The sequence below is a fragment of the Sphaeramia orbicularis genome, chromosome 3 (genome assembly GCF_902148855.1).
Source record: "Sphaeramia orbicularis chromosome 3, fSphaOr1.1, whole genome shotgun sequence".
NCBI lineage: Eukaryota > Metazoa > Chordata > Actinopteri > Kurtiformes > Apogonidae > Sphaeramia > Sphaeramia orbicularis.
Genome location: NC_043959.1, coordinates 38,928,397 through 39,000,485, shown reverse-complemented (window position 1 = coordinate 39,000,485; position 72,089 = coordinate 38,928,397). Strand labels below are relative to the sequence as shown.

Below are 72,089 nucleotides of genomic sequence, written 5' to 3'. Positions count from 1 at the left end.
GCCCCCCCACCCTCGATCACCACCAAAATTTAATCATTTCTTCCTTATCCCATTTCCAACAAACCCTGAAAATTTCATCCAAATCTGTCCATAACTTTTTGAGTTATGTTGCACACTAACGATCAGTGCCCCCCCCCGTGGGCCCCCCCCACCCTCGATCACCACCAAAATTTAATCATTTCTTCCTTATCCCATTTCCAACAAACCCTGAAAATTTCATCCAAATCTGTCCATAACTTTTTGAGTTATGTTGCACACTAACGATCAGTGCCCCCCCCCGTGGGCCCCCCCACCCTCGATCACCACCAAAATTTAATCATTTCTTCCTTATCCCATTTCCAACAAACCCTGAAAATTTCATCCAAATCTGTCCATAACTTTTTGAGTTATGTTGCACACTAACGGACAGACAAACAAACAGACAGACAAACAAACAAACAAACAAACCCTGGCAAAAACATAACCTCCTTGGCGGAGGTAACTAGAAAAGCACTCGGAGAGCGCAGACCTCCGCCAAGCGCAAAAATTCCCCACATAATCGGTGATACAAATCCTACATTTATTTTTTAAAATAAAATCCGCCTTCTGGATCAGATCCGGATCAGCCTTTGAAATGTGATAGAGGACCCCATTGTCAATTCCTGAGATATATTTCATGAGTTTTGGTCAATAATTAAGCGAGATATTGGGAAACGAAAATTTTGGCCCCATTTACCACAATGTTAACGAAAATTTCAAAGTGATCCAGAATCCAGGATTTCTTCCGGATCACCCCCAAAAGTTAATCATTTCTTCCTTATCCCATTTCCAACAAACCCTGAAAATGTCATCAAAATCTGTCCATAACTTTTTGAGTTATGTTGCACACTAACGGACAGACAAACAAACAGACAAACAAACCCTGGCAAAAACATAACCTCCTTGGCGGAGGTAATTAAAAAATGATTTGGTTTCCTGGTGTGTCCACACATACCGCACTATGTTTCTTTTAAAACTCTTTCTCTTTGCTTGTAACATCCAAGTTTTTTTGTTCATGTGACTTTAGTTGTGGAAAAAGGTCTTTCCATTGCAGTTTTGCACCATATACTGTACCAATTTTGCTGTGCCCCAAAAAAAAAAAAAAAAAAAAAAAACACCTCTTGCCAGTGCAAAAACTTTTCATCAAAAAACAAAAATTTGGGTGAAATAGTCCTTTTTCAATTAGGCAAATATTTATGCGCAAGATATATTTGCACAATATGAGGGTCAATGGAAAAGCGACTAGTGTGTTGTTGTCTGTGTTTCACCCAGACAGTAAAACTACTTTATGTACAGGTAAAATCTAAATCTCTGGATTCTTGGAAAAGAAAGAAGGGTCATTATATTGCAAAACCATTCAAACAGGTATGACACAAAACAACCAGTAAAATGATGAAATGTTATATTTTCATATCATACTTTTCCATATTGTCTTATTCTGCGGAGCTCATTTACATTGGGATCTTCATTAACATCATATTTTATCCTTCAGCAGAGAAACAGACTACAGAATACAATGTCTGCATGTCTCATATAAATGCTTGTCAAATAGGCAAACAGGTGTGCAGAAATAAATAAACAAATCTGGAGACAAAAAGGGAAAGGAAGGCGGGCCAGTGAGAAAGATGTAGCAGGAACACAGATGACCCACATTGGTGTGACTCGTTACGAATTTTCGATGATACTACTGGGCTTGTTAGCACACAACTGGGGTAAGGATGATGGGAGATGCACAGTCTGCTATCTCAGCTAACCCCTCTGCAATTCTATTACACTTGTTTATAGCTCCTGGCAAATAGCACACCAAAGATACTTTAGCTTCTGAGAGAAGGGCAGGGTTAAAGGGGGGCGACTACTTAGCATTTCACAAGGAGACAGAGAGGACATTCTGAGCAAAGTGAATAAGCATGGGAAGTGAGGAGAGACGAGATAGAAAGATACAGATCATACTGTTCTAACTGTTTAAGAGTTGATGCATAGTAATGGAACCAAACAATACAAAGATGCTACAGGATTAAATGTTATTTAAAGATAAGATTTAATTATGCAAGGGTTTAATTGATATACACTTTGTATAATGAAGTATGTTTACATTAAAGGATACAATATTATATTATGTGTATGGATTGAGGAGTTGGATTAAAAGTATCTTGTAGAGAGTGTTTGCTTTGTCAGAGTGATAAGCCTTAAAGGACCAGAACTATAAATTCTATCAGATGTATCCACTATCTTTGCATCTTAATCAGTTTACGCAGTTCTCTCAATGACCATCAAACTATTGTAAGTGACAGACTTTTGAGGTATACGTTACGAGTTCTTGAGTTGTGTTTTCTGAGGTTTCGTTGACCTTTGTCTGTGCCCACAAAAATCTTTTCAAATCATTTTTGAGCTCAAATGATTGTTTTAACTGTTTTGGAAAATTCTCAAAGGCATTCCTGAGATATGACATACATAAGAATGGACAGATGTGAGGACACGGCAAACCTGACCTTTGACCTTTAGCCACCAAAAATTTCACTTCATCCTTGAATTTAAGTGATTGTTCATTTCATCAAGCCAGTCCTGAGATATCCCACTTGAAACATTATGAGGATGAGTCAAAAACCTTTCTTGACCTGTTACACCTGGCTGCCCCATTTCTGTTTGTGTTGCCATGGTAATGCAACCAAGACTTGTAGCAATATACTCATGCTATATGTCCACATGACCAAAAAAATAGCTAGAGGCTAAAAAAAAAACAAACAAAAAAACCCCCACACATTTCAGATAAAAGAATGCATCTCAAATAACAAGCAGTTAAACGGGCAAATTATTAATTTCATAGAACTATGAACTATGACCAATGTGATAAACTTTGCACTGCTAAGATAACACTAAGCACATCCAACAGTAAAAGTATTATTTCTATACCACTAAAACTCACTGAGGAAGCCAAGGGAGCACAGAAATAAAGGTTGCATTATGACCTCATACTTTATCTTACCTTTGCTGTTTTCTGATTGGTTTTCTATGAACCTTCAACTATTGGCTAATCCACTATTTTGTATAACATTGAAATGATTTAGACTAGAAACAAATGCCCCAAGGTTTAATATGTCAAAGAGATGTGTGGACATGTCTAAAAAAGATACAATAGAAAGCAGTGTTCTTTGGTCCAGTTTTTAATTCAGAGTTAAGTGTTCAACATGGGGTCTGTTGTCCCTGTCGTGACTTTATTCACAACCCCACCAGTTTTACCAGTGCAGCAGGTAGGATTACAGCCAAATAAACCCAACTGTTACACCGGTGGCAATGTGTTTCTGCAGTATGTTCAAGTCTGTCAGATTTTACAGGGAAGTTTTTTCCACATTTTTTCCCAACTCTAGTGGATGTGTTCAATACAAGATCATAAAAATAGACAATCTTTCTCCACTAGTGGATTTTGACAGTGTCTCATGCCACAAGTTTATTTTGTGTGTATATAAACTGAACTTTAAAGAGTCAGTAAAAACACAAAATGAACACACTTGTCTACCTGATGAAGCCCTTCCACTGTTTGGTCCTGAAATTAGATAAAGCTTTCCCTCCCTTACAAGAACAGAGCTTTATTTGTTGATTTGACCCATATCTTTAACTGTACTGTCATGATCAAGATTCAGGTTTCAGTGCTGAGTTTAACTGCTCATCATGCTAGCAAGGTTTTCTCCGACCCAGATTTTTGCTACAGCACCTGTCTCAACTGTTGTGTATTCCATGACACCTATTCACCCACCTGCATCGTCAGCTTGTCTCAGGGTTTGCTCTGTTACCTCAGATGATCTCAGGAAAATGCAGAAAGCAATTGAAACACTTTCTGTCAGAATTGAACAGCTACAGATAGTGGTATAATGTCGGTGATACACAACTGTATCGCCCTTCAGACTACAGATATTGTCACTAGAACCTTTCTCTTGTCACAGGGTGAGGAAACGGAAACTAAAATTTACATTGTTTTCTACTGTTACAGTTCATGGTATGTCTTAGATGGCAATCACAGCTACTTACACCATAAGTATATGTTTCAGCCATATTACATGAAATAATATTCAGCAGGTTCTGCATGGACAGTCACAAAAGGTCAACAGGGTTCGATCCATGTGAATATGGCAAATCTATCAAACAGAACTCAACACAAACACAAAACTGCAACCAACTGAGATACACTAAATGCTTGTTCATCTCTATTTGTCAGCCCTACAAACTGACTACACGATCATGACCAGTGTTGGGAGTGACACTTTATAAAAGTAATGCATTACAGCAACATTACGTTTTGCTGTAACGCAGTAGTGTGAAGCATTACTAATCAATTTTCAATAATATTTTACTCAGTACATGTTCAATAGCGCTTGTGACAACATACTTTTCACCCATAATTTAATTGCTCAAATGAAAAAAAAAAACAAAAAACAGCAAGACCATGAGACCTTTAGGAATCAAAAATGCGGCAGGAAAGTTTTATTTCCTGTTGGTGTTAAGCCAATGGGTGAAGATGGCAGAAGACAGTACATTTTCCACATGGACGTATGCTCATTACTAACCCTAACCCTGCTTTACAGAAGCTAGTTAGCATGATCCCTGTGATCAGCAATGACAAGGTAAGCTAATGTTTCTGTGACTAGTTAGAATTCTTTATCAACTGCAGATTTATCTACCAGTGTCCTCAGCGCCACCCCCCTTGTTTGAACATGTAAAATGTTGAAAAAAAATGCAAGTGTTCCTGCTGGGATTCGATCATTGTAGACTGTAGAGTTACTTACCAAGTTATCCGTCCACATGTACTTCTGGGTGCAAATTTATGTGTCCCAAGGCTCTCCCATCACTTGTATTGGGATTATTATTGGACTGGGGGGGGGATTTCAACTGCACATGTGCCATTTATTGTCAAGAGTCTGTATGCAACTCAAAAGTAATACAAGAGTCATGTAACGCATTACAATTGTGAGACAGTAATATTGTAAAGTAAGGAATTACTTTTAAATAACAGTAACATGAAAGCTGTAATGTATTGGTTTGGAGGTAACTTGTTCAATACTGACCTTGACCCTCCCAGGGATTAATAGAATTAATGAAAATAATACTCTATTCCACAACCTGTTGTACTTCTGCCATGAAAGCAGATATTTGCCATCTGGACCTTAAAGTTCAGGACGTGACTGACGTAAGAAGAAGGTATGGATGGTACATAAATGTGTCAATTTCAGAAAACGTGAGTCAGTTACTGTCAGGAGTTGATGATGGGAGTTATTGTCTGGTGCTTACTTTGTCTCCATGATGGAAATATCGACCAGATACCTTACAGAGAGATTTGGTAGAACAATAACTGTTAGAGATTTTCTTGCTATCAGGCAAATAGAATTGAGGAAAGATTTTTTTTTTTGTGCTGATGGTTTCGGCAGTAGCTTCAGCTTTCATCAGAGCTGTCAACCACTTCCTGGTGTGATGTGTGTAAAAATAGCTGATTGGGCCGGGAAACTTTTCAAGTTTCACATCATGGACTGGGACAAGGGGAAAATCATTTCATCTGAGGCCAACTAATTCAAAAAATGGATCAAGGAGGCCATCGAAATAAGAAAACATGGGAGCAACACCATTAACAGGGATGAGGGGCCATAAACTCTCCAGCATACCTGGGACACCGTTCTTCACCGGCGGTGGGGGCAGCAAAGAATGGGTACAGTTGGGTTGGGAAATTTTAACTTGAAAATTTCCCGGCCCAATCAGCTGTTTTTAGACACATCTCACCAGGAAGTGGTTGACAGCTCTGATGAAGGCTGAAGCTACAGCCAAAACCACCAGCAGGTAAAAAAAGAAAACATCTTTCCTCAATTCTACTTGTCTGATCACAAGAAAATCTCTAACATTTGGAATGGAAGACATGACAAAAATAATCAATCTAGAACATCAATTGGTTTTGTACCTAAGTAATGTCGATGGATCTCAAAGATATACCTCCTATTTTTCACAGACTCATTGACCTTATGCTAAGAGGACTTCACTGGACAGATGAAGTCATGAATAGAATGAAATTTTGAGAACCATCGTTAAGGATCACAGAAAAGCTCTGAAACTAAGTCCAATGAAAATTTTTTAAAACATGCCTTCAAACACCTGGACATATTAAGGCGAAGACACACCAATCAGATTTTTGGCGGTCAGATGTCATCGGGCAGTCTGGCAAGGTCGGCAACATGAGTCTGTTTGGTGTGTTCGATGCGATCGGCCATCGTTAATGCCGTCGCCAGTCTTTTCAGCCAATTCAACACGTGTAATCGGCCACTACCAGTCATTCAGTTGGACCAATCTGATTGGTGGAGGGATAGCCCATGACTAGTGGATCAGAAAAGAGAAGTTTCCATGCGAATACAGCTATGCCAAGGTACTTTACACTATTATTGTTTTCTATAATAGGCCATTCACTGCTCATATAGTGTCTGAATGAGTGCCAGTCAGTGTTGCCTATGGACTTCATTCATGCCATGACATGAATACTGTTAGCATTGTTAGCATAGTGCAATTTCTCCTCAGTTTTGGCCTGCCATCTTTCTTCTCCCACAAAAAGAAGCCCGAGAGTTGACAACACCAGTATCCTCCTATTACTAGCGATCCGTTCAACGAGTACAACAACAACCCTTCTTGACTACTCAACACTTGCTGCTGACAACAACGACTGATGACAGCGAGCTCTGGGTTTTGGTCTAGAGAGATGTTCCATCATTTCCAGTTTTACGTCTTGCACAAGTGCAGAATGTTCACACTTTTTTGACCATGTCGGGAAGACGGGAACCGACTGATCAGTCGGGCTACCTTTTCTGGTGACGATCGGCAGTTGGGTTGGTGTGTCTTTGCCCTTATACCATGTGGTATACCATCTGGCATCCACTCACAATCAACATTGATCACTACCTGCAACTTATTTTAAGGAAAGTGGACCTCACAGAGGAGCTAACAGGACATAGATATTGGAATTCAATCATATTAGTGGAAAGTCTGACACAAAGATAGAAGGAAATGTAGATGCTGTGTCATGACAGAATGGCGCCTCATCTTCTGTTAACCTGAAAACTACCCTTCCAGTTCAAGATTGCAGACTGAAATGTCAGACCACAAAACATGGAAAAACATGGAACCATTGCAACATTCACCTTCCGATCAAACATTTTATCAGAACAACCCTCTGATTCTTTTATGCTGATGGTATATAAATGTTTACAGCAAACAACCCTTACTTCAAATATATTAGAGGAAAAATTCATTGGCACTTTGTTGTAGAGTATAATGACTTTCTCTACTGAAAAGCTCACAATGCACTGGGGAACAGAGTTGTACATATCAAGTGGCAATTCCCACTTCACTCATCACAGAGACTATGCATATTCGCCATGGCAACCCCTGTTCTGGTCATTAACATGCTGATCACTCATTCAAACATCTCTAGCTATACGATCTTCAAGTATGAGGTCATAGATGTTTTTATGACTGTAAACACTGAACACATATAGGAGGCCTGTGCTTCATTGTAGAGATCCCCTGCAACCTTTTCATACAGGTACACAATTGTAAACTCCCTTGCACTTCACATGGACATAAGTGTCTGGTATTAATTCAACTTCGTTTTACCATATATATTGATGCTATTTCTGAAGACAGCTATAGTGTGTGGCCAACACTAAACATCAAAAAGAAAAGGACCTCACCATGCAACCCTAATGGAAATGCGATAGTTGAAAGAAAGTGAACAGAGCAGTTGGTATGAGAATGAGGGTGAGTGGGACCACTATTTATCTGCAGTACTTCATTCCCTTATTCCACCCCACAAACACACTCAGGTTACTCACCTTTTCTTGCTCATAGAAGAGAACCTTGTTTATTTGCTAGTCTCACAAAGAGTATCAGAGAGTTCACAAAACTATGGGTCAGAGCCGGTGACACAGCTTGACATACTTTTCCAGGCTGCAGCATCTGGTTCCCTCTCCTTACATTCCCTTGGACTAACCTTCTGTTAGGTGGACCATCAGGACAGGTCTCATAAGACACTCCAGCGGACCACTCAATACAGGATCAGAACTGGTTGTTCCCAGACCCACAACTTATTACAGTGTTTTTCAACCTGGATTTCAAATGGGGTTGCCTGAAATTTCTAGTAATTGATAAAAAACAAACAAACAAACAAGCAAAAAAAAAAAAAAAAATACAAATACAAATAAAAAATATATGGTGAGTTGAGAGAGACAATCACAATACATAAAAGACATGACAAACTCTGAAGCTGAAACTCAAGCACTGTGGTACTGTTTATCTTTCAAATGTTCATTGTGGTCAATTTCAGATGCTGCAGCTCTTTCATAATTTGTAGTTTAACTTATTGTTTGTTCAGTATTGTCAGCCTTGTAAATCCAAGCTGGACTGACTGTACATATCCTGACCAAGGAAAGTAAAATTCTCACTTTGTGCAGTAATCTACACCTGGCTTTTCTGCCTCTGTCCATAATAATATACATTATATAGCCTAAATGTCATCTGAAATTAATGTTTATTTGCAAAATAGTATAGCAAACAATTACACGATCAAAAACAAATTTTAGCAAAAAAAAAAAGTCTCTGTTTTGAATGCCTGGGGTCTCTAGAAATTTGTGATGTTAAAATGGGGCCACGAGCCAAAAAAGGTTGGGAACCACTGACTTATTACATTTTTACTTATTACATTTTTGTGGATATTTGCTCTGATCATCGTCTTTCACGTTATATTTTTCCATGTATATAGTTCTCATATAGTTGTGATAGTGTTTATTATATAGTCACATAGATGATAGTGGTTTCTATTATTTGTACTAACAGCTGCAGTAGTAGTATATTCACTGTTAATACTTTTGCAGTAGCAGTATTAACAGTTAAGGACATTTGTTCTAGCTATTGGTAATTACTGTATATTAGCACCAGTTGTTTTAGTTTTTACAACTCAGCCAACTTCTGGCCAAAGGGGCATTGTAATAATTTTGTCATCTGTCCATCTGTATGTATGTATGTATGTCAGTCCATTCAATGACATAATTGCGTTATCTGAAGAATGCATTAAGATATCTGCACCAAATTTATACCGTGGAAGAAAATAAGTGACCTTGACCTACTTTTTCAAGGTCAAATGGCCTTGTGCCGTTAAAATATCCAAGTACTTTCAAACATAAATATGTATGTAATAAGTTTTACACAAAGACAATCTCATCTAAATTAATAGGCCAGCAACTTTCAACAGAATCTTACACTGTATTTGTATTATTTAACAGTTGTAGTGCAGTCTGCTGTGCATCCATGTCTCTTCCCCTATTTTCCCCCTCCCCCCCTCTCCCAATCTATCTCTTTCTTCCTTTACCCTCTCTCTTTAACCCCTACTGGTCAAGGCAGACAGCCATCCTCCAAGAGCCAGGATCTGCTCAAGGTTTCTGCCTGTTAAAAGGACATTTTTTCCCCCGCCTTTGTCACCACTTGTTTGCTTCCGTAAGGTTCTGTTGGACGTCTGTAAATTGTTGGTTTAGAACAGCTGAGGTAACTTTTGTTATGATGTGACACTATATAAATATATTTGATTTGATTATGTTTATTGCTAGAAGTTCGCTATATATGACCTTCTCATCTACTAAAACATTCATGACATATTTGTGTCATCTTTGGTAAAAAGATGACCCTACATTTACTTCTCATTGCTTTTATAAAGGGGGAATTTGATTTAAAGAGAAAGAACAATTTAAGAGTTTTCTTGCAAGGATTTAATTAGTGGAGATTTTAGGATGCAAGAGCTATGTTTATTTTAAGTATTAGTCATTTGTATATTTTTAAACGGGAACATCTGTGTGTCCCTGTGCTGTGCTTTTACTCACAATCCCAATATAGTTTTTCTGTTGCAAAAACAACAACCAAACAAACCTAGTGTTATATTATTATGCATGCATTTTATAATCTTTTTGTCAACTTTTATATTCTGCCATTTTTTGCACAATTTAAGGTGATTTGCCTGGTCTGCATGAATATTGTGAATAGTTTTGAGTGACATTTAGTCATCCAGTTTGAGTAGCCCTGCCAGTTTTGAGAGACACCAACTGTCGCAGCTATTGTAAATTCAGATTTGGCAGCTCTGTGCTTTTTGTTCGGCAGAGTAGGGATGGTAGTTGCACCTGCAAATTAGTAACTCCTGTCACACACACACACGGACCTGTAAAGGGCTCTTGTGTGTATGAGAAAGATGATGTAACCTGAGCTGTTCATGGCACTCTAACATGATTGGTTTAGGTGTTTTAAAATGACAGGACCCATTTGACTCTGTCATCTATGAAGACACACTAGTATTCATTGGTTTCTTCCTTGATACAATTTATGATGAACTGTTGAAGCCATGTGACTGCAGGATAATGTATTAATAAAAGTAGATACAGAAAAAACTAGAAAAGCACTCGGAGAGCGCAGACCTCCGCCAAGCGCAAAAATTCCCCACATAATCGGTGATACAAATCCTACATTTATTTTTTTAAAATAAAATCCGCCTTCTGGATCAGATCCGGATCAGCCTTTGAAATGTGATAGAGGACCCCACTGTCAATTCCTGAGTTAAATTTCATGAGTTTTGGTCAATAATTAAGCGAGATATTGGGAAACGAAAATTTTGGCCCCATTTACCACAATGTTAACGAAAATTTCAAAGTGATCCAGAATCCAGGATTTCTTCCGGATCACCCCCAAAAGTTAATCATTTCTTCCTTATCCCATTTCCAACAAACCCTGAAAATGTCATCAAAATCTGTCCATAACTTTTTGAGTTATGTTGCACACTAACGGACAGACAAACAAACCCTGGCAAAAACATAACCTCTTTGGCGGAGGTAATAACTTACTGCATACTCTTCCAAAGAGATAAGAAGTAATGTAAAGAACAAATTCTTCATCATTGTACTTAAAAGCCAGTACCCACTGCTAATCTAGGTTAGGTGTGAACCACACCAGCATCCAAGAGGACTCCTAGTGACCTGTTGACCCCCTTCACCATCATCTCCACCTGAATTTGACACCAGAGACCCAGTAGAATCAGTTTAGCTCCAGAATGAAGCCATTGCAAAAGTATCTTAAAAAAAAAAAAAAAAAAAAAAAAAAAAATATATATATATATATATATATATATATATATATATATATATATATATATATATATATATATATATATATATATATATTATAATAAATTGCATTTATAAAGCACTTTTCATTCAGCAGAATCTCAAAGTGCTACAAAGTCCATAAGTTTTTTTTTTTTTTTTTTTTTTTTACAGGAGTCATTCAGTTTTTCACAGTATTTGGACTAATAAATACTCTGGTCCAACTTTAACATTTTTTTTTCTCTGTTACTCACATCTCAAGCCAAAAACGAGGCTTTGACATCTGCTGTCAGACTTTGACAGGACAAGCCACCTGCTGAGTTGGACTTTTGGGGTTTTGGTTTATTTAATGAAACAGACAAACAGACCCACTGAAGTTGTGATTAACAGGTTTAACTAACAAGATTGTAAAATGACCTTGTTTTGCGATGCTTGATGAAGTTTACCATTTTACCAAGTCATTAAGCTAGTGCTGTGACACCTTTGGCTCGCACAGTTCTGCCCCTTTTTTCCAAATAGAGTCACTTCTGGATCCAAAAAAACAACATTGTGATAATGGCAAACTACTGGCTTCAAAATAAGTATTGATTTGTATTTATTTTTCCTTTTTGTAACATAGGGAGCCTTCCCAGGATCAAGACCAATTTCACCCCACATGGCTGGAACACGGTGTATCCATGTGTGCATACCATGTACAACAGAAGCAGAGCCAGAACAGACAGAACAGACAGAAGACTTGACCAAAGTATGTGCACTTCCACTGGAGTAAAGAAAGTGTGCACTTTGCCATCTTTACTTTTCCACAGTAGTCAAAATCTTGCTTACGATGTACCAACAAAGCTTGCACAGTATAATTTTAAACTTATTTGCTGAATAATTTATATATATATATACATATAAGTTGCATAACCTTATGCTGAAGAGGTTTTTTTATGACCTGATATTTTGCTCTCCTTTCCCCTTTACCTTCTTGATCAAAGGTTGAGTACCGCTTTGACACGGTGTACATCTAAAAGCTGCTTTTACACTGTCATGTCGACAATAAAGGCAAAATCCTGTCCCCTGGCTTAATTTCACTTAAACAGAAGAGAGTTCTGGTTCTAACTGTTATTATCCTCACACTCATTCTGGAGCTGCTTTATTTTAACACACCCTGCCCAGTGAATGAATTATAACCTGACATGGGACTGTCCACTGGGCTGGTTATTGTATTATAGCCATTCATTACATACTAATGACTTCCTTAATACAGTCATTTTCTCTTGCTAATGTATGCAACGTAAGCATCACCTCATCACTTCACGCTTCATTAGATCTTATACATTCATTTCTCACATAATGTTTTTACCCTCCACAGTACAACAGAGTGGCTATTCTCCACCGTGGTTCCCATTCCCATATTTCTTAGCAGCTGGAAAAAATGTCAACATATGTTTTCTAAGTGTTGAAAAATGGACAACTTAAATGAATAATTCATCTCTATACGTTGTATTTGCCCCAGTAAAATCTCAGCATTAGACAAGTCGGATAGAAAATCTGACAAGGTCTCAGGACGTCTTCATATTTAGAAATGATTAATAAGTGAAAACATAGAAGTTATAATAGAGGTCCAAAACCGATTCAACTTTGCTAATTTCCATGTTACAATTTAACAAAAGCATGAATTTTGATGAATTTCTAAAACCCAATAAATAAATAAATAAAATTATCAACTTGAACATCAAACACTGATAATTATGGATGGAACAATGATGATCCTTTCCTTGAAGCAACAGAATCCTATTAAATGTTCACTACAGCATGCTTTGATATGCAGCTCTGCTTTTCCCCTTCTGCATCCTTTAAGCAGGAAGTAACCATGCAATCCACGTCATAACCATCTGTATCCTCGATTATACCACAGTTAACTGGGTTTCTTAGCATGTACATCCATGCCAAGTTTCTGTTGGTGGAAGCTAAACTCTTCTGGCTACATTAATTTGCATGTTTCACAAATGCCCTACAAGTGTTTCTATGTTTGGATATGCAGAAGGATTGATGCAAAAGAATATTTCCAAATTCAGAGGCAGACAGAAAATGTAGCTGAAAGAAATTCATTTTCAATTGTAGCTGTATTCACACATTCACATTCAAGCCACTTCCTAATATGTTATGCTCTAAACTATAAAGGCTCGCATTGATCTATAATAAGCTAACTGATGACTCTTGAGTAATTTCAGCACAAAAATATGTCCTGTATATGACAAAGGGCCACTCTTTTAAATGAACACCGGCCTGAGAGGGCCAGGGGCCCCAGTGCCGGTGTTCTGACTATATTTCTACCACTGGTGAAGAAAGTAAATGAGAAATCAATCAAACACTTAAGCTTCATTTCATTGTGTAAGAGCACTGATCCATCACAGGGTGTTATGGTCTGAGACAGCCCCTGCTCCTCTGCATGCTATATGACTGCTAAGAGAGGGAGATCGAGCATGAGGGGGAAAAAAAAACAAAAAAAACAGACAAACACACACACACACAGAGGATACAGACTGAAATATCAAAAGGTCAGCACAGAGGCAAGAGGACAGACTGGTGACGTTGTAAGACAGGCTGGACTCCTGAGCCCTCTGTCCCTTAGTGTTTGTCTCGGACACAACCGGAAACCAGGGCAAGATATCTATACTTGGTCATGCATATTAAAGCTGACAGATGTGAGCCACAGGAAATGGATGAAAATTCTTTGGATTCTTTTAAATTCGGGTGTTAGACATCATAAAATAAGATTCAATAGTAGAAATATCAATGCAGGTATTATATGAAAAAAAAAAAAGCCTCTTAAGGAGTGTTATCAGTAGCATCCACCTGAGTACTGTACAGTTACTTTTAAATAAATAATGTGACATGAAGTGGGTGCTCTTAATTTATTCATAAATGTGTGTTGCATGTGCATTAAACATTGCAATTAATCCTCTTGATTCTGCATCGTATGAATACTTTCTTCACACAGCACCCTTGTCATGCAAAAATAAATATTTCAGTGCAAAAGCTCAACACAGATGTACAACTTATGTTGAAAAAAAAAAAATACTCAGTGTAATCTGTGTCCACCATTTGTGTTCCTGGACGAGAAAAAAGCAACATGTCATAACTACACCATAGCACCACACAATGGCCAGGAGAGGAATAACATAATGAATTCAGATTAATTAAATGGACAGCAACACAAATTGTTTGTTTTGTTTTGACAGTGTACGGTGCGAGTCTGCTTGTCTGTTTTTTACTATGTTTGCTTTTCTGATACCTATCGCTTTATTTTTGGAGTCCTCTGTGTTAAGTGTTTAAAAAAAAATATGATTCAATAAATAAACTTTTTTTTTTCTTGATTTGCTCGGTGGAAAGTCACAGGCCAGATAGGTCAAGGGAAGATAAAACAATTACACAGGATGTGTGTTCGACATTTATGTGAATGAAGTGGACCTTAAAGTTCAAAGACAAGTATAAGGACTATCCCTGATTAGGTTTAGCTATGGTGTCTAACATTCGGACCGTGGATGATTTTTCCTTAAAGAAAAAGACTAGATTTGTTCAACAAGACAAGATATTTTGGGCATATGTTGTCTTTTGGTGTGAGGAAGGGAATCCAGATTATCAAGGACTGAATGAGAGTGAGCAATTCATTCCCACCTCGGTCATGTTGGACTACATGGAGGATGGTATACCCCCCTAGTCCCCAGAAAAATCAGGAGGTAGTACTTGTTGGTGATCTTAGGTTACTGTTTTGAAGTTTATGTATCGACAAGAGATGATTTGAGTGGATTCTGGAACAGCTTACTGGGAAGATATTAAATTTGTGTGAGGGTGATTGGTTGTTCATCTCCGTATGTCTGCCCTGCGATGAACTGGTGACTCGTCCAGAGTGTACCCCGCCTTCACCCATAGGTAGCTGGGATAGGCTCCAGCACCCCCCATGACCCTAGTGAGGATAAAGCGGGTTCAGAAGATGAATGAATGAATGATATTAAATTTGTTGGTTCTGCTCCAGAAATGAAATAACAAATGTCATGATGAACATTAGGGAAAAAAAGGATCAACTCCAATATAAAACTGACAAATTGTAGCAAGTTTGTAGAAATGAAAAGTTGAGGTGGACTGACATGGTGAATGAAATAGCCCCTCCATATCAGATACCAGAGTAAAAAGTAGTGAAGAAAAAAAAGAAAAAGAAAGTCAATTACATTGGCTGACTTTTTTCTTCTCAGTAAGGAATTTTATTTGTTCACAGTGGAGGATTTCCTATTACATATGAAATTGAGGGAGTGATGAGAGTCCCTGCCTATAAATAAGTCAAAATGCTCTGAAGTCCATCCTCCCTGTCCATGTAATCATACATGTGTATGCTGTGTAGAGACAAGGAGATATAGAGTATCTGTATTGATCGCTGGTGCTTTGAGCCTACCACTTTATTATTAAAAATAAATCCTGTTCACATCTGTTATCAGTGACATAAACTGCAGAGAGTGGCTGAAACAGGACAATAGTGATTAAAAAAACAGGTTTTTTTTTTTTTTTTTTTTTTATCTCTCCACTATCAATATGTAAGAGTATGAAGAGATTATTGGGAGGTAAAGTCAAATAAAATTCCTCCTGGGCTTTGTTTTCACAATACAGAATTACCAAGATACTTTCCTCTGGATATGGATACCAACACTGGTGTTCATATGTGTTTGTTTTTGTGTCTGTGCATCAGTGTGTTTATGCATCTTTGTGCCTGTTTGTGAGCCAGTGCCCAACTAGAAAAAAATTACGTTCTATAAAACGTCTCCATAAACAGCATGGCACAATAAATCCAAGGCAGAAATATTAAGTGGAACCAATATTTCCCTGGAACCACTCCAGATTCCTAGTAAAACTCACGAGTCGCGATGACCTTAGCATTAAAAAAATATATTTTACTGGGGGAAATAATCCAATTCACTTCCAATGAAGGCATCACTGACATGGTGCTATCTGTGCTGTACACCTGGGCCTTTCCACCCAGAGGTCATTACGTGCACAATCTCTCTTTTAGGTACAGCTCTATTAAATACACCATGATTATCCAAGAAAAAGATATTTTGGATTTAAGAAAAAAAAAAAAAACAGTGACAGAAATGTGCTGCAAACTGTTGCTGTGTTTTATGAAGGGAGCCTCCCATATGTGCAGAGAGACTAAGGATTGAAGCTGAACAGAAACATGTTCAAGGACACCTGTTTCTTGCTGGGAACATTTACTGAGAAGCTTGTCTGTGTGGTGCTGCACTAACCATGTGTGAATGCAAGGAAAGGCAGTATCCCAAAAGCCATCCCTTCAGTCCACATTGAACCACAGTGTACTTTAGAAAGTGACAACATACTCAAAATTTGATGAAGTCCTAAGATGACACAATGTGACTGTGTACTTAACATAACATGGAATATGAAACATGTCTTTATTATATTTTTTAAAAGCCAAACTCGATCATTTATTAATCAAAGAAAACACGCTAAAGAGAATTTATTATACTGCAGAATATTCCCCCAATTAGCCTTACAGCATCAGCATAACGTCTGTGATCCTTGTAGTAGAAACCACAGAGGACCCCAGAACAAATTCATCTGCATGGAAGATCCACCTAACCTGAATCCACTCTGCATTTCCCTTTACAATTATGCTAAGGAATGCACTGAGCCTCTGGTTGTTCAGTAGTTATCTGCCAAAACCCTCTGGAAACCAGCTTGCCTGGCTCAAGAAGTTGTCGTTATGAATTTGCTTTACTGTTATATTATTTCCTTTTAAAAAAAAAACTAATTTCAAATTAGGATAATGGCCTCTGGTGGGGTTATGCAGGGCTGTGTCTTGTGCAGAAAAAAAAAAAAAAAAACACATCCTGATGAAGAGAACGTGGGAGAAAAAAGTCATGCTGTCCCTCCCTCCCTATTTCTGTCTCTCAGTCAGATGAGGTCATCAAACGCCAACCTGCTTTGTATATTAATGATGTAACAGCCAGGGATTTTTGGACACCCTGTCCCCAGACAGTGCTTGGCTGGCGGCAGAGGAAGACTTCATCTTGATTTAAGAGAGAGATAACACCCTCGATAGAACTGTGACAAAGGGTAGATAGGCAGTGCGAGAAGAGATAGTGAGGGAGTATAGACGCCAGCAAAGGAGAAGACAGGAGAGGGATGAGGCAGAGGAGGGACTGTGCCTTTAAAGCACCAAGCCCCTCCTCCACAGAGCAGAGCAGCACAGCCGAGTGGTGCTGGCAGGAGCCTGAGCCCCACAATAAACTCTGGCGTCAGCTTCCCTTCATCCGGCAGTCAGCGAGGACACAGTGAGGGCGCAGGGGCAGAGAGACGGGGAAAGAGCAAGAGGGACAGTAGAGGTGACAGGGACGAAAAAAAGGGGGGCAGATAGACAGAGAGGAGAAGCTGTCATACGAATCACACAGCTCCTTTTGCACTGCTCTGCACACAGATGCTCAGCCGTTCTGTCCGCTGCCTCCCAATGCAGACAGCACTGATGGGGATGACGGGTGGCTTGTTTTCAGCAGCACAGTTCACTGAGTGATAGTAGCAGCCGCAGCATCAGAATCCAAAGCAGGAGCTCTCCTTGCCACTCTGGCTCTTAGTCATCTGCAGCCTCCTCTTCCTTCTCAGACTGCTATCAGGGCCATTCATCGCTCCCATCTCATGCCTCCTGCCTCCTCCTCCTCCTCCTCCTCCTCCGCCAACACAGCTTCATCCTCCACTTCTACTCCTCCTATGATGAGCCACAGCCTCAGAGTGAAATAACCCTGCTGATAGAAGCTTCTCTCTGTCAAGACAGTAAGTAGGGGAGGAAGGAAGGGAGGGAGGGAGGAAACTGTGTGTGTGTATGTGTGTGAGTGTGTGTGTGTGTGTGTGTGTAAGAGAGAGAAAGACAGAGTGTGTGTGAGACAGAAAGAAAGAAAGAGAGGAAAAGAGAACAGCAAGGCGGCGAGAAGATGTTAGTGCGTGCGACAGAGGGACCGAGACTGCTAAAGAACCAGCATGATGTGTGTAGCCTGACTGATCCCACTGTGCATGGACAGTGAGATCTGGGCATAGCAACAGCAAAGTGATGCAAAGAAAAGGTGAGTAGGTGTTTGCGCGTGTGGAGGTGAGGCAAGTGTTGCTGAGGCAGGAGATGCATTTTAAATCCAGCTAAAAAATCGTCAAAGCAGTTACTTCCTGTCTATCTACATCCCTTTTTGTGTCCCTCCTTCACACTATTTTTCTGCTGCGTTTCAGGCTGCTGTGAGAGAGGAAAAAGAGGGACAAACAGAAACGAAGGAGGGATGAGACATTACAGAATAAGTGATTGCTTTCCTTTCCGTCTGTCCAGGTGCCATGTGTGATTGGCCAGCACACCCTGTGGCAGTGGCATTGCCCTGGATTTGGTGAGAAGCTCTCCCCCCCCGCTTGTTCTCTGGGGCTCCTCTGGGAAGATTTCATGGGATTTATCTCATCCTACTAGATGGCACAGCGCTTTCTGCCTCTCTGAAAAGAGTCCACAGAGAAAACATACCCTACACGGAGAAGAAGTAAAATAATTATCCAATCACAGCACAAGGAGGCAGACCGGGTTCCCTTAGCAACAACTGAAGGAGAGAAGAGAATCCTTTTCTCTTTTTGCTCCCTTGGTTTTTTGGGCACACCCCTTTGGACTGCTGTGGGTCAGTGTTTATGAGGGACTTGAAGAGCAGTGTTGCATAAGACAAGGTGCCACCCGAATTCCAGCTGAAGGTGCTCATTTGCGTTCCAGCCCCTTGGTACGGTGTCTCATGGACATCATGATTTTTTTGCCATCCCTCCAAAAATTCTCATCACAAGTCACATTCTACTGGGTTCGAAATCTATTCATTCTGCTCCCACGTCACCTGGAATAAGCCCTGCTTTGGGGGACGATTGGACGTTCTATGAAAAGACCCACACCGTCCACCTACCTTCCTTTCTTTCATGGACTAGAAATGAAGGACAAAATGATGAAGTCATCATCTTCAAAGCAAATGGAGGAAAAGCTAAGTTTATTTTGATGTGAGTTTTTCTCGTGAGGCTTTTAATTTTTCCAAACCCGAAGAGAAAACAGTCCACACGCAGGAATATCCATTTTTGCCACACAGGATCTGTCCTTTTCCTCTTGCAAGACATTAGCCCTAACTGAGGTACTATATTTAGACGCCAAATCTCTTCTGGCCACCAACAATGTAGAACACGATTATTTTGAAAATTGAGCCAGTGCTTGGAGTTCTATTTTTCTATGTATATCGGATAGCTTACTCTGTAGGGTCAATATGAGCCCGTTTTCTCCTTTCACTTTTGTATGTTAACCGGCCATTATGTCACTGTGTCTAACAGGTAAAAAAGATTGTACAGGGCAAGTGGAAGAGGGAATGAGTCTATTCCCCGTATAGACAGGAGTTTTTAAATAGCCTCTCCTGGGGAACAATTTCAAATGTACACACTGACACATGAGATGAGTTGGCTGATCACGATTATGTAAGAGTTTCATACCAGCTTTAGTCCATGTATTTTGCCACTTTCCTTTCCATGGATTTACCGTGTTCGACTTTTCCCATGTTCATTTTCTCTTCACTTTTGGAAGCGTCTATCAGAAGGCATGGATGTCAGAGTGTGACCCTGTACCGAGTGTGCGGGCCAGGCAAGGTGTTTTGGCTGCCCAGGTGCTTTTAAGATGTTGAGGTCTCCCTGCGTGGCCGGGGCCCCTGTTCGGATCAGTAGCACTGAGGCTCCTTGTAGCCAAAGACATGGACCCCGACTCGGCTCCCCCACGCCCTCAGCCTGTTGGCCATTGGCCCCACGTCGCCCTGTAAAGGATGTCCCTCAGCAGAGCTCCGGCCCGGGACACCTCTGAGACCCCCAGCCCGAGAGAACGCATCCGCAGCCACATGAAGATGGTGATCGACCAGCTAGAAGGCATTCTCAAAGAGCTCAAGGATGTGGCCAAGGAACTCCGGGAGGTGAGGTTCAAAATGAGTTTGCATATTACCAGGCTTTGGGAATTTAGAGAGAAACAGGGAGAGGAAAGATCGAAGCAGGAAAAGAGTGTGGGTGCCAGGTGGGTGTGCTTCCCAAGTAGGCTGCATTTAATTAAGTGTAAAATCCCTTCCACAGCATAGAGATTTTGATTAAGATTTGAAAGTGATGAGATCTCACTTTTTTTTTTTTTTTGCAGCAGGGGGATGTTGTTGATTACAGCTGCTGTCGGACAGTTTTCCTTTTCCAATCAAAAAAGAAAAAAAAATATTGTCATTTCTAAATGTCCTTCATGTGTTCAGAGGTGTCTTGTGGGAGGTACAGCAGATGTGGAGAGCTGTTGAAAAGTAGCAAATCCAGGTTGAATAGAAACACACAGGCAGGCTTAGATAAGATATAAGACTTTGCAGTGCAATAGTTATATAATCATTTTGTTAAGGATCAGATGGATTCCTACTGTATTTTTGCAACTGCCATGGTAACACTGGTAGATTTGTGTATGTATGACGCTGTACAGTACATGCTTTGAACAAGGATCAACAAAGAGATACTGCACGTGTGTTTTACGCAAAAAGAAAGTGCTTTGAAAGGTGCAGTAACGCATGTGAGGACTAAAATCCGCTTTGTGTGACAGCACAAAATGGTCCTCGTCATCTTTTTTAGGATCTTCCCCCTGCAGTGTCCTCAAAGCTGTGAGCTTTACTCACACAACTCCAAAGATAGAGATAAAGGCAGGCAGAGAGACAGAGACAAATGAAACTTAAGCAAACAGTTGTGTCTGACCCATCCAACATCCTCCAAGCTCATCTCAACATTAGCCTCCCTCCTGCATCTGATCGGGGGGGATGTTGAGGGGGAGCAAGGGTGTGTGTGGAATAGTGGATGTTGGTGCGTGAAATGACCTCAAGGAGGAGGACTAGGGCTTTGAACAGCGTCAGTGAAGGTGCCATAACTCACTCCATCACCACACAAGCCCCCACTCCCCAACCTCCCTCTCCGACTACCAGCTCTGTCCCACTCACAACACTCGACTTTATCTACTTGCACAGTTGGAGGTGCAAGGGCACAGCTCAGAGTGCACCTTCTCTCTGGTGAGCATGAAAAGCCGGCCTGTGCATGGGAATGATTGATGATTATAGGGCAACTGCAAGTGGAATAATGCTGAATGGAGCTATTTATAAACAAAAACATGGCCTGTGCCTCTGCCAGCTCCAACACATATTACCATTCTTATCCCAGACCCCATTAGAGAGGGCTCTACGCAGTGGCTCAAATGTCATTTTTTATTGGGCGAGCACAATCCCACATATTGAAATGGCTAAGAATCATATTAGCTGCAGTGGCAGTCATAATAGTGGTATCAATATCCTGCAATTAACTGACCTGTGAGATTGCAGACTATATCAAAGGGAGATGAAGAAACAGAATGAGTGTAGTGCCATCAGATGCATGGAAGCCTAATGTTCCATAAAATCTCTCATTCTTGGCCACATGAAAGGAACAACATAATAGATAACAACTGTCACATAAATAAATGATGAATTGCTGTGTGAATGTAATGAAATAAATATCACAGTGAGGGAGCAGTAATGACTGATTATCACCCACAAGGTCTTTGGGGAACTGGAATTATTGCAGTGCTCTCAGGAGTTACTGTCACTCACAAGACACAAGCACACAAGAGATGCCAAGGAATGAAGGAATGACTGGTCCAATACTGCACTGCTTTCAAACTTCACGATTGCACATACAGTCAGCATATGCAAATAAACGTTTATGTGTTTTGCAGATTAATATAACATGTGAAATGTAGTTATATTGGAGTAGAATCTGCCCACATCCCTTTTTGTGCCTCCAGGTGTGCAGTGCTGCATACTGCAGTACTAGTGTGGGCTCTTCTCAGTATGTTCATACCTCTACATGACTTGAACTTCCAAGCTTTACAGGTTTTCTGATCAAGGCTTCCAGTCTACACATTCTATATCTCAAGTATGCCTACACATAAAACTGGAAATCTATGCTGCAACACAATGTCAAGACTCTCTTCCAAAGCCTGTTACACACAAACGCAGCCTGCCTCATGAAAGAATATCAAAGTTTTCATGGCTAATAAAACAAGAAGGATCTAAAGTAAGGACATGGGAAGGTAATGTAATGAATAACTACTCTATTTATAATAATACTAGCAGTGATGGCAATGCTACAGAATAAAAATATTTACATATCATTTCAGCCTTGGGCTCATGCATCTTAGGAAGAACTAGAAAAAAATGGCACCAAGCTATGTTGTTCCTTCACTAAATTTTAATGGAAAAAGAGCAGCTAAGGAAACACAGATATGCAAGTATACCCTTCGTGGTTATTTGAAAGATACTGAGTGGTAAATTGAAAGAATTTAATGAAAATTTTGAGACTTGGCAATAAACACAGTTGCAAGGACTGTAGGAAAAGGGATGGCATTGAGCGACACATCTTTATATGGAACCAAACAGGAGTGATGGACTGTTATTACGTTGACGTAGTTATTATGCAGAATCATACCATGAGCAGACGATGCTGCACGTCTGTGCTCAGCTCAAGACAAATGAACACAGGAAGGCAATCAGGACTTGTAGAATTAAAACTCCAAATGAAAAGAGTGAATATAAGCTGGACAAAGAGCTATTATTAGCTGCAGAGTACAGCACGTCCAGGACACTGGCCTCTATCATTCAGTCTCAGAAGAGCTTGTGATGGCTGTTTGCACATATGCATCATAATGTTGGAGAGTAGCTTTCTGCTTTGATTCACCCATAGGCCTAAGACAGAAGAAGGACAGTGGGAAAACAGTGATGTCAGGTGAAATATGTGTCCTCTAAATGTCAGCTGTTCAGGAAAGAAGTACTGGGTAGCAGCTTTATTAATAGGTCTGGCCACTATGCAGTTTTAGAATTATATAATGGATTTTTAAAAGTGTGTTATGAATGCTTTTGATCTAAAGAAACACAGTCATCATGTTTTGACCTGGGAATAGCAGCAGTGGCAGGATTATCAGCCTTCACTTTTAGGTTTTGCTTATTTCTGGTCAACTATATGCTCTACAAGCTTAGTCCACCACTAAATATGCAGGAACAGATCTCATTTTAAGTAAAAGTCTTCTGTGGGAACCATAACAGACACAGTGGCACAAATGGGGTGGTCTATTCAATTTCTTTTATCACCTAATACCAGCCTTATGATCCCATTGGCCTGGCTGTCAAATCAAGGCATTTTTGCTAAAATAGTCTGTCAAAGAAAACTGCTATGTAAATGATCTGATCAGAAAGGCTACACCGTGGTGCTCTTTCATGTCTGAGGCATGCTTAAATGCTGTATTGTTCGGTGAAGCATGCTCAGTGTGGAGGGTGAGGCATCCAAACAGCTGGACTCAGATCAGTCAGCCTGTCAGCCAGCCAGTGGTGGTTCTCCTGAATGAGACTGAAACCAGTTATGACACATCCATGTTAATGGGGAAATCACAGTCCCTCAGAGCTGAAGCTACTGCACTCAGCACTGAACCGAATCTGCTACAAAACAGGAGGAAGCCCAGGGGAGACCAAAACCCAAATCAAAGGGCCATTTTTTTTTTTCTGTGGGGGCCGTATACGATCCTCACTCCGTGTTTCCCCTGCTGAGGCTGCTGCTGAGCTGGGCACACAGCACAAAACTGTCTAGCAAGAACACTTCGGCATCCGACCATGAGGGGCACTATTGTAATGACTAACACTTTCACACTTTTACTGTTACACTCCAGATGTATAACAATAAAATGGACTGTGATAAACGCGCAAGTAAGATAAACACACTCCTGAATCATGTAAATGTTTGCTTCTTTTATTGAGGGATATTTGTGGAAAATGTGTTTTGGTATGTTTTGTATATTTTAAGGCAATTACATAAGAATTATGATTCCTTTTGGCAAAGTGGGTCACTGTTGTCTCATGCAATAAAATGAAATAGAGAAAAACATATTTTTAAAATTCAAGCTCAATATTAAATCACTAACAAATATACATATTTACCACAAACAAAGAAAAAACAGGACAGTTCGTTAAAAAAGCCTATTGTGTCTGAAAAGCAATTATAAGGTAAATTAAACACAGTCATAAATATTTAATTTGACTATTATTGACTAGATGAGACTTAATTTACCATAAATTTGGCATAGGATTGGAATATTTTCTGTTTGTCCTTCTGCCGTCATTTAAATATATTAAATATATTCAATTTCAATATTGGTTACAAAGCTGTTTCCTAATGAATAATTTCTCACAAAGCCTCCACTTAGATGGCAGAGCCAGTTCTTCATCAGATAATCCATTTACTTCTGATAACGGCATGTTTTCTGTGAATGTGCCGACCAGCTGTCCTTGCAGGCCAACAGCACTCACCAGGCAACGCTAAGAGCTTAACGCAGTCACTCACAGAGAAAAGTACCCTTCAACCTGACATACCTGGGCCAAAGGGTTTCTTCTCATTAAAAGTCATTTGGAAGAAATGACAAGTACCCGCCTGCCGTGTCTGTCAATTTGTTCCTCCTTGCCTGACCTCCTTTGTGTGTGGAAATTAAATTCCTAAATTAAACTTGGTGACGTGCCTCCAGTGGAGTTCTCTTTGCTCAGGAAAACAACAAAAAGGTACCTCAAGCCATCTATTCTTTGCTGAATACAAAACACCCTGTCATGTCTACACCTGTGTTGCTGCCTTAAGCTGATCTCCACATAAATTTGTCCGGTCTTGGAAAAAAATATTTGGCGCTCAGCTATTAAGGACTGATGAAAAACTGCTTGTGGATTTAAAGTTGTATATCAGATTATCTCTTGGTTAAACTGATTTTTTGACCATGGCACGGTAATTCTCCTGCATTTTTTTTTCTGCAAATCCATCATTGACCCCTTTGACTGACAGATAAGTTGATCCAAATCTAATCCATGACTGCTTCAAAACCACAAAGTAATATCTTGCTCATTTAGTTATTGCTTTTACACAGACAGTCTTGCAATAGTAACAGCATCTGAAATAAGCTTTAAGCTCCACAAGAAAAAAATTGAGCTTTATTAAAAACCGTAAAGGATGTAAAGAGGATTGAAAGAACAGTAAACAACGGGTTAAAACTTTACAGCATCTAACCTTGAGAGCTGTAAAGAGAATAAAACTGCACCATGCAAAGCATTCCCTTGAGCCTCTTTTACCTAGCTCTGCTGTGGAGCTTCAGGTTCTTTAGTATGCAGGCCCAGCGTATTGACTAGCACATCATGCCTGTAAGACCCACTGGATTAGTTGGCCCTTTGCTGTGACTCCCTCTGCAAACCCTGCACTCAGCATAGACTGTAATGAGGGCTTTAGGTTAGACCTCTGCTGAGGTAAACAGTCCAAAATTTGCTCATGTGCTCATTGATTGAATTGATTTTTATCAACAAACAAACACAGCTACTACGGGCAAGTTACAATAAAAAAAAAAAAGAAAAAAAAAAAGTGAAACTGTTACCTTGCATGTTTGCGCCTTGTGATTTAGCCACAGACTCTTAGCCTGTCCCTAGGCAAGGACAGAGCTGAATAGGAAGAAAAAACAGTTTTGAAAGCGGAGCAAAGGAGGACAGAGGATGTGTGCAAGAGAGAAAGAGAAAGAGAGGGAGATGAAGGGTGGATGGAGATAATGGTTTCTCCTGCTGCACCGGATTGCGACAGACTGGGTGGAACAGCTTAGATCAATTGTTGCAATTGTGTTCGTTCGTGGGCGTGTTTAGGATTGTTTTGGCCTATCTCTATGCTGTGAATAAAACCAGTAGGCTGTAGTTAATGGTGTGAAAAATGGCATCCATCGAAGTGCACAAGCAGCGTCCAAGAATAGCTACATCATTTCATTGTGTCAAAGCATACTGTAGTCAGAAGGACAGCTTGCTTTCCATTAGGCCGTCACACAGACTGTCTCCTTTTACCAGGTGTGGATCCACATTTTTATTCCAAAGACACAAGTAAGGCGCTAAGAGAAATACAAATTAATAATGAGATCTGATTATGGAGAGCTGCTATATTTTCCTCCATTTTCCAGAGACTGTAAATGTGCTCAGGGCAGCGTGGACCGACCCACTCAGAGTATAGCAGCTTAATCCAGCTACAATCTCTGGAACTGTGTTATACTGAGGGATCATCAGGGGGCTTTTTTGTCCTTCTTTTTATTTTTAGCCATAGTCTGTGATGCATCATAAATCAACCCAGTTTCGAATTAGATTGTTCAGTATTAACCAGCGGAAATAGCTGAACTGATACAGCACACAATGCATCTGTATCCCCTGGCCTTATGCAACAACCCAAACATAAAAGCAGGCATGAACAAATTGCATACATCTGTCTGCTGTGCATATTCAGTAGGCTATACATGGAACTTGTAACGCTTCTGTACGTTAGGAAGACAGGGGGGTGTGACAAGTTACACACTGATGACTCATTTCTGTGGCTCTAATTCAGGCATGCCACCAGTGATGAATAATGAAGAAAAAGTGCAAGAGAATGAAGAGAGAAATAAGAAAAATTGTACAAATTAGTTTCATGTGTAGGTTTAATAATTGTTCAATGTGCTGTATAGTTCTGTAGTGCATGATCTACATGGATATAAGTTATTGAGCTGAGAAAAAGCAGGTTACTGTAGAATAAGTGTTGAAAATATCTCCACTGTTGTAATTACAACAAACCTGCATCCAATTGAAAATGTAATAACTTGAATTGTCTTATATGCATATGACACTTTATTACCTCCACCAAGGAACAGGGGAGGTTATGTTTTTCATCTGGGTTTGTCTGTTTGTTTGTCTGTTAGCAAGATAACTCAAAAAGTTATGGACAGATTTGGATGAACTTTTCAGGAAATGTTGATACATTCCACGCACACCCTTGAACAAATTATTACATTTTAGTGGTGATCGGGGGGGTGGGGTGATGGGAGGACTGATGTGCCTTAGCGGAGGTCTGCACTCTCTTTTCTAGTCTAGTTTATTACCTCCGTTGAGTGTAATGGCAGAGGTTATGTTTTCATCCGGGTTTGTCTGTCTGTTTGTTTGTTTGTTTGTTTGTTTGTTAGCAAGATAACTCAAAAAGTTCTGGACAGATTTTAATGAAATTTTCAGGAAATGTTGATACTGGCACAAGGAACAAATTATTCAGTTTTGGTGGTGATTGGGGGTGGGATTTTGTGTTTGTTCGTCTTTCGGTTAGCAAGATAACTCAAAAAGTTATGGATGGATTTGGATGACATTTTGAGGAAATGTTGATACTGACGCAAGGAACAAATGATTAAATTTTGAGGTGGTGTTGAGGGGAGGGGGCTGATCTGCCTTGGTGGAGATCTGCGCTCTCCAAGTACTTTTCTAGTTTATTTATTTATTCTTCTTTTAACTTGTCTTGTCCAGCATCATAACAGCAAAATGCTAGTCTGGCTGCCTTTTTGTGCTGAACAAATTTGCTTTGCCAAGGAAAACTTTCTAAAGTATATGACGCTTCCCTTGATTTTCTACTGTCTTTATTTTGAGTTTCATTGAACCACATTTTGATGCCGGACCTGACATGAAGGAACAGGGAGGAAGAGTAGAAAGAGTGAAGAGGGGAGAAAAAGAAAGAAGAAAATATCAACAATACTAACAATAACAACCATGGTGATAATTATACTGGTAACAAAAACTAGAACCAGAACTGAGTAAACTGGGAATGCAGGCAACTTCCTGCCCAGCATTTGACACTTTAAGTTTCTTTCTCGTTTGTCGGTAGTTTTGATGGATTGTGTTTCCGCTGCTGAAAAAAAAATCTCTGTTTTTTCTATAATAGTGAAGAATGGATGCTTGCCTTATGTTTATCTTGTTATAGAGAACATTTGGGTAGAGCTCTGATCTTATTATGTCAAATAACAAATGTACGATGATTCTATAAGGAAGTTGTCAGAGTTATACATTAGCGTACACTCGGGTCATTTATTTTGGAGCACATTTGCACAAATATAATTTCTCTGAAAAGTGGCAAAACAACCGAGGACAACATAAGGACACAGGATCCTGGAAGAGTAATTTTTTAGAGACTATAAATTTTGGCACAACATGCACTCTCTTATGCTGTCTTCACTTAGGATCTGTTTTACTGATAGTGGAGGAGCCAAGACGGCAAAACTACAAATTAAAAATAACTTTTACATTGCAAATAAGTGATTTAAATTTACAAGTCATTGAAATATCAATAGTTAAATTTCAGTGTAATATTATAATACATCATAATTGATTAAAAAACTACTAAAAAATTATCAAAACAATCATATCGCAATGAGTGATCAAGCCAAGTTTAGTTGTATAGCACATTTCATGTACAGGACAATTCAAAGTGCTTTACATAAAACATAAAAGCATCACAGGAGAGGGATAAAAATACATTTAAGATGAGAGAAAGTTATTAAAAACATTGACATTAAAATTAAAATAGACATTAAAATCATCAGCGATCAAGTGTGATTTTAAAGTGCATTTAAAAGACATTATTTAAGAGTTTAAGAGAAAGCTGCAGTAAATCATAATGTTTTCAGGCCTGATTTAAATGAGCTGACAGTTTGAGCAGACCTCAGGTATTCAGGAAGTTTGTTCCACAGGTGAGGAGCCGAAGAACTGAATGCTGCTTCACTTTATTTGGTTCTGATTTTGGGAACACACAGTAAACCTGTCCCTGATTACCTCAGACCTGCATTTGTAATGGATTCAGTGTTTGTCTTAACTTCAGACATGCTCATAAACTGGTTTCATTTAGATTTTTTTGGTGTGAGACAAAATTTTCATCCTTCCAATTAATTAATTTTAAGATTTATTTAACATAAACAATTAAAAATCATATTAAATTAATCAAAGTTATAAAATGGAATTTGCCGGTGAACTGATAACATTTTAGGACACACCGTGGTAAGAAAACAATTGTGAGTTTAAAAAAAATAATTGGTGGCAACAGGTTGAATTTGCATTAATATTTTTCTAATGCAGGATCACAAATGTCTGGTGAAAGTAATTGCAGTTATTCAGTTTGTTATGTGAGCACAAGGACTGTTAAAATGCCAAAACATTAGATTCTCTTACTGGGATTAGTTTCTAATCCACCTAATTAATGCTAACTAGACAGAGATCCATTTAACATTTAAATATCATTAATTACTTCACTTTGTGGGAAGCCTGTCTGTCTGAATATCTAAGCAGGGTGTCTGAGCTCAGCCCAGGGTGTCATAGTTAATCTCTGTCATGGCCCTGAGTTGGACCTGTCTTATTAAATGAATCAGTTATTTTTATTTTCAAATGCTACATAGAATATTTAATGTTCAAAACAGAAAGGCTGTTTTTGTTTTTTGTTTTTTATATGTGGATCATTACTAGGCAGATAATATAACCCCCTGAGTAAGATCTTACATAGGGGAGTGACATACTGTTCTACAAAAAAACAATCCCTGAAAGCACACAGAGTATATATCTCTACTAGAGCCATGAATCACAAAATTTCCCTGGAAAAGAAGCCAAATAAAACATAGGAACACACAGAGCTGCATAAAGGCATAACACCTGTTCACTGAGGAAGCCTCTTTGCATATCAGCAAAGAGGATAGACCAGAGAATAGCTGTTGATTCTATAGCCTGTTGCTGAAATTCTACATTTTTGTGGTATTTTTTATCTGAAATGTGCCTTATCTTGTCGACTGTTTTTTGGCCAGTTTAACTGATGGAGAGTTTGGTGGGGATGGTATCCAAAGGGAAGCCGTCTATCCAACACAGAGAGCGAGGTTTGTGCCAATAACTGTTGGTGGACCAGGTGTTTGGGCTGCAAGTGAATAAGCTGGCTATGGTAATGAGTTGCACTTCCAGTATAATTTAGGAAGTAGATGAGTGTTGGAAAAAAAATTTGGTTTTTGCCTGTTTTTCATATTTTTTGAAATGTATAGACATGTGGAGCGGCACGTTAAAGATCACTCAGATGTAAAGCTGTTTAATTAGTGAGCGTCTTCACTGATGTCTTTCCACATATCTGGGATCTCCTCTCGTCTCTTTGTCTCGTTGGCCCTGGCAGCTCATACTCTGCCAGTGGCACAGAATGGATGGCTGCCACCACTGTCATTGTCAATAGCATGACAACACGCTGTCTAACGCAGGGCAGGGTGAGATGAAAGAGGCACAGCAGAGAGGACAGGATAATTATTCAGACACACAGCTAAGAGCAGACAGGGACAGAACATGTCAACAAACAGTTTGGGTGATTAATATATTTTGTCATCTGCGCAGTCACCTGTGCAGTTGGCAGTTTATAGCCAAGATGATGAAGCCCAAGATTTCCGACTTTTATGCAAAGTAGACAATACAGCAAGGTCTATAAAGGTGAAAAATATAATTAGACTTTTTGGTCTGTTGTTATTCTCAAGGATATTAACTGGGGATGGGTACATCAGGTTGATGTGGGCTGCAGCAGAGCGTGAGCTGCAGTTTCTGATTATAGAGAAAAACCCTAATCATTATTATGCAAAAAGCTGATTGAAAAAATGAATTTACTGATGAATTCACTGATGAACATGCATTAGCAAATTCCCAAAGTAAATAACCTTGTGGACTGTCTTCTGACATTGTGCCCTGTTATCATTTTTAAATATTTTAGAGAAAAGTTGAAGCTGAGGCTGCATGCTATCTTTAAAATGTTAACTTTTAATATTCCCTACCGCCTGTTGCAGTATAGCCCGTACCATGCAACAGATGTAAGAGCAATATTTTTCCTTCAGATGATGTGTTTTCTATTGCATCACATAGGCTTACAGTTGTGCAGTGTATACAACCATCCGTGATCACAGGTGGGATGGCTGTAAGCTGCTATTTTATGTTGCAAAATGCCTGTGGTTATTAAAATGTAATCGAATCAAGGTCATCAAAAAACCAACAGCCCTGGAATAACTATTAGCCTATTAGCACATTTTATGACTATCTATTTTATGACCATGCAGCTGTTTGACAAACACAACATAAAAGTTTGTCAAAGACGAGAGAATCCTAAAAGCCGTAAATCAGCCTGTAATTGTAACATCACCTCATGGTCAATTTTAACACAAAAACCTCCCTAAATAACTTAATAGTAGTTCCCATTGATTTTACTGTTGTCATTTTGAGTCTGTCCATTGAAGCTTATAACCCTGCTATAGGTCATGCATTACAGACCTCATTAAAATGAGATTTAACCGTCTGAGCTTTTCCACCACACCACATATAAACAACATTAACCATATACTGTATATTCAATAATTTCAATAATTATTTCTTTATGAGGTCAGTTATACCTGATATGCTTATATTTAAGAGCCCTGTTTAATGCAGCCTGAAAAGTAAAGCAGCTCCACTGTCCTCAATTCAACTATGACTCACAGTTTTGTGAGTGAGAACAGAGTGTTTAGTGAAAATGATTTTGAGATATGAACTTCTTCAACATCACAGTGACTTATTTTGTTGCTGTGCTGGCTAAGATTTCACACCCAGTTGTCCATGAATTGTGTCTTCTTTTCAGATCTATGTATGTATATGTGTAGAATATAAGTGTCTCCGTGGGCAGTGAAAACGGGGCAATACAGCGTGTAATTCGGTGTGAAGAAATAAGTGTTGCAATTTGCGTGTGACTAAGGACTTAAGGTTAATCATGACTGCAATGACCCTCACAGAGCTAAATTTTCTGGCACTGCGACATAAATCATAGTGGCCAATCTGCAGCTTGAGGTTTATTACTAATTCTGCGTGCATCTGTGACTTGCCAAAAGGCAAACTACGTGACTAATTGACCTAATGTTTAGAGCCTGTCCTTGTTTTGTTTTAGAGCCATTTGACATGGATTAGAAGACGAAGGGAATGAGAAACCAAGCTGAGTGGCACTGCAACGGTGACCTCCAGGGTGAATATCAAGGTCATAGCTGGAATTATAACTTTTGGAATCAGCTATTCATGATGGCAAAGAGGGCAGCGTGATGGAGTAGTTTGCCCACAGTCAGGACTTTCAGAGTTAGGTGAGGGTGAAGACACACAGGTCATCTGTTGTTGGGGTTGAGTGGGGACGCTTTTGTCAGCACAAAACAAATAGGACAAGGGTATAGCACAGCAGGGCCTCTGATGTCTGCTGTAGTCTGCATAGGCGTCTGCGCGTGGAGAAAATATTGGGAGACTTCAAATCAAGATATGAGGTGCAGAGGGAGGAAGAGCTGGAGGCATAGTGAAAGAAGGGGGAAGATGAGCAGCCAGTGAGAGAGAAAGACACAGAGAAAAAAGAGAGGCAGACAGAAAGAAGGCTTATCTGTTGGCCTGCAGACAACAGTTCTTTTTCAGAGCTGGAGCCATGCAAACAGGACCGGGGGGGAAAGTGTGTTCCTCCTTGGGCTGCGTGAGCCAGAGGGTCAGCAGTTCATCCCATAATTCTACGGCTGCAAGTCAATTGCAGAATGACGACAATAAAAATAAATAAATCCTTTTTTTTGTATGTGTGTTTCAATTATAAAACATCGAGCTATTTAGCACCTGTCATTTCCGCAGCTGCACTGGGAACTGCTACAGCAACTGTTACTGGTTCACAGAGGAATACTAAAGAGTTCTCTTTATCCATCTATGAGCTATTTTTTTTAGATCACACTATTTTTAACTGATACTGGAATTTCATAAGTCCTTTTGCCCCTGTGAAGCATCCGATTCATCTGTCTTGCGTCACTACTGCTTTGTGGAGTCATTTGTAACAACCAAAAATAGCTTTGGTCTACATTTAGTCAATGACATCTGCAATGACCTAAATGGAAGCAATATTAAGTGAGCTGTGAGTAGCTAAATTAGTGGTGGCAAAGAGTGTAAATTCAGTAAGTCTTTATGTTTAAATTATGAGGAAGAGAAAGAGAAAAACACAAGATTAGACCACGTTCACATTTAAAACTCAAAAAAACAAAAAAAAAAAAACTTAAAACTCATACTGGTAGCTTTGTTAAACTGATGTATTGTTTTATCAGATGACACAGACTGGAGAGACAAAGTAAAATAAGAGATGTTATCATTTAGAAATATAACCTAATATAATAGTTTGGCAAGAGAAATGTGACGTCAAAGTAAAGATACAGGACACAATAACATTGTTTTCAAGAAAACCCCCAGAAATAAATGAGTTTTTAACTTGGGTTTTTGATCTAAACCAAAAGAGTATTTTAAAAAGTGTGGCATGGGGGAATATTTGTTGCAATGTACATGTTTTTGCATAGCAACTCTGCCTAGAAAAGAGGAGAAAAAAAACATGTCTATATGATTTAAAGGTATTTTAGGAACCTCAGGAAGTGCTGAATTAAGTACTCTCTCCGCAGGTGATGCTGGACAAAAATGGAAATGTTTCATGCACTAAATAATATATTTTAATAGTTTTTGGAGGTGTATAACAACGCATTCATAAAACAGAGCATGTTCAATATATTATTGATTTCTACGATGTAAACTTTTCCTCTTCAAAGTTAAAAAGTTGAAACAGTTCTTAAGATTCTGATGTGCTCGGACATAATAACAAACCACCACATCAATCAGTGCAACTCTTGGTAAGTCTGAGCATGAACCACAGTCATGTTTCACATTTACTATACAAATGAAAACCTAGCTTAGCTACCGCTGCAATATGCTACTTGGCACAGATTGGTGTCTCTACAGTAGTGATTTGTTACCTTTGCCATTACAACGCTGCACTTTGCTTCACCCAAAAAAAAAGAGAATTCATCAAGCAGAGTTTTATTTCTCAGATGACAATGTTCCTACTGATTGTTTTAGAAGATCAAGGGGTTGGTTATAAAAAAAAAAAAAAAAGTCTACAGATAAACCTTTGCTTTGACATTTAGTGCTATCATAAAACTGTTCATTTTTAGAGCTGAGAAATGAAGTAAAAGAAGCAAGAGGAAGGAATCTATACATTTCTCTTAGTCCTTTGACACAGGCAGGAGACAGAATGACCTTTGAGAAAACATAACAGAGATGATAATGTAAGACAAAAAAAAAAAAGTTTTCTTACACCGCTAATTGAAACATGCAAGAAAAAAATAAAAACCTATAAAATCTGCTTCTCTGAAAACTCATGTGAAGATAATATATCCGACAGTCTTGGAACATAAAAATGAATTTTTCAGCATCCCATCACAGCTTACATTTAGATAAAGGACACACTGAACGGAAAAAAAACACATTACATTGTGGTAATTTAAAAACAACAGTGCAATAAAGATTGGGTCAAAAAGTTCATGCATCGACTAAATCAGCACGGTTAGGTGTTCAGAAGCATTTACTGGGATTAAAGTGAAATTAAATTGAAGTAAACAGATGTAGATGTAAATGAAAATACAAAAGGGCATATAAATGTCACAATGTACACCTGACTTACTTACTTATGCTTCAATAATGATTTTGAGTCTATTTATCATGACCTAACACTATAGGCCTTAAAAACATTTTATTAATATCAAATGTTTGAACAAACCTTTAAATGTTCCTAAAGTTCCCATATTACTGAAGAAAATAGTACAGAATTGACTTTGATGTTCAGCATGTACAGTATATTTATGAGAAATTAGAAAATGTAACAAAAACAGAATTTTGCTAATACATTTTCCATTGTCTTTTAACCATCCTCAGTCTTACTGGGTGCATAAATGTGACCATTTCAATCCTATTCATAAAGCCAGCCTTATTGCCAGGCCATTCATTCTGCCCATATCTCTGGTGGAATCTATAATTTCATGGTTATGATCATAGCACTCAGGCTTTAAATTATCTTATGCACTGCAGTTCTTTGACTCCTTCTTCTTCTTGTTTTATTGGTGGGTGATGTTTGATTGACTTCTCATTACTAGATGTTACAGCTAATGTTCTCCCTAATGCCAGCTTCGTTGTGAGTGGAGGGCAAGGGTTTTTTTTTTCCTTACATTATAAGGCTGAGGTGGAACATCCAAGACATTTTGGACAGTATCTAAGCCAAATGAAAACCCAATCTATGTTTTTATAGAAAAGTATAACATTTTGCCTTGCATGAGGACACCAAAGCCTCTCCTAATGTGTTTAAGTTTGGGGGCAAATAAGGGAAAACATCTAAAATTACTTTTTAGCCACATCACAGCCAGTTTTCTGGGAAATGATCTCCAAATCCTGGGACCATACAACACCCTCCTGCTGCTACAACTGCAGCACTTAAGCCCCCCAAAACCTACAGGAGTTTGCCCATCCGGTCACCTGGAGGAGGGTGACACTGTTACTTCTTCTGCAGTCTAATTGCATGGACATAACATTGGCAGTTAGGAAAGTGTTCTGAAGCCAAAGCTTGCAGGTGAGGTGGCGGGGGTCGGCGCTCTCAAATTCATGTTGACAGTTTGTACGTGATTGACAGATTGATAAGAGTTGACTGCAGCCTCTGTTCGCTGCAGGTAGAGGGGATATTTGCCCCGCCTCCACAGGACTCCAGGGATGTTGGCTTTGGTGTTGGGAAGTAGAGACTGGCTCAGAAAATATGTATTGTTGGATTTGCATCAGCCTATAACTGTTGGTGGTCAGGCAATTAGATGTACATAGTGCAAAACACTGCTTCATGCTGTTCTCAACCCACTCCTGCCTTCTTTGGCTCAGCAATATACATATGTATGAAGCTCAGGGAGATAGAAGCCAAAGCAAACCATAACACATCCACTATTTAAGTTTTACACTATAGGTTGTCCTAATTGGTTATAATGTTCAATTATGGGTTATCATTGCAGACATATTCTGGCTCAAAAAACACTTCTTGTCTTGTAATATTTTGGATATGCTATACCCTCCTACAGACTGTGACATTTTAGCAATCTTATAAGTTTATTGCCAACCTCCATACGAACCTAATAAACTTAAGGCTTGATTTCAACGCCTACTGAATCTCGGGCTGCAACGGAAGCCAAAGTACAAAAATAAACTATGACACCAGGCTAATAATAACACTGTTACAAAAGTGTTATTTATGTATTATGGATATAATCCAATGTGGATGGGGAGAAGGAGAATGTGGGCCTGTTTTGATGTGGAATGTTAATTTTGCAAGAAAAGAATGAGGTTATCAGGATGTGTCTCGAGGATGTAGGTTCACTTTGATTATTTAGTGGTCGTTGTAGAAGTCCCATTGTCAGATATTTAGCTTAATTTTTTTTTAACTCATTCAGAATGTTGGTTGCAAAACTGGGCCTTATTGGAACCTTTTCAGAGTGCAAAGTAAGATCTCAGTTTTAAAGTCACAGCCAAAGGTTGTATATGTGTTATATAGATATATGTATATCTCCTATAACTTGGAGTATAACTTTAACCTTTGAGATCAACTGTAGAAAGCATATAAGAGAATAGTACATATAAGGGTCCAAAGGAAAGACAGCTGATGTGCACATCTGATCAACATCATGGATAACTTTCTCTTAAAGACAGAGCTACTAGTGTAAATATTTGCATTTATGAAAGACTCAATAAGTAATATTAAAATAAAACATGAGAAAGGTAGCATTTGATATTAATTGTAAGAACAATCAAAATAAAGTTGCTGTTGTTGGCAACTGTAAATTTGTGTAAGCATTCTGACATTAAAGTATTACAAACTGGCTGACTGAAAATGCAAGAATTTCTAAACAAAACACAAAAGGGGCAACTTTCAAGAACTCTAACCACACATGTGCAGGGATTTCTTCAATCATAGACACACAAAGTTACAACAAAGGAAACATTTACTGTGTGTATAATGCAGATTCATTCACATAGAGGGATGAAAGAAACCCTGATAGTCCAGCCATCTGAAAACTCATGAACTAAATTTGACTTTCTGTACATCCTTTAATATGTGGATCTGTTTTCTTGGTGTGACAAAATTAAAGAGCAGGGGAGGATTTCAGCCTGATCATCTTATTCAAAAAAGAACAGAAAAGTGGAAAAAGAAGCAAACAATTGAATGCCGCTTCGGGTATCATCTCTTTGAGAAGCATTGAGCTATTAAAGGCGAAAACAAGCTTCAGGGAAGGGAAAAGAAGTGCTGGCACTGCTAACAACATCGTCAACCAGCCCACCCACCCACTTCTTACCCTCCTTTCACACTGCATTGTCAAAATAACTGTCAAAAGGGTTTTATGCCTTAGTATTGGAGAAAATGTTGGACTTTGTGGGAGGAGCTGTGTCTTTGTAATATTGAGGATAATAAAGAAAGCCAAAGCAATTCAATATAGAAATATCATTTATTTGATGAAAGGTTCTGCAGCAACCTGCCATGAACCACACCACACAGAGCCCAAACAACTCATGACAACCAGCCTCCATTTTGGAGAATTGCTCTGATGACGACCCCACTGTAAACTTTTGTGACAGCCAGTGGCTGCACTTGTCACCCATTTTATACATGATTGGATTTCCTTCCTTTATCTGCTATTGCTGTATTTAGTGTTGATGATTTCCAATGAGAGGGAAAATAGGCCATCGGATTCTCTTAATTCACCGCACACACTTTGCCCCTGTCATTTAATTGATAGATGCATGCTCTTTCTTTTTTCATTCTCTCGCTCCCCACACAGCTATCCATTTATTGCCACTTTCATTAAACGGAGCAGAACGGTGAGTTTTTGAGATCAGTGCTGGGTATCTGGAGGCTAATGAAGTGGGTGGACTGCAGTGATTGCAAGAACATCTGCCTTTTCTATCTAAGGGCACTTGGTGACATGTTTCAAGTGAAAGTAAGGAAATACATTAAAAACCATTGCTGGCTTGTAAAACATGGATGTATTTTTTCTTCATATTTATTCCAGTGCATTCATTTATTATATGCATCTATATCTATGACTCATCTTCCTCAACACTAAACATCAGGACTCATATAGGTATATGTCCATGATATGATCCAAATACCATGCAACCTGCTGGAATACATTATTATTGATGTGTTATCTCTGAGCTGGATTCCAGCAATACAGCAGTAGGTCTCTGCTGGTGTAAGTGCGGGCCTAAAGCACCCTGCCAGCAGCACTGAGGCATGTCATTAGAAGCACCCAATCAAGCACAGACACAGGGCTGTTGCTCAAGTGCCAGAATTGTGGCCAGAGGCAAAAAACACAAACTTGGTCCTCCAGCAGGTCGGAGCAGTTCATGTCCGGTCAGCTCTGTTCTCCTTTAGAGTTGGAAGGGTGAGTCTACTTCCTTATTTTTATTGGTTAAATTTAGACCAGTGTTCTATACTGCAGAAAGAATATTAATCAGGCCAGTGTGAAGCAAAAAAGAGCTGCAACAGACTCTACTCCTGTAGTCTTCTTCCATTTCTACTGCATTAAAGCTCTCAGGCTTTCAGTACACTGCACTACTGAACTATCCCCTGCCATAAGTTTAACTGTAGCCCAGAGATATACTGACTGCTTTTCACACAATTATGAGCAGCATTTGAAGCATCTAAGGCATTTTAGTGACACACTGAAGTCATTTAATGGGATGCCAGTTTTCACCACTGAACTATCCAAATAAATTGTGACCCATTAAATTAATATTTCATATGCCTTTTGATGGGAAGTATTAGAGACTCTGCAAACATTACTGGTTATTTATTGCCCTTTCCAGAAGCTCAGGTTTCCTTCCTTTCGCTTTAGAGAGAGTGAATACTTTTGAGGCCCAATCAGTCATTTGGTTGCCTCTATAAATTATGCATTAGCTACAGTATACTCACATACATATTTAAAGAGTTTGACTTGCAGAAAAGTCTGCATTTTGTATTTCTCAATTGATCACATTTCAGAATATTGACAGTCACACTTCAATACAGTAACATTGTCAAGGTAAAACTTTTTACAACATGATAAAACTGTGGTTATGTACTGTTGCAGTTAAAAAACTTGTCAATCAATAAAAATGTGTTCCATTCATTTCTTGGTCCTTTTAATAACATCCAGTAACACATGGATAATTCATAGTACCCTAAGTGCTTATATGGGAAGCATTAGCTACTTATGAAGGACTATTTCTATTGAACTTCCACTCCTTGTTTCTGACCTAAACATTACTGTTTAACATTAATAAGAGAGCTCTACTCCAAAGTTTTTACCAACCCCCATCTTGCACTCCCTTTTTTTCTTCTGAAATGAGAGCACATGCCAAATGAAACCACTAAGCAGAGCAGTACTGAAGTAAGAAATAGCTGTAACCGGGACACGCTGGGTGAATATTTAGAGCAATGTACATTTTTTAGCATGCCATTTGATGTCATTCCAGGTCAAAGCTTGCACCGATTCAACTCTGGGTTTAAGGGAATATGTGAGCTGAGTACAGTTGTGTTGTCTACCGAGAAGTGCAAAGTAACTGTTGCAACTGTTCGAAGGGCATAGGCTACAGTTCCTGCTGTCTTTTTGTCACCTTCACTGTCTCTCATTTTATTTTTCTCTTTTAGCCCTTGAACTCCCCTGAGTATATAGAGACACTCTACTCCGGGGTCTAATGTCATGGGGCTGGGAAGACGCTACCCACAATGTCAGCATTACACTTGCTTTGGCCTTGGAGAGTGAAAGAAGTTAGAAAGGTTAGAAAAAGGGTGAGATGAGGGAGCTGAAGACAGAGAAAGAGGGAGATGCAGGGTGCTTCATCATCTCCAGTGACAACTGCACACAGAGGGAAGCAAAGTACATGTCCACTTACAATCTGCAACCCTATCCAGCAGCCTGCCAGCTAGCGGTCACCTCGCAGACGTCTGGCCAAGCCCATCTATTAACCCAGAACAGCTGGCCACTTTCCAGGTTGAACGACTGCACTTTTAATTGTGCTTGTGTTCCTGGGGGGAACGGAAGGTGGGGGGGTGAGGGTTGCTACAATTACATTTACATTCTGATCATTACCAAGGAGTCGCCCCTGACAGCATCACTGCTGAAGAGACACAGTTTGACACAGTTTGTTAAAATGTAATAACTTTTTAGGGAAAACAGAATGCGGTTTAAAAGAAATCCAAATCTATCTACATAAAAGGATGTAGTAAGATGTGATTTTTTTATTTATCAACTTTGACCCCACTCCTACCCCCTCTCCTGACACACCTCGACTGCCAAATCCTGTCGATGCTGCAGTATTTGCCAGCATCTACATAATACAACAAAACTAATTTCCCTGTCTCCTGCTGTTCTTGAGTCCTGAGAAGATGAAAATATTCATTGCTGTTGTCCTGAGCACTGCATAATCATCTAGGATTTATGCTTCTAGCTTGTATCAAATTAATTGTGCATGGAGTGAGGAGGGTCGAGAGAATATCTCAGAGAAATGGATTTCACCATGTCATCACACAACTGCACAAAGTAAAACTATATTCCTTGTTTTCCTCTGTTGTCCACGCAGCTGCTTCCCTCACTAGAATAACAAATACTATGCACAAATATAGTGCAGCTCTATTTTTCATTTCTGGGCTTGCTTGCTTAAATGGAGTTAATGACATTTACATTGAAATGGCTGCATAAATCAGCCTATGATAAGACTGGTCACTGGGTTACTCCCCAGCTTTGAAGCCTCTGTGTGCATAGTGTGTCGAAACAATTAGCATACATAATGCATTTAATCAAGTAAAACTGAATGAAAGATGAAAATGATTAGCATTTGGACTGATGATAGGATTGTTAACTGTTTTTTTTTTAAGACACATCAATCACCTTAAAAAAATATTATTATTCTCCTTTGCAGGATGTATCTATTTAGCTGTATTCATTAACTGTAGGTTATGTAAGAATCCCTTGTCTCCATCAAAAAAGGCTCTAGCAACTTTAAACTGAAGAAACTTTCAATTCAGTGACAATATAGTGTCAGTTTTGTAAGCATAAATGGGTAATACATTTTCATATAAGCATGTATTGTCTTCACACTTCACACACCAATTTTAAACATTTTGGGGCAGCCTTGTTTGTATAAATTGATTCAATTAGACAGGGTGCACGTAGTTACCTTTGGGAACTACAGATAAAGTATATTTGTCAAAGCTATTAGATCAGATGTGATCCTTTCACTAGGGTTTTCATAACAATAAATAAACAAGGCTGAAATTGACACCTACAGACACAACATAGAGACATTACAATTGTCACTGGTCAAACCATGCAGGATGTTATTCTCCAGACAGGTGTTAGACTGTCTAGCTGCACGTCATTGAAAAATATGTACCTTGAACTTTTGCTGTTTATAACAAGGACTATGTCAACACAGGTCAAGGCAAATTATTATGTCATGTGATATATTTAAACAAAGACGGGGCAGCACCACCACAGGAGTGCATGACTCTGATAAGTGATAAGAATGACCAAGTCATCACAAAGGCATGGATAGTGTAGAGATGAAAGAGTAGAAATAGAAGACCGTGCTACATTCATATGCCCAGAAAAAGGGAGGGGTTGACAGTAAACCCTGTAAATCCATTTGGTTTTTCAGACATCGAAGGAGAACAGAACTGACAATAGCTTGAGGGGCCAGTGCTCCATGGAGTGAATACCAGAGCGGAGGAGAGGAAAAATAAATAAAGAATGTGTCACCTAGTGGGAGGAGGCACCAAGGCAGGATCTGTCAGAACTCTGCTGCTGTCTGCAGATTAGATCTGGGGCTATTTAAAGAGGGAGAGCACGCCAAAGCCCCCGACACCAGTGTCCACACTGCACCTGACACACTATGGCATCATTGGTAGCCATCACCTTGTGACAAAAAAAGCATAAATGATGGCTGCAAAGAGGATGGCGAGGGGGCGTTTTGCTCTGCAAAAGCTATCCTGATCACATTGTACATTCTCTTATGTGCCAAGGTCACACGACGGTATTTGCCTGATGATGTCAGAGATACAGTCAGAGCTGCATTACATATTTTTAAGGGTTATTGTATGACTATAAATAAAAGCCTATAACCCCAAGGTTAGATCCACAAGCTGCCATCTGAATAATCACTGTTTTCCATCAGGATCAAAGTCACATGAGCCAGCCCAGCAGCCAGACTGATCTGGAGTCTGTGGTATATGAATCTGTTGTGTGTGTATGACAGTGTACTTTTTTATTTCAGAGAAAAATAAGAGCTAGTGATTGATGTATGGATTTGCGTGGGTGTTTGAGGATCTGCCAGAAGATATGACATTTTCTGTGTGTTCGTGCACTATTTTCCAGTTGCCACTTGAATGTGTGTGTGTATTTGTGTTGTCTGTATGTGTATGCAAGTGTGCACTCTCCATCCTCCCTCAGTAGATTGATTAGATAGAAAGCTGCTGGCAAGGCCCCTCTGTGTGTTTGGTCACATCACTCTGTGTGTGACTGGGTGATGTTTCTCTTCTCAAATAAAGCAACATTAGCCCAGTCATGTTTGCTTCCCAAATATGAGCCAAGGATGATGAAGCTATGTGCACTACCAAACTGCAAAGCCTCATTTACCCCCTGATACCTTCTCCCTTTCCCACTCCCTCTCACTCTTGCACTCCTGTCTCGCTCTCTTCCTCCAGGCTGCAGAAGACTGACTCTCTGCTACAGACTGAGTCATTCTCGGCCAGTCAGTTATCTCTCTATCCAGCCCTCAGATTTCACCACTCCTTTTGTTGTCATCAGTCAAAGTTGGTAGAAAGAGGGAGAAACCCTGAAAGGTGTCAAAACAGCGGCCAGCTAAGGACTTGCTCTTGTAGGTTAGAGCAGCATTTACACACAGACACAGATTTCATGGATTATTAATGAGGCCCCCTTTTCAAATGTTTCCAGGAACCTTGTAGAAAATTGTGTGAAAAGTGAGGCGCTTGCATCAGAAGGTGGCTTGGCAAACACTAGTTATTGCATCATCCAGACTTGCAAACCAGGACTACTGTGGTTTGGATGAGCTGGTCTACTAACAGGCTGGGGATACACAGGAAAGGGTCACACAGGAATTCAGGAGAAGACAAAGAGGTGAGAGAACCTCAACTGCAGAATACTCCCCACAGATGGCTTGGTAGTGTGTCCGGACTATACCTCTACCTGCTAATTGCATGCTGTGCCTGACTTTCCACTTTTTCTTTCCTACCGATGCCAACTTTACTGAAAAGATGAATATGCTTTACATGGAACAATACGTCTCCATTCTTCACTCCTTCCAATTTGTGTCAACAGCATGCAGTACAATGGGCTCACTGTTTATGGACTGGCAATTTAAAGCGTGAAAGCAAGAGATGAAGTGAGAAGAGAAAAGGATGGAAAATTGCCTCCCCTGTCCTTCACCTTCACTGTACATTGCTTATTTGTCAGTAGTAATTGTCCCTTTTAATGTTGCTGGGGAAAGCGGGAAGAGATCCCCACTGTTTTATGTGCTTTTTTAAACAAGAATCTGAGCGATGGATGGATGATAGATACTGTAGTGGGGTATATAACTGCATGTATTTTTGTCTACTGTGGATCATATATGCTTCACATCATCTGTTTGATATGAACCTGTAAGTCAAATTGATTTCTTCTTGAACTGCCATTGTTTTCTTGTCAATGGACTGATATGTAGTGGTATTCTTTCACCGGAACAATCACGGACTTGTCTCAGATAGCAGGGTTAAAATTAATGAGTCCATGCTGTAGTGAGAATATGTATTCCAAACACTACCCTATTTAGGTAGCTATTTTTTTCTCCTAGTTTGGTGCGATTTGTTTACCGAGCTACTCTTGCAGGAAGCGCTTATGTGAGTGAGGTAGCGTTTCTCCACACACCACCAATGTTTCCCTGCCAACTCTGCAACCTATAATTATCAAGAGACACACACATATTAAAACGCAAATCAAGAGAATTGTTGGGAGGAAAAAAAAAAAAAAAAGAAAGCTGTGGTGTTGCTCTGGGGGAACGTATATGTATTCTCTGCAGATTTCAGGCAATCTGTAAGTAATCAATATGTTTTGAGCTAATGTTTCAATGTATAATTAATGGAGCTGATCCAAGCGCACTAATTGTCCTCACACCGAGATGACTAATGAAATCTATCCATCCAAACACGGAGAGAGTGAGTTATGGCTTCTTCATTGTAAACCGTGCCAGCACATCTGGATTTTGATGACTACTTTAGCATTCAGAATGTGTATTTTAGATGGGAATTTTGATCAAGTTTATTCTTGATCTGAGAGAATGCAATGTTGAACAGAACATGAATATACTGAACAAAAATATAAATGCAGCACTTTTGTTTTTGCTCCCATTTTTCATGAGCTGAACTTAAAGATCTAAAACTTTATACACAAAAGGCCTATTTCTCTCAAATATTGTTCATAAATCTGTCTAAATCTGTGTTAGTGAGCACTTCTCCTTTACTGAGATAATCCATCCACCTCACAGTTGTGGCACATACAGGTGTGCCTTAGGCTGGCCACAATAAAAGACCACTCTAAAATGCAGTTTTACTGTATTGTATATGTGTGTGTGTGGGTGGGTGGGGGGATCAGTCAGTATCCGGTGTGCCCACCATTTGCCTCACACAGTGCAACACATCTTCTTCACATAGAACTGATCAGGTTGTTGATTGTGGCCTGTGGAATGTTGGTCCACTCTTCTTCAATGGCTGTGTGAAGTGGTTGGATATTGGCAGAAACTGGAACACGCTGTCGTATACGCCGATCCAGAGCATCCCAAACATGCTCAATGGGTGTCATGTCCAGGGAGGATGCTGGCCATGTAAGAAATGGGATGTTTTCAGCTTCCAGGAACTGTGTTCAGATCCTTCAACATGGGGCCGTGCATTATCATGGTGCAACATGAGGTGATAGTCGTGGATGAATGGCACAATGGGCCTCAGAATCTGGTCATGGTATCTCTGTGCATTCAAAATGCCATCAATAAAATACACCTGTGTTGTTGTCCATAATATATACCTGCCCATACCATAACCCCACCACCACCATGAACCACTCCATTCACAACACTGACATCCACAAACCACTCAGCCACACAACAGCATACACACTGTCTGTCATCTGCCCTGGACAGCGAAAACTGGGACTCAGCTGTGAAGAGAACACCTCTCCAAAGTAGGGCTGGGTAAAAAAAAAAAAGATTTGATCAATTTTGGATTGATTTCTTTTTAATTTTGCATAATCGATTAATGGTGGATGAGATTGATTTTTCAGAGCAGGACCACGAGTAAGTGACCTGGAAACCATCAACGCAGAAGCACGGCCGGCTCCGTCTCACGAGCCCCTCGTGGAGAAGGAGCATCTCGGTCGTGCTCGCGACGGTTCTGGCATGGGAGGAATGCGGAGGAAGGGTGGGGAAAACCCCTCTGCGGGAGGTCCTCCCAGCATCAAACTCAAACCTGCAGTGCAGAGGCACTGGCCGGTGGAACTGGCAGGCGGCGGCGGGTTGCGGAAGCCAGTCGTTCTAGAAATACCATCTTTGATCACCTGTGGCTGAGTGCAGAGTTAGAGGAATAGTAAAGTGGAAATCACAAACCTCCGCCCGCCCTCCCCCTACAGTGAGTTTGTTGTACCAAGGGGCCAACATGATTCCGTTTCAGGGGGACCAAATTGGTTGCAGTTACCCAGGGTGATAGTAATGTGCCTTAAGGCTGGAAGCACCAACCATAAAACAGAATACAGATGACGAAGAAGTCTGTTCTGAGCCACTCTAGAAACATGGCACTGTTTCTGTCCTGTTCATTATTTAAGAGTAGATTCAGCTATTTACTGCTGAAATGTCATATTTATTTCCTTTCTAATATCAGTATTGACTCTGTGTTTGCATGGCTGCAGTAGTCAAATAATCAAGTTACAACTCAAAATTGTACTTTGGTATCACTAAATAAATCTGAATCAGTCAATTAATACTGAATCGAATCAAATCACAGGTCACCAGCCCAGGTTCTGGGCTGGTGTGGTGACATGTGGTCTGTGGTTGTGAGGCCAGTTGGATGTACTGCCAAATTCTCTGCAACGTCTTTGGAGATGGCTCATGGTAGAGATATGAACATTCAAGTCACAGGCAACAGCTCTGGTGGACATTTCTGCAGTCAGCATGCCAATTGCTCACTCCTTCAAAACTTGCGACATTTGTGGCATTGTGCTGTGTGATTCAACTGCACATTTTAGAGTGGCCTTTTATTGTTGCCAGCCTAAGGAACACCTGTGCAATAATCAGCATCTTGATATGCCACACCTGTGAGGTAGATGGATTCTCAGCAAAGGAGAAATGCTCACTAACACAGATTTAGAAAGACTTGTGAACAATATTTGAGAGAAATAGGCCTTTTGTGTCCATAGAAAAAGTATTAGATCTTTGAGTTCAGCTCATGAAAAATGGGAGCAAAACCAAAAGTGCCGCGTTTATATTTTTGTTTAGTAGAAAGTGGGTAAAAAACATAGGAGAATGTTTTAAAATTTTAGAGCATCTGTTAAAAAGGCAGTCTTTTTTAAATCCTGGTTAACTTAAGTTTTTATAATATGTGACATTTTAGCATTGCAATAAAAATGGAACACATTTCCATCAGTGTTTTTTGTAGCATTTAATATATATTTACCTACCGGCACCCTCTGCGCTGTGCTTTCCCATTTGAAAATCTGCAGCAAAAATTATTGCTTGGACCGGAAATCGAAACGGTCATCCGCGTCACAGTCTGAAGCGTTACCTATTAAGCTAAATCTCCACTGGTCCTAAGGCTGAGCTATTTGTTGTCTGATTGTCTTGGTACTTTTCGAGATGGGATGTTTACATCTAAGCTTCAGGGTTAATTCTGATTAAAGTGTGTATTGTGTTGTGAAATTAGACCATAATGCACAGTATGTTTTATAAACAAAGCAAGCAGTCCTGCTGAGCAGGAATATGACAGTTCGGAGGATTCATGTATGTATATATCGCGCCCCCCCTTCCATTTTTTCTGGATCCGCCACTGTATATCCTCTATGGGCATTATCAAAATGCAGTAAATGCCTGACTCACTTGCAATTACAGGCTGCGCTGTGTGTTCGGTCTCTCAATATTTTTCTGCTCTGTGGTCTGCTTGTTCGATAGCATAATACTGATGATCAGAATTCAGCCTCCTCCTCCCTGAGATGAGACCTTGATTGCTTTCCTGATAACTCTGAAGGCTGACAGCTGATATCACACATCATCGCAAATTCTGTTTGTACAACCGAATGCTCAGAGACTCGATCATGCCTATATCCATCGTTGTCCGCCCTCCGGTATGTTTTTTACTTTGAATTTGATGTTTGATTCTATATCCCATCTTGGTCTAACACGGCCTAGTGAAAAATAGGAAAAGAGTTCAGATAGTGACAAAGAAGGTCACTGCCAGCCTTGCTATCACCACAAGGTCTGGCAAGAAGCCGGCTGATTGTTCATTTCTAATGCTAGCGACAGCACACTGTTAGGAAGATGTTATCCACACATTACGGAAGGATGTGTTGACGTCTGTCACCCCGATGATTGACTGCCTGGAGGAGATTCTTCACTTTAGTAGATTTTGGTTGCCATTTTACAAAATGCAGTGCGTGGGTGGGTGGACAGAGCATCTATAAATAGAGAAGCTGGTGATTGTGAGGGAGTGATGGAGGCAGGTATGTGTGGCAGCCAGATGGTGCCTTGTGGGGAATGTCTCCCAGTGATTTTGTTTGCAAATAGGTCTCTGTAAAGTCGCCGGCTTCTCTCCTCCAAACTTGCCTGCTGTTATAGGCAGAGCTTTAGGAACTGCCATATCTGATAAAGGTGCTGCAGACTCAAAGATGTCCTGCCGCTTGCCGGAGAGAGAGTGAAAGTGACGCACTGTGACAGGTTTTGTCACTCTCTGAGGCGACCGCCCTACAGATTGTCACAGATAGAAATGGCAGAACCCTGAAGCAATGACAAATTGTTTTGAGAGAAAGAAGTAGGAGAGCGAGTCAATATCTGTGGCCTACTTCAACAAGATGGGGAGGTAGGGGGTGCGCCATCAATCAAGATTGTTTATTTCAGTTCCCTTTATTGATGTGTAGGTGTCATGACCCTGGGATACCCTGCAAAATTGGTCTCTTCACAAAGAAGCACATTCTAATTTTGAAGATACCAAACCAAATAGTTACAGCGTTCCTGTGTGTGTTTTATTATTTTGTTTGTGACACTGCAGAAAATAAATGCAAAACAGTGTATTTATGTATGACATAGCTACACAAATGAAAAAGTGAAAATGATATATATATATATATATATATATATATATATATATATATATGTATATATAAGCATGTTTTTTGACCTATAATTCGCCTATAACTTTACCCTTTGACTCACTTTTAATGAAATGCATTAGTACTGTAGATAAGGCACACAAAATTGGTGAATATGTAAGAATTTGCCTATTGTAGGTGAAACCAGCTCAACTCTCAACTTTCTGTTTCAAAATCTTTCTGAGCCTTACTATTTCATGACAGTTCTATTTTTTGTTTTGTTTTAGTACAACTCTATATCATTAAATGTATATATAATCAGAGATATCCAGTCGGTTTGTCCTTCAGTCAGATTCTTGCAAACCTCATTCATATGAACTCATGTCCATTCAAAAACACTGGACTCACACAAGCACAGTGAGTTTCCTTTGTAAAGCCACAATGTTGATCAGTTACTTTGGTTTGAATCTGAAATAATGTATTAAAACATCAGAGTCTGTAGAAGTACACGTTTTTACCACTGAACTTTGATAGGTTTAAAAGCACTTCAGAGCTTTAGTTCCCTGTGGAAAAAACTGCATGACATGAGAGAAAGAGGTGAAAATAATCTAAATATAGTATACATGTGAATGTATATTGATTTTAGGCAGACATTATAAGGTATGGGGCTGCACAATTAATCGTTAAAAGATCGTGATCTCGATTCACACATGAATGCGATCTCATTTCTAAACATGGACGATTCTTAAGCATTTTATTTCACGGCTGCATTACAAACAAATGCCCACAAAAGCAGAACCGCCGCCGTCTCTTCCCTCAATCAATGGTAAAGCGTCTTTACAACATGTGAGCCTGCTGCTGTCGGCTGCAGTTGAGTGAAGAAAGAGTGAATTACAGCGGAGGAACGTCTGCGGTAAAGAGAGTGAAATGGATGAAAACCCCAGTGGTAGTGGTGAGTCACCCACCTGAACTCCTGCCCAATTAAGGTTCACATTCAGCGGTGTTAATCTCATGTCGGTCTTATTTCCTGTCGTCCAGATCCAAGTGTGTTTTCATTTTCACTTCTCTGACTTCTGCGCTGTTCTCCTTTTCTTTTCTTTGCGGTTGGGGATAACTCGGCCTTTAATCAAGAATCAAAAGTCTCACCCTCTACAAAAATTGTGTGTTAATGTTAATGTTAAAAATATTCCATTGTGCCGGCTGGGAAGTTTCTTTGCGCTGCAAACTTTCACAGATCAGCTGACGTCGCTTAGCAACCAGGACCATAAGTGCAGGGAAAAGGTAAATGAACATAAAGTTTCACCTTCACTTCTGCAGGGGCATGGACCACACCGCCCCACCCGATACCCCCATTGTAAAAGTAGGACAGTAACCAACACATGCGCGGGTTACCGGTCGAAACGCATGCATGTGCAACCCCCCTCCCCCTGGCCAAACTGTGAGCTTGCAGCCGAGCCCCCCCCCCCAACTGAATCACACACACGTGCACCCCACACCAAACCATGTACATGCCCCCCCCCCCATTACACACAGCCACACCAACGGATCAATTCCACAGCAAACACTGCATAAGTGACCGGACTACTTGCTATGAAAGATGCGAATCAGAGGTAAAAGAACCCATTTTCCTTGACAGCGGTGAAATAAACATTTTGTGAAAAAAATCATCCCAGAGAATCGTGATCTCAGTTCTAAGCAAAAGAATTGTGATTCACATTTTTGCCAGAATCGTGCAGCCCTAATAAGGTAATAGGTATTATAACCAGGAGAAAAACAGAAACTAACCTGTTCACAGCCTCATATGATTCTACTTCAGGCATCTTCAAATGCTCCGTCATGGAGGTGTCCCTGAACTATTTTCATCTCACATCCATACTTGGACATTCAGCCTCTCATCACCTCCATTTCAACCTGTTTTCAACCATTTTCAGATTCATGCAGTGACTGGATTCAGACTCAGAAGAGGTATAACGTTGCACTTAAAGGAATGAAAAGGCTGTTCTTTGTTATAAAATGCATATGTGGTAATAATTGTCTTCCAGTCCTGTGATTCTGTACCCTATAATAGTTTCTCCTTGACTTAGCAGAGCATGGCTACTGACAGTATGTATGAGAAGAAGACAATACTCTCTTTATCTCATCAGGAGAGCAACTCTTGATCTGCTCTACTGACTGAGTACGACCATGACAATGTGAGCACAGTTACAGAAGCCAGGGTGATTTCACGGAATTATGGGCACATTTTCTGGTTGGTAACTGCTAGCACCATACCACATAAAAGTCATTTGGGTGTAAGAATTCAAACAAACATTATAAGAGAACAAACATTCAATCACAGGTTATTCTTAATAGAGCAACTACAGATGTTATTGGATCCTTTAGTCCTCAAGGTTCTTTAGATTCATCAACAGAAACCTGCTATTTGTTTTGGAAAAGACAAGCCTATCATGGCAGTATGATATTATCAGGATAATGCAGCACTGTTCTCATTATCTGCATACATATTACTGTGGTAAGGTGAAAAAGGAGTGCATATTCTAAACAGCAACCTCCTCCAGACAGTGACTCACAGACTCAGGCCTGAGGGTGAAAATGCTTTGTTGATGCGAGGTCAGAGGGGACTTATTCAAGGTAAGACAGTGGTCACAAATAACTGCTCAGTGCAACAACATGTGAAGTAGAGATTTTTTTCAAACAATAAACGTATCATTGAGCCTTGAGGTGGAGGATCCATACCAGTAAAAAAACCTTTCCTCTACTTATAACTGCAGGGACTGGTTTCTCCACTTTATCACCAAATCACTACAGAGAAAATAAATAAATAAATAATTAAACAGAATCTGTATTGACTCATGTGCTATAGCCTGATAATCTTAATAAATACTGCAATACTCTCCCACCTCCCACAGATATTTTTTTGAATGCCATGGTATTATGCAACCTCGCTGCTGACCATATGCATCTCGTCATGGATCTCCAGCCAGAGAATTCAGCGTTTGGCAAAATTTGTATTATTTCATGTTTATTCCAGGTGAACAGAGAGGAAAATATCTTTGTAGATTTCTTTGTATCCATAAAACAACCCCTTAATGTACAGTACATTGTCAGGAGACATACTGATTAAATGTTTGGGTTATAATCACTATGATAAAAAACATTTTAAAGCAAAAAAACAAAACAAAACTAAGACCAGAAGATAGGTAAGGAATTAAATAGATACGAATAAATTCATGCTGTCCTCTGCTGCTTTTATGCAGAAGAGAGGAGCTTTACAATTAAATAAATTGCATACATGTTTTGCCTCTTTCATTTCTTTGTACTTCAGTGTGGTAGATCAGGCTATATTTGGTGGGTAATGATATATGGCTTCGCAAAATAAAAGAAAATGGGAGCACACTCCCATTAAGATAAGCGCTGCAGGCCAAGGAAACCTAGAAATGCCAGTGGCATATTGATTGCATGCCCTGTATTAATAGTAAGGTTAGCTACTGCTTTCTCAGCCTGGACTTTTCATCCACAGTCCAGTTCATACAACAATCAGCAAGGGAAACTAAAGCAAAATTTAACTCAAAGTAGAATCCGCAGTGGAAAAGATACAGAGTCCATTTGTATTCACTGTAACCGTAGATTCAATATACATAGCCTGGCTAAGAAAAAGTCTCACATTTTAATAATTCCTTGGACCACATGTAGCTTTGATTACATTCACTGCCAACAGACTCAGACCATGTGACCTTTTCCATAGAAACACAGTCCATGTTCTCTATCAAACTGATGGATGTTTAAGAAAGACGGAGGTACTCACTGCATCAGTTAGAGTTAAATAAGTTGAAACTTTATGAAATATCACTGCAGTTGGTATAATTTAGAGAACTGTTGCCTATTTGCTTAGTTAAATCCAGTCGGGTGCAGTGTATAAAAGACACCAATAATCGGTGTCTAATATAAAAACGCTCCATCTCGACAGTTGGTTGCCTTAAATGTCGTGTGTTTACCAAAGGGAGACTGTTAAATTATGGAGAAGAGATGTTAATCTATACAGACAGCTGTATTTGATGACTGTTCAGTGACTCATTTTCAATGGCAATAAACATTTAACCACTATACAAGTTACTGTAACAGCACATTGTTCATAGCTACTGTGAAAATCTGCAAGCAGTCAAAAATCAATCACTTGTGAAATGTGTAAGGATTTTTGTAATTGCCAGTAATTACTCATCAATAACCACATGCCTACATGCATTCGTGGATGCCAGCTAATTAACTTCATCAGCTAAAATACAGAAAGCAATATCAACAAACTCAATAACAAACAAATGGCTGAATCCCATTCCAGCCTGGTATAAGCAGAAACTTTTGTACTTTTTTTATTTTCCCAGGGCAAACCTTCTTTTGTATTATCAAGTGTATTATCCTGTGCACAGAACTAGTGTTCTTTTGCTTAGGTGTGGATAAAAGGAGAGTTATACTTTATAATAAATGTGTTTTGAATACAAGTTACCGTATGTGCTGAGCTGCAGAGGTGGCCTGTATGTAGGGTACTAAAATGATCATGTTTGAAAAGTAAAAGTTTGTTCCAACATTTCGCATACTTATATATATCTTACATAATTCTCAGCATAAACATCACATGTACTGCTGACGGACACAGTGGTGTGGTTTGCAGGAGCTGCTTTGTTTTGTCGTCCAAATGCTTAAAATAACCTCTGTACGTTTACTGACAACTGACCTTTTGAGGTGACGGAGAACGTCCTTTCTGTTCTGCTGCAGAAAGGCTTGGGGACACGTTTGGGCAGGGCTGTTTAACACGCAGAGTGACATGATGTTTGACAAAGCAAATTTAGCTGCATTAAATGAAGGTGTTTTCTTTAAGAAAACAAGGAGTCACAGAGGGAACAGACAGTACATCTAAACTTAAGAGGAACGCTGAGATTTACCTGCATTCTGATATTAAAAGTATTTTTTATTTTTTTTTGTGACACTGTTGGAGCTGCTGCTTAAGACATTCCATCTCTTTGGTTCTTGCTTTGGTAGCTGTTTAAAACAAACTGTGACAGTATGATAGGTGACAGTGATGCTTGCAAATATTGTCAAAGAACCTTCTGTAATGTTACACAAACATGCAACATCCAAACAAGCGCTTGATTCACTTACCTACCCGTGTTAGAAGTGATTCTGACTTGCTGACATAAATAAGTGACAGTAATGTCATCAACTGAAAACAGTCTGGCAGCTGTCATGGGTAATACCTGAGTGATTAACACTGAGCTGTATGGCAGTTGTCCAGCACACATACGCCTGATCCTCACCAACAGATAGTTGTTTTATTTTTCCCTCCTTCACCACTAGAGCTGATAGCTGTAACTGCAGTAAAAACACTTTTTCTTCTGCCAAAAAGGTATGCCTTCAAGACAGATTTTTTTTTTTTTAATACTGGAGTGTTATTCCTGATTTTGGCAACTGTGTAAATACATTTACACCTCTGGAATTGTGAAATGACACCTCATACCTCTGCATGAAACCCATCATGAGGTGATATTATTGGAACCCTGCACAGGACAGAGAGTAATAGCATCTTAAACAGGAACCCAGGAAAAAAGATATTTAATTACAGAAAGAAAACCAGTGATAGACCTTTTCATCAACCTTTTAAATTGCAAATCTTGACATGGATAATTTCTCCAATAACTTTAAATAGAGCCCTCAGTCTTATGGGCAAAAGGACTGGATAGTAAACGGTATTTTGCTGAGTGTTTGAGTTTGCGGTTTCATCCTTTCTTGTGGTAAAAGCAGTGATGGCTGAGTGTGACTGTGAGTGATAATGTGACTTTATGAGAGAGGTGTGAGTGCATGTATCATATTGGAAACACATTTTCTTAAAAATATGATGCTCCACATAGATACAAACACAGAATGATACTGACAATCAAAAGCTGGATAAGTCCAAAAGGTATATTGCCTGCTGGTTTTCATCTTTTTATCTGTTTAGTAAATGTTATTAGTCATACAGAAAATATTAATCGGATATGCAAACACAAACATCTTGCTTGTCTTGATTTTTGCCATTTTCTTTTTGATCAGTCTTAAAGGTTTATTCTCACCAACAGTGTCACTACTACACCTACTTTACTTTGACACTCATATATTTATGCTTTTTTTCCTCAGAACAAATTTTAGTGTTAATTGTCTAATATAATTAGAGGGATTACATGAGGCTTTATTGTACTGTGTTGAAGCAATGTCAATTCTAAGAAAATTCTTAGCTGTTAAATAAAAAACACCACACCTCCTGCAATACAACGCTATTTAAAATTTTCAGCCCAAGTCGCAAAGTCATACAGTGCAGGAAGTACACAGGTTCTTAGGGCAGACTTGATTATCAGCTTACTGGTTTGGCCTGTAGACAAACTGGCAGTATAAAGTGTCAGGGTGAGGGATTTGCTGCTGAATTGGGCTTAGCTGGTTCCTGTAGTGTTGTATTCTCCCCTGCCAGAGAGATTCTCCCCTTTTTTCTGTACAGGTCAACTATGTTTACCCTCCAGCCACCACGTACACATAAACACACACTCACACACATATTTTGACAAACTGCAAACACCTTCACCGATCTTCTACAGGAACACACTGTGTTGTTAATAAAAATCTACTAAGTCATTAAAATGGGTCAGTGTGGCCTTTCCTCGTATGTAACCAGCGTGACCTGACAGTACTCAAGCCTAATCCGAGCGCTATCTCAGGGAAGCAGACAGACTGCGGATCCTCGTAGCGTGGCACTGCCATCTTTTTCTGGTCATTACCGGCACTAGGCCTCTCAACACAGACAGAAGCAATGAAGGAGAACCTCAATAAATGATCAGTGTGTACTGCCAGTACCAACACATGCAGCATCTGCTGGTTCCCTGTTGCCTAAAGACAAAGTTTCCATCTTCGTCCTTCTTTGACTATACAGCCTACATCCCATTATAGCCCTCCAGATAAGGGCACAAAGTTTCCAGATATGCCATGTTGCACGTGGATGCGTCTGTCCAGTCTAATGATCTAAATTTAGTTAAGGAAGGGGTTGATTTCCTAGGCCTTGAGGGCTGCAGAAGCCCACCTCCTCTAAATCCCCAAAGGGATAAATGAGGCCCATTATGTGATGGAGTTTGTAATGATGCTTTTGATTAGTGAGTTGTCAGGACATATTGGCCCTATGCTCATCACTGTGTTGTTTAGCACTTTAAGGCCCCCATAAAGATGAGTGTTTCTTTTTTTTCCCCCTTTTTTTTGAGGAAAGATGAAAAAGCAGGAGGCATGTGCCTAATGAAGTCTCAGGCTTATAGCCCCTCTCATGACAGGATAATTACACCAAATGCTTCCAGCAAACACTTCAAAGGACACTTCATCCCTCTGCCAACACTATGCAACACATCTCACCAATCAAGATGGCCTGACCTAAATCAGGTCCCCCTGTCTGTAATATCTCCTGCCTAAACCCTGGACCTCTGTATTAATATTATGTTTAATATACTTAACTAGTACAATAAGTGTACAAGAATTAGACTTACTGATGTTGCTCCAGAAGCATTAAAAATACCTCCATTAGTTCAAGGATGTTACATGTGCTAAGAGGCTTTATCACCGAGTGGAGAGTTTTATGACAATTATGTAACATGGAAAAGAACTTATGTTTACACGTGATTAAGAAAAGAGAATTAAAGGGTGTTTTCACTGACTTTCACCAGGCTATCGTAACAAAGTGAAGTATATTTTACTTTTTTTTTTTTTTTTTACAGTGGCAGAATGGAGAAGCACAAATGTGTTTGCCTGAAATGATGCTGGATCATGTAAAAGGAACATTTGCTCAACAAATCTGTCCAGATCTTTCACATAATGTGCAAGAGGATTTCAAGCCAACAGTTTTGTTGTAATTTTAAGCATGTAACAGGAAATGTAAAAAACACCAAAGATACTATTTCATCCAATTCTGAATAAAATAAAATGTCCCGAAGAGATTGCCCAAATTTAAGAGTCACTAGATGTTTTTTTTTGTTTTGTTTTGTTTTTCCACCAAATATGTTCTTTTAGAGTAAGTCATGGAGGGTGAATTCGCCTCTGCAGATAAGATGCATTATTTCACCACCACAATGTGAGTGGTCTGGAGGCTACCCTGTTCTGTTGAAGAGAATTAACTTGAGGGTACATTTATGTGCATCACAGTAGAAAGGGTTTGCAAAACTGCAGGAGCTAACTACATGTAAACAATATTTGGTAATGTTTTACTCTAATGTCAGCATGCAAGGCCATTTTGATAATTGCTCAGGCTTCCTGACTGGCATACACCGCTTCCAGCGTTAGAAGTGCCGCACAGGAGCTCGCTGCAAATCCATTGTGACACGTTGAGGAAGAAATAACACTTACATGTGTCTGAATGGCTCCACTGAACACATTTTAAATTTTCCCATGAAAAAAGCCAATCCATGCTAGTCACTGGATGCTGCATAATTAACAAACAAATACTGCAAACTTCTCTCAGTCTGCACTGAAAATGGCTCCTGGAAGAACGGGTGGCACAGGAACAGATGGAGAGGGGCCACTTGAACACAGTGTAATGAAGCGATCCACACAAAATTCACTCATACTGCGTGCATTTCAAATGAACCCAGTGAGGGTGTTATGTCTCATTTATTTTGGTAACTTACACCTGATAGTTGTTTTTTTTTTTTTTTTTACATATACAAACTGCATTGTAACAGATGTCATATTTCAACTGTACTTATTTGTTGATAAATATTCCAAAAGGTAACACAGGATCAGGCTGGAAAATATGACTCACTGTCTATTAGAATTCATACACACGTTAACAATATACTTTTGCATCATTTATAAGACTTGCACAGGATGGTAATATCCATCTGTTTACTCAACACAAAATAACTTCATGCAAAAAAAAAGCATTATAATGCATCCAAACAAACTATGACTATTAAACATTTGTTTAATGAGTTACTATAACATCTGGTAAATATCAGCCTTCTCAGAGAAAATCCCAGTTTTGCTAAATATTTTTCTAAAATTAACAGAAAATTGCACATCAGTAGAATTCCTACACTTCTGCTCCATTACATTTTCATTTAGCCTCATCATCATAAGTTTGAGTCACTTCCACTAAACTCCATATATTACACTATGCTTGTATATAATGAACATTCATGCAATATATAGGAAAAGTACTGGGACACACACCTACAGCAGAGGACTTCCCCCTCCTGTTCATTTGAAATATTAACATGTCAAAGATATTCATGCGAGTTGTCAATAATACATGTGAAATCAATAAAAGCTTCAGGGCTAACTTTTCTTTTTAAGTGAGGTTTGAAGAATCCAGATGGTCACCTGTGGTTTAAAATGAATATGTATGGTCAGAATATGAAAAATCAATAAGAAATCTAGAGGTGGAACATGAAAAAGAAGAAACAGAGTAATAATGATGGTGAAAGGTCGATATAGAGTAAAATTATTTAAAAGAAAATTCTGAAATGTATTAGATGTCAGTGTGGAAAAAAAACCTCTTAAGACAAAGTGAAATGCTTATTGCAATGCCATTTCTTACAGTACATACCCATGTCATAATATAATTTTATATTAAATATCACTGGTAAATATTTAATTTTGTTTTTTCATTGTTCATTTCAAATATAATGTCACATGTTGTTTTGTATTCCGGCCCCGTTTTCACACCCAACACCAGTTTGTCCATATAGTTCAGTGTTTCCCAACCTTTTTTAGCTCATGACCCCATTTTTACATCAGTAATTTCTGGCGACTCCAGACATTCAAAATGGAGACCTTTTTTTTTGGCTAAAATTAATTTGTTTTTGATCATGTAATAGTTTGCTATATTATGTTGCAAATAAACATTAATTTTAAATGACATTTAGTCTATATAATGTATATTATTATAGACTGAGGCAGAAAAGCCAGGTGTAGATTACTGCACAAAGTGAGAATTTTATTTTCCTTGGTCAGGATATGTACAGTCAGTCCAGCTTGGATTTACAAGACTGACAATTTATACTGAACAAACAATAAGTCAAACTATGAATTATGAAAGAGCTGCAGCATCTTAAACTGACCACAATGAACACTTGAAAGATAAACAGAACCACAGTGCTTCAGTTTCAGCTTCACAGTTTGTCATGTCTTTTATGGATTGTGACTGTCTCTGTCATCTCACCATATATTTTTCATTAGTAAGTTTTATTTATTTATTTATTTATATATATTTTTTTAATCAATTACAATACATTTCAGACAACCCCATTTGAATTCCAGATGACCCCACGGTTGAAAAACACAGACATAGTGAATAATAAATTATAATACATGTAAAAACTGTTAAATAAATGTTACTTCCTAACCACAAAGCAAATGAAGTAGTTTAAGCCAATAGCGCCATCTGGTCCATAAAGGGTAAGTAACATGACTGTAAAAGTTTAAAATAACATGATAATAATAACACAAACTGTGATACAGAACAATAGTTTTTAAGTTACTGTCTCTACTGCGAAGGACAATTCCCCTGTAAGCACTAACAATATATAATGTTGTTTATATGGTCCATACAGAGCAATAAATGATGGTATTTTTTTCTTTTTCACTACACACTATCTGCCAACAGCCACAAGTTAACTGTGGCCACAGCACCTGATCAACACAGAGTTCAGTCATTTCAGACCTCTCAGAGGTGCTTTAAAAGAGCGGCTGGCTTGGCAGCATCAGGTGACAGTTTATTACTGTACCTCAACACCTGTCTGAAATGATTGGACTGGGTAATTGAGGGTCAGAGTAAAAGAGGGCACTTGAAGCCTTGTCTGTGACAAGAAGGTACAGTGATGGGAAAGACAGGCACGGATAATGTAACATGGAGTGATGGTCAGTAATGTAAAAACCCTCCTAAAAGCCTCTTTTTATTTGGAGTGCTGATGTTTTGGGAAATAGCTTCAGTACTGTCCACTATCATTACAAGAGTCCTTCTCTGCAATATTCAGCTCCACATGGAATCATCATTTATTTATTTTGAGCGCTTACGTGTTCCTCCAAGTGAATGACTATCAACCGTTAACGCAGGCTGAGGCTTCAGTTACAGAATTTGATAGTATACAGAAGCAAATAAACAAAGTCAAAAACGCTGTTTACTTTGTATGTTCCCAGCAGGACACAGTTTAAGTCATCCAATGAAAGGACGGTTTATAAAGCGTGTCGTCACTGAGGGCTCTACCAAGTCAACCCACTCAGGTGTTTTAATTATTCAGGCTTATTAGACTTATATTCACAGGGCTATTAAGTGTTGGCACAGTAAACATAAGCAGGTTATTGCATAGGGAATGAGCATTGGACTAATTCTGTTTACTCATGCAATGTTTGATTAATTTTCTGCTCTTAAATGACTTGTTTTCCTTGTTGCCTGACGAGACCTACTATACGATAATGCCAAAAAGACATCTGGTATCTGTGCCCCTGATGTATGTGTATGAAGGAGTCCTTCTGTTTCATTGTAAAGTCTCATGATTCATTTTTTACTTTTCACTTTATGTATTTTAGTAATGCTGTTTCAACTACACTGTGCACATTGTAGATGAATTGTTCATGATGGATTCATTCATCCTTCGTGCTAAAGCAGTCTGCTCGGCCAATTCACTTCACAACTCCATTTCGCATTCTCTGACTGGAAGAAAAAGCAGAGACTAGCATTCATTGTTGGTGCATTGAACATGTGCTGCATTGTGACCTAGAAAGAGACAGAGACAGTTATCAAGCTAAATTAGCCTACATACTGCAGGCAGGGGTCAGGCTAACCAGCAATTGAGGCTGGCATAGCTTACCATTAAGAAAGAGAGACCCATTTTAAAATGGAAAATAACCCGGGTCAGGATCTAATGTAGATGTGAGGAGATACTCAGGCAGTGGATGGCAACCACAAGTGCAATTTTCTTTCTTTTTTTTTTTTTTTTTTTTTTACAAATTTTCCTATAATAAAGCAAAGCCTTGTGTTTGAGGGTCAGCCATTTTAAATGAAAATGTAATGAAAACTGTACCTGTGTCATTTTGAGCTTGTGAAATACAGATAATTTTCTCACAGTCTGATTAAATTATGTTCCATTCTGTATTTACTTAATCAGCTAACAAAAGCTGTTCAGCCTCCTCTAGCCCTAATGGCATCTTATATTAACAACTATATGAGCTACAATTCAGAAAATCACACTGTAAACAGCCTGAACAATGGACGGATTAGAGGATGCGTACAACCCAATTCTTTTCGGGCAGTGAGCCAATAGAGAAGCACAGTCCAGGTACTTGTGATGTGTTCATGGTACAACTGGAAGCTCAACAGAGAAGCTCAATAATACATATATAGATTTAAATTATGTGGTTTGACTACAGTAAAGTCATAATTAGAATGTTTTAGTGAAGAAAATAAAAACAACTCCTTGAAGTCACTTTTACAAAGATTTCAAAGAATTATTTTGCCAACAAACCTATGTTACATTAAAATAATCTCAGAATATTTGCAAAAGATGGTTAACTTGTGAATGTCAGATGCTGTGTTTGCAGTGTTGCTCACCTGAGCTTCTGCTGAGCACATGAGCACCATGACACCCATACTTCTTTAGTATGTTTGCATACAGTCGTGTAACCAGGTGCAGCTTTAGCACTTGTACTTTGTTTTGTAAAGTTGAACAGAAAGGGAATTAGGACTTTGCAGGGATAAGACTGTGTATTGTTGATACAAATGTTCTCATTTGTAGTCGTAAGAGCCAGAAAGCAAACACTGCAAATAATTATAGAGGCAGAAAAAAGGGATCATTTTCCCACAAATCTCAGGGTAGAAATACACTATTCAGTTGCAATTATGTTGTAAAGCCATATGCATGTACTACAAAACTTTTTGGAGTTCAAAACACTAGGATTAATTGCTGAATGGCTTGGGGGGAAAAGTATCATTTACACGGTACATGAATGCTGAGTGTTTTCATTTTACAATAGATTGTTGTTGAGAGCAAAACATGCTGATTGAAGGTGCTAAAATGTCAAGTATAGAAGGCCTGGATTTTTGATGTTCGGCTGAAGTGCTTTGTATTCATTAAACACTCAACACTGTGGCTGCTGATGACAGAGGGAGCCAGGTTAATTCTGAAGCAAAAGTAAAATGAAATGCTTTGCAGTGCATGGACGTCACACATCACAGCTTTAGAACAACAACAGAGGGCAGTTTGTAGCATCACAAGCACTGGGTGAAGTGTTTGTGCCTAAACCACGGTATATGTTGGATATATATGGGTTGAACCATTGAGACAAAATGAAGTAGGCTCTAGACTGAAAACATTCAGCCCTTGCTGTTTGAACACATCTAAGAGGTTTCTTCCTCTCTCTTGCCTTTCCTCTCAGAGCCACAGAAGCCTCTTTGATGAGGCCTGACACGTCCTCAGCGCTACAGCCTCATTTCAGCGGATATGCAACTCTATCTTGAAGTAACATAAAGCTAATTTACAACACCTGCCTACAGAAGGCCTTAACCGAAATCAAAACAATTTTAAAACCAGAAACAAACAATTAAGGATTTATGGATTAAAAGTAGTGTCATGGAAAGCTGTTAAAGCAAACACAGATCTAGTGGCTGCTGTGAATAAACGTTAGCTTTCAGGGAAATCGCCTGGGGTGTCAAATATGTGGGTTGTAAAGCATCTGGACATTACATATAATCTGTTATCCAGTACATATTTACACAGCTGTGGTTTAAACATTTTTGTTTTCTTCACACCATTATCATCAAAATGATTTTATGTCTATATAGAAAGTCTGACATATTTCACATAAAGGACTTACTACAAAAATGTGAATTAACACATTATTTAAGAAAAGAAAACGTAATGACTTTATACCGGACCATGAATGATGCTGACATGTTCAAACAGCACATAAACCTGTAAAATTCTCATATACCAATGCTTTGTCTTTCCAAGTTTCTAAGTTTTCACACCACTGAACATTCATGTGATTTGTACAGGGATAAAAATAGATGCAAACAACCACCTGCACTCACTTCACTGAGGGCTCTTAAATAACTAAAGAGTAACAGAGTATTTTTTTTATGTTTGGAACATAATCTTATTAGGATAATTCTGGCTGACTCTTGTGAAGCTGACGTTTGTGCCTCTGATCACCTAATGTGGACATAACCTTGGCTGATGGATCGTATTTATGTATGTGGTGACAGATTCTCTAACATATTCCATATTTTGTGAGGGAGTTTTATGAATGATGCAGGTAACTGAACACAGATTGAAATACTGTGAAATATGAATGTAATCAAGTCATGTAGTTGTTGGACTTTTCACTGCTGTATTTTGTCATCTTAGAGAAATAAATAAGTATTTTTCTACTTTTAAAGGTGCTTCACTACTGTCATATTCATATTGTACATTCACATGTAACACTAATATTTGCCACTTTTAACCCATAAAGACCCAGTGCTACTTTTATGGCAGTTGCCAAATGACTTTTTCTTTCTATTTAACTTTTCTTAAAGGTTGGGTAGGAGATGTTTTCCTGGAGCATTTTTTTTACTATATTGCTTAAAATCCCCTTCACATCCCAATTGCAACCAATTAAATAAATGCTCTAACACAAAAGTTTAAAATTTTTAGCCACCTGTGGAACAGATAGGACTGAAAAAACACTATCCAATCATTTTAACCAGCCCATCAAAATGACTGAATGATGATATGTCTATCAAACTCAACTGCCATTTGTCCTTCCCCCCTCCACGAGAACAATCTGGTACTCCGGAGGTGTGGCTTTAGGAAGTCTGAAGAAAGGGGTTTGGACTTTTGAACTGTGTATTGTCAAAATGTAGCTTGCTCAAACTGTTTTTCCACGATCTCCTACTTTACCTTTAAGTGATTTATCAGAATATTATCCTTTGTATTTAGCATTCTTCAGTATGAATCATATATTTTTTTCTTATATTGAACTAACTGATTGAGCAGATGTTCACAAAAACACAGTAAATCCAAAGGTTCTTCTATCAAAACAGAGAAAACTGAAGAAAAAGCAACTTTTCCAGCAAATCTATCAATAACTGAACATAAACCCAGTGTCTCCATCCACTGTCATTTGTCAAACTCCATGCGTTTTACGGGTGAATGAATGTTGTAGAAGATGACGATGTTTCCATGTTCACTACGGCGCCTCTGGACGTCCAAATGGGTCATATCTGATGACCATGAAAAGATGACAAACTGTATTTTACACCAATTATTTGCATGCATTGATAGGATTAGTGGATCCATAGTTACTAAATATTTTAAATCAGTAGATGCTTTTGGTTGCCAGCGGATGTTTGGGTCTTTATGGGTTAAGGTCATTTACATCCAACCACAGATAGATCATTGAACAGTAAATTGGAACATGATCTCATTAGCTCTTCTTTCTTTTCTGATTCTGTTACAGGTGGTGGGTCAGATTGATAAACTAACGTCAGACTTCGATTTTGACCTGGAGCCAGATGATTGGACGGTGGCCACAGCCAGCAGCACGTCCAGCAGTGAGAGGGGTCTGGGAGAGGCCTTCAGGCTGGACTTCCTCAATGCAGATGTGCTTTCTGATAGCTGGGAGTTCTGCAGCTACTTGGAGGCAGCTGGAGTCGCTGCTCGCAGACCTGGTGAGCAACCAGGAGATTCAAGACCAGAGCTGGGCCGTGGGACAATCCCCACACAGACGCAGACCCCCACCCCGCCCCCCACCACTGCCTCAGTCTACTCCCAGATGAACGGCGGGCTGCCCATCCCCAACGGGCCCCGCATTATTACTCCAGATTCATCCAGCGAGGAGGCCAGCAGCTCCACGCACAGCCACAAAACTTCCCGTACCTCCGGCACAAGAGAAAGGGTTCGATTTAGTGACAAAATTCTGTACCATGCGTTGTGCTGTGATGATGACGAAGAGGAGGAGGAGCAAGAGGAGTTACAGGAGGACAAGAGTGGCTGTGCTACCCCAGACAGCGACAGCGAGCCCAGTCTCCTGGCCAGCTCGGTCGCCCCCAAACGTTCTTCCTCTGAGCACTCACTCCTCCATAACTGTCTGGACCCTTCGTATGTGTCCTCCCCAGTGAAAGGAACGACAGGAGCTCACACACTACCCAGGAAAGGTCTCTTAAACCCCAGCTGCCGCAAAAAACTGTTACGAAATAGCAGCACACAAACTGTCTCTGACAAGAGCACCCAAACTGTACTGCCCTATATTCCAACCAAACAGAAAACAAAGGACCACTGAGAAAGCCCTAACTTTATCATAAATTTCATGAAGAGAACTGTGCATTATTTAATATTAAATACATAGCTCATAGATTAATACACAAATAAATTAATTACTAAATAAATAAATGATATATGGGAAATCACTCGACTACCTAAAGTCATTCTAAGGCTCAGGGAAAACACAACGAAATAAAGCAAAGCCGATTATGTTATGGTGAATGTTACTGGTGGACCAAAAGGTTAGTGCCTGTTCTAATGTTAGAATTAGTTCCCTGAATGGATTCCCTGTGTATAATCATTTGAAAGTATATCGGATTGCAAAAGCAATCATTTTTACAAGAAAATTGGAAAATATGAAAATGAGACGGGATCCTTTCCCTCCTGATAAAATAGTACAAGTCACAAAAAAAGAGCATATGCTTGTTCCTATAATGTGAATACAAAACGGTGCACATTCTGTACTCTGATTCTGTATAAACATTGTCTTTTTTCATGTTCCAGTTATTTCAAATGTCAAGGGAATTATTGCTTTCAGTGGGGAAATGTATCTAGATGCACATGTCAAGCCTCTTCCTCTCTTTGATGTCAACAAACAACTTTGAGCTTAGAGCTGGAAACAAACAGTATTTACCTCCTCTTGATTTTATAAATAACCTTAGTGTGATCTCTTCTTAATCTGTGGTGGAGGTTGAAATATGAAGTGGCAGTAAAAAAAACAAACAAAAAACCCCCAAAAAAGATAGATAGATGCAAGTCCAGAATGTGCTGTCCACAAAGTGACATTTACTATTTTTTTCTGGCTTCATACCTCCTTGTGACGTCATTAGATTAGCAGTCCACAAAAACTGCTATAGGTTTTGTCTCTCCATTCAGTTTCCCAGTGGGGAATTGAACTCCGTAGAGCAGCACTTTATTCACAGTGCTAACGCCAATAGCCATTCCTGATCAATATGTTAGAGGGAGGTTGCAGTGAGAGGCCTCTCTGCTGAGCATGCATGCCATTCTCCTGGGATCTGTGAACAAAAACTCACAGTCAGACCTATTTACTTACACTGAGTGGAACAAAAAATTAGAAATGTGGCCCTAAAGAAATGACATTTCAAAAATGTGTGTCCAAGAGCGAGAGCTGATGGTGGAAACAGAGAATGTCCCTGTTCAAAGATTTCTTTTACTAAGCAATAATCCACCCTGGGGATTGGCTTTGTGAGCCTCGTCCCCTGGTCCCTTTGCCCTTACTTTCCTAATGTTATGTTTTCTGGTTTGAAAAAAAGACAACAAAGTAAAATGCCATAGTCTTCAAGGGGAAAATTCTGGCTGTGAAGCTGACCTTTGTGCCTCTGATCACCTAATGTGGACCTAACCTTGCACAGTAGATGGCTGATGGATGTTATTTCTGTGGTGAAAGATTCTCTTCCACACTGAAGTACTCAAATAACAGATTCGATGCTTTCATGTTTTTGTAAGGGAGTTTTATGAATGATGCAGGTAACTGAGCACAGATTGAAACACTGTAAAATATTAATGTAATCAAGCCATCTTGTAATTGGGCTTTTCACTGCTGTATTTTTTCATCTTAGAGAAACAAACAAGTATTTTCCTATTCCTAAGATGTCATATTCATAATGTACATTCATATATAGTACTAATACTTGACAACTTCAAAAAAGTAGTTGCTATTTTTAATATCATTTACATCCAACTATAGATAGATAAACTAACAGCCAATTGAACTGAACAAACACAGCAATTTATTGTTGAAAATGTAGCATAATATTGCTCAAATAATTACTAAATCACACAGGTGAAAAAGTGATATTAAATGCCCGTGTTGGTACTGAATGAAGATGGGATATTATGTTTTTCCCACTTCTGTAAAATTTCCCAGACATCAAATGTGCCCAACTCTGGTCATTAACACTGTAGATTATTTAGCTGATCCATAACCGTCCACCACTTTGTTTTTGTTTGTGTGTTCACATATAATAGTTATTACATAGCACACAGCTTAGGGGAATTAGAGCAGAGTTGTTAAGGCAGCACTAAGCCTCAGGAGCCCGATATAAGGGAAGCAGAGTGAGCACTTTTACTCCACCAGAATGGTAGAAACCACACAAGCATCAATTAGCCTGAAGCTGATGTGTTACACATGCATATAGTCATTTTTCTGAATTCAATATTTCTTCAGTGGTAACATTTTCTTTTGTCTTGTTCTTGCTCAGTAAATCCCAAGTACCTGTGTCGAAAAAAAAGCACCGAGGAGAGATCAGTGGCTTACTCCCTACAGCACTGACTGCCATTTCCCTGCTAGACTGGGGCCCAACAGGTCATCTCATCCATTAGCATAAACAAACAAAGCTATACCGCCACACAGGCAAAGCATCAACTACAGGGAAACAACCATACCCTTATTGTGAAGCCTGTACACCGCCAGATATTGCAATGGGAGAGGGACTTTTTTTTTTTTTTTCTTTTCCATTCCTTCAGAGCCTAAAGATTTTATACATCATATCTGTAATGAAATCAACTTTTCAAATATAGAGCTGTTTGGCACCGGAGCAGAATACATTATCATTGGGGGCAGATTTGAGATATTTGGACAAAACATTAGCGACGTCTCTTTTGCCAACAGGCTCATTATTCATCTCTAATAGGGCAGAGCTTTGTCCTCGGTTCTCTGTAGGACAAGGATGGGAGGCATCCAAAGGTTATGAAAACCTGAGCACACTGATGCCAAATCATCTGCCTACCAGGAAGACCATTCTGTGTTGCCACTGCATACAAAACAGATGTTTTGTGTTTGTGTATATGTGCTTATGTGTGTGTCCTCTCATGTCTGTATATTCACTGCCTTTGTGCCCACACATTGCGTGAGGAGATATGAGATATTTTCTGAATTATGTATTGCCTTGTGTTTAATTTCATATTTCAGTGTCACAGCAATTAATGGAGATCAATACAAACAGCGGCCACACATCCCTCTGGAAGTCATTTTACTATACTTGTCTATAAGACAAGATTCAACAAAATCTCTTTTAGATGACTGTAAAGTGAGTCATGCCATCTGTGTTTTGACATCAGCGGTGGGTATGAATTAGTTCACATCCCTAATCAATCCTCTAATCACTACCAGCAGGACACTCTCTGTTGAGTGATTGACAAATGGTGTAGAGGAAAACTACTTTCAGAAGGTGATTGTGACACTAATGCAAAGGAAAAAAAAAAAACACACACACACACACAAACCCCCAGCCCTTTTTGCCCACCTTTCATATATAATTACCACACTTCACTCCCACTGGCACTGGCCTCCATCAGTGAGTGGAAGAAAACAGATGACAGATCTCTGTTTTTTCTGCTGATTGGGAAGGGTCCATGAAGCGGAGAGCTCAATGTAGGCTCACTGATTACTATGGATTGTCTAACGGCCGGGGCTACCTAGGGTTGATTTGTTTCATCTTTGTGCCATTTATATCATGCCGCTACTGGAACAAACAATTTCTTTTCCATCTTCCTCTCCTTCCTTTACCTGCAACCTCTGCTCCCTCACAGTCCTTTTCTTTTAATACATTTCTAAATAGGCCAGTCAGTCACCGCATATCATCTACTGAGCTCTGACACATATGGGGTGATCATTTAGTGGCTCCGTTTTTGGCCAAAGGAGTGCAAGTTATATTGTAAAATAATAAACCTTTTATGGTAGCAAATTACAGTTTCAGCTCTAGCAAATTAAAGTGAAGCTATGAGATCAGTACTCCTTATGAGAAAGTCAGCAGCATTGGAACAGTGTGTGGAACTTCAGGTGAACTGAATAACTGGCACATGGTTGTATGGCCAACTATGGTCCTCATGAGGACACGTGGGTTTTTTCATAAAGGGAATTGAGTCACAGTGGTGCACAGGGTCGATGTGGTGTTTTGTCCTAGCTAACCACAGAACAACTCTAAGTACCTGAGGGATGAGTGGACAAGGCTACGTCAACCATTAGCCCCGATCTGAATGGGCCAAGGGAGTGATTAATGAAGAGCCATGCAAAAGCCGCAGATAAGATTAGACCTTCACAGGTGATGAAGGACAGGGCCTGTGGCTGTAGGTGGGGGGCTGGGTGGGTTTTAGGACAACACTGCCTTCAGATGTCTTGGTGCGCCATAATTAACGTTAATGAAAACTCTGCCACTTTCACACCATGGCTCTGTGATTGAATGGTGTGCCAAGCAAAACAAAGAAAGGTAATAGGAGGTGATAATGATTTCATGATAGGTCAAAGAGAAGGCGACCATAAGGCCTTGATCAAATAAAGCTAGCAACTCATTTTTAGTGTCTATATTGGACCTTGTGTGGGGAATACTCTATTAGCACATCTGAGATAGGACTTAAAACGTGTGCATGCTGTCCTATGAGGGGCACATTTATGTTAAAAATTGTCACTTTCACTCACTGTAAAAATTCTGCTGCTAAAACTGGCTCAGGGAGAAGTGCTTTCATTAGTATTTGAGCTAAAAAAAACAACATTCATCGCTGTTCATTGATGACTAGACATCTACACTGAGTGAAAAAGACATAGAACAACAGTGATATGATTTTATGATGCACTGCACTTCAGAACAACTGATCGTCACACCCATAAAAAAGAAAGTACTTACCATTTTCATCACATTATTTGACTGATAATTGGAATATCTCCCAATGTAAACTTAAAATGTGGCATGATCAAGCACGGCAGAACCATTTCCAAAGCAATTTCTGTGAGAGAAAAAAAAAAAAAAAAAAACAGACAGGGAGAGAAATGATTGCAGCTGAAATGCTATGAGTCCTCAAATTGAACCAGCATAGAAATGTAACCTTGTTGCATACTGCATTAAATTGCACACAAATGGTGTGTGTAATGACATGCTCAGCTGAGCGAGGAATACATCAAGAGACAATTGAATCGGTCCAGAAAAATACACAATTACAGGAAACATCATTGACACAGTCTGCTGGAAAGGAAGAAGCGTGTTTCAGAGAGTAGCGTGATCACAAAATATTCAATATAAGTTGCTGGTGAGTTGCGGAAGGAAAGAGTCAATTAGTGAAAGCAGCAATTGAACAGATTAATATTTGGAGTATGGATTATTCAATAGAAACTCAGCTCCCTTCACGTACAACCAACTCTGACAACACATGGTGGAAGTCAAAGAAAAGCCAGCAGCAGTCTTTTACAGAGAGCCCCTGGTTGGCAGCTTGTCAGCATTTCTATGGCATTTTACAGGTAAAGGCCAAGAAGGCAGGGAATTGCTGACAGCATAGTAAGACCAACAAATAAGAGTTAAATGATGATAAGACAGGTGCAATGTACAAGGCTAGTCCCCAAGTGCCCCTTATTTCACCTTACAAAGGGCTTTCCCCATCGCTCATATTTACTACTTTCTACACCCTAATTCCACTCTCTGCCTCACACAAGCACACCAGTCGGTAGTCTCTCCTCTTTCCTATGCACTCGTCTCCCCTGGTTTTAATGAGCTCTCCACTCTTGCCCACAAGGCTGTGACTGAGGTCTTCATCAAAGACATCGCATTTCTTAAGGTGCCAAGGACAGGTAAGAGTCATCCTTTCACAACTTCAGTACAAAACAGAATGAAAGGAAATAAGTAGGAGTTGTGTTGGTTTGAGCAACTTTTACAAACAGCCAACTGAACCTTAAAACATACTCTGGTTGTAGTAATTATCACTGTGCTTAGTTTGCAGGATTATTATTATTTATTAATTTTTCTTTTTTTTTCTACTTCAAATGCTTCCTCTGTACTCTGAGGATAAAGTGGGTCAGAAGACAGAGAGGGGTGCCTGAATGTTGTGTTACGCTGCTGTGCATTTCCAATACATTACAGCGCTGATCATTCTCAAATGACTGCAATTAGTCAAATGTCAGGCTCAGTTTGCGCCCTCATGGTGGCTTGCTGACAAAGTTGCTCAGAGGTATGTCAAAAGATTAATAGCTGTGGGGTTTCATTAAGTCAGGTGCTTGAAAGAAACTAGCAGAATAAACACATTAATTAAGACTTCACTTCTTTTCCTCAAGTTCTCTCCACAAAACACAAGAACACTGGTAAAATTTCGAAATAATAGTCACAAATATTATTATTGTTATCTTCCCTACATATGTCACACCTTGTTCATACTTTGTAAGTATGTTTACCACATGTTTATGTGTAGTTTTAAGTTAATTCATTTATCAACCATCCAGCCTGTCATCCTGCTTCAGTATGTAGAGATTAGGACTGCACGATATTGGAAAAAACTGACATTGCAATTTTTTTTTTTTTTTTCAACCCTGCAATATATATTGCGATTAAAAAAACAAACAAACTCATGAGTATATAATAGTTGTGTGGTGCCGACATAAATGGTCAAACTAATTAGTTGTGGTTCCTCTTGTTGTAGCAACAGGTGCAAGACACTGTTGACACACAACACGTGTTTCAATATCAATCTTTTTGTAACTCAAATAATTCCAAATAACTGACGTTGCTTTTCTTTTTGGCACCAGGTCTTCATTTTCAGTGATTTTTGTCTTGTTCGCTGCTAATTTTTCAATGTTGTTACCAGTGACTCACACCAAACTGATTAAGAACGATTATGATTGGTGGATTGCTGTGCGCAGCGTGTGTCAGGTACACTTGAAATTAGAAGAGAACATGTTGAGTTCATTTGCCTCCTACATTGCAGGACCTTCAATGTGACTATTGCGCACACGTACATTGCGATGTCGATGCTCAAACGATACTCTGTGCAGCTCTAGTACAGATGAGAGACTAATAAATAGTCAGTGTGAAAATGCATTGTGCAACCGTGGACCTGTGCAACAATACTCCAAAGATAATCTATCATCTAATCATTCACCTCAATACTGAATGTGCAATTGCTTGGCTGTTATCCTCCTACATACTATATTAGTCAAACATTGTCTAATGCATCATCACATTATCTTTACATTGAACTCTTTATTTTCTTTTCAGTGCACGACTAAACCACATTATTTGCCCAAGGCGTGCAGAGAGCAGGTGTAAATAAAGGATGTGGCACTGTTAATGCGCTGGCACATTATACAAGAAACCAACATGCTTTCCGATTACAATTGATCCTGAGGCAGAAAAAGGTCTGTAATGTAGCTTGGATAAAAAACACTCAGACTGCAGTTTTAAGTTATGGCATCTCAGCCTTGTCCAAGTGGTCAATCAATGTTCTCTTTTACCTCTGTCCTTAGTGCATCAGCATGGGCTATAAAGCCTGGAAAGCACAGCCATTAAAGGGCTATGCAGACCCTTTGCTGGCCTGGCAATCTGGCAGGGGTTTCTGGCACCCTCAGTGTCGGACCAGGACTTTAAGAGCATGTAAAGTATAAATCTCCAAGCTGACAGACGGCTCTGTGCTGTCTCCAGATGGGATTTATCACCTTACACACAGCTA

General features: G+C 39.3%; 1 protein-coding gene across 4 annotated transcripts; it reads left to right on the top strand.

Annotated features, from left to right (window-relative positions):
• Positions 1-17,239: 17,239 nt before the first annotated feature.
• On the top strand, positions 17,240-67,619 carry insyn1 (inhibitory synaptic factor 1). 4 transcript variants are annotated; one of them, XM_030126663.1, is made up of 3 exons: positions 17,240-18,002; positions 18,541-20,176; positions 63,841-67,619. In XM_030126663.1, exons 2-3 carry the CDS (start codon positions 20,033-20,035, stop codon positions 64,660-64,662), a joined length of 966 nt encoding a protein of 321 aa, XP_029982523.1. In that variant the 5' UTR covers positions 17,240-18,002; positions 18,541-20,032; the 3' UTR covers positions 64,663-67,619. The 4 variants fall into 4 exon arrangements, with proteins under 4 accessions (XP_029982523.1, XP_029982532.1, XP_029982550.1 ...); XM_030126672.1 differs by having other exon boundaries at positions 18,447-20,176; XM_030126690.1 differs by lacking the exon at positions 17,240-18,002 and adding an exon at positions 18,048-18,289.
• Positions 67,620-72,089: the final 4,470 nt, after the last annotated feature.

Bases quoted from the DNA above. Each gene is read 5' to 3' on its own strand.
- insyn1 (XM_030126663.1), top strand. From the start codon at position 20,033: ATGTCCCTCAGCAGAGCTCCGGCCCGGGACACCTCTGAGACCCCCAGC. The intron at 20,177-63,840 runs GTGAGGTTCAAA...ATTCTGTTACAG, and splicing joins TGGCCAAGGAACTCCGGGAG to GTGGTGGGTCAGATTGATAA.